Raw genomic sequence first — 72,089 nt, forward strand, 5'->3', positions numbered from 1 at the left:
GTGAGGATTGGTGGAGACTGCTCAGTCTTTTTTCTATAAAATCCATCTTTTCAAGCCTATCAATGGAGGCCATCCCGGTTCCTCGGTCACATCCTTGACCACCCTCATGGACCTTTCCGTTGCAGTTGATTCGGGCACAGTACATACAAACCATCATTCTTTGTGCTCTTCTTTGCTTCGCATATACACTTCTTCCTCTGAAATGCCTAGGCTTGAGCTTATGCAACTCTTGGGCTCTTGGTTCTTGTAGGAGGAGCGAATGTAGCTTTTCAAATCAATGGGAAGTTGTAAACTCTAAGTGAGCCTTATCTTCTTTTCCCATTCTCTTTTTAGGAGGACGCGAGGACTTGGTGCCTCTTTTGATTGGATCAATGTTGTAAGGTTACTAGAGGAAGACCCATTCTCAATCAGTGCAATTTCTGCTATTCTGGTGATGCAATTGTCTTGATCACTTTCTTTGACTAGCATTTGCTATTGTGCTACCTTATGAGTTATCTAGTTGAACTCATCTTGAAAGAATACTTCAAATCTTGGTTGCATCTTTGCTGCAGTTTCATCAAACCACGGTTTAACATTTCTGCAAAAAGGAAAAGGTTCTCCTTCCCTTACAAAGTATCCATTGAGAGTGGGGTAGTAAGAGGCAAATATTTTCCTAGTCATCCTTAGTACCTTCTGCCCTTTGTTGCCATTCTTGCTCCTTGGTCCGGGGGGTTGAGGAATGTATCCAAGACCACTCCTTCCTTTGCTAACCACCAGAGTAGGTAATTTTGAAACACCCTGATGATACTTTCCTAATCCCATCCCTGAAAAGTATTACATGTTCCTCATCATCTGATTCACCAAAGGCCTCCATATAGCTTCATAGTTAGCCAGAATATTTTCATCTGGAAATTCCTTGGCGAGTGTTTCACAAGTTTTCTCTATTTCAAAACCACTAAGTTGAACTTCCTAGTCTTGTTCTTCTCCATTTTCAATATTGGCTAAGGTGTTCACCACATTGGGATCCTCGGCTACTATAATCACCTTCCCATCATGAATGAATTTCATTTTCCAATGGAGACTAGAGGATACTACCTTCGTCTGATGTAACCAAGGCCTTCCCAAGAGCATGTTGAAAGATGTTGGTGTATTAATGATCTGGAAATCAATATCAAACTTCACTAGGCCAATCAATACTGCGATGGTGAGGATGCCAAGGATTTTCCTCTTGGTGTTGTCATATGCCTATATGGTTTGGTTTGACAACCTCATCTCTTCCAATTTGATGCAAATACTCTTTTCCAATCTCAAGGGTAGAACATTTAAAGTAGACCCATTGTCAATGAGAATCTTGGGAACCACCATGTCAAGAGTCCGAGAACATCAATAACTCTACCGTATAAGTTGCCCCTACTATGTGTGAGAGATGCACCGGATCTATCCCGAATGGCACTTGCACATTGGTGAGAGACTTCAAGACTGCTACACGGTGTGTGGGGGAGGCCATCAACAATCCCCAAATCAAGATATTAGCTTGGGACTTCTTAAGCTGAGCCAAGACTAGATTCTCCGGTTCTTTCATCAAGCTACTGGTTCCTGCTTCATTAGTCCTTGACTGTTCTACGGCTAGGGCATTGCCCTTGTAGTCTCTTCCACTTCAAGTTTCCATCACATTGGAAGGTTTCTTCATGATGATCTCTGTAGGATTACACTCTTCATCATCACTATTTGTTTTGGTAATGATTCCTACTATAGGATCATCCTCTTCCTTTGATTCTTCTTCCTTACTTGGGGTGGGAAGTGAAGGTCCTCCACAAATGTCAAGGGCCCTGGCTCACACCTTCTTGACTGCATTGGAAAGCCGTGCAACTGCTATATCCACCATTTCTACAAGTGTGGCATGTCCCCCTATTTTTTCAAGGATTCTCAACTGCTCGATATAGCATTGTTCACTGATGGCTACTTCACCTAACATTTGTTCAAACTCATCAACCTTGAGTTTGATGTCAATCAAATGATTATAGACATAAGCCATGTGTTCTGCTATAGGAATTCCTTTAACTTCAAAAGTGATCTTATTTCCTTCACTATCTTCTGAATCTGAAGTTGGATCTTCCCCTTCCATGTGAATTGTGAATGCTGACTGAATAACATCTGTGGGATCAACCATCGGGTCATCCTCACCAATTGCATATACTGAATATCCTCCCAGATCTCTCGGTGAATAGTACCCTGATTCATCATCTTTATTATTATTATCCCAAGGCCCCTAGTAGTCATCCCAGTTCAGGTACTCATCATCACCTTGAGACTCAGAGTCATCTCTGTCATTCTCATCTTCGCTCTCATCCTTGTCATTATCCTCTGTGTCACTCCCTATATGGATTAGGGAGATGTGCTGTTTAATTCGTTCTCCCAGTGCCAATGCCATTACTACTCTGAGGAGATCATCAGTGACTTCTTCAATTGTCTTTGGATTATCTTTCTAAGGCACAGTGGGCTGAATCATAGAAGTAGGATCATTATCTTGGTCTTCCCCTAAGACATTCACTGAACCCGTTGACGAAGTCATCTTTGGTGAATCCGGTAAGTTGAGCATATCTTTCCAACTGTATCAACCAATCCATCCTTCCTTTGGATTATCCATCGATCCTTGGGAATGTGTCTGATATGAAGGTGATGAGGGATACAAAGAGGGATGGTATTATGTGAGAGGTAGAACATGAAGATTGGGGGTGATAAGATGAGCAAATTCCTTCTCCTTGATAATATGGTGAAGGTCGATGATATGGTGGAGGATGATAATGTGGTGGAGATTGGTAATATGGTGGAGGTTGGTAATATGGTGAAGGTTGGAGGTATGGTACGGTGGATCCCCTTGTTGATGATGAAGGAGGGATAGCGGATACCTGATCTTCTGGCTTCTCCTCCAAGGATTCTTCTCTTTTGGGAGTTTTTATAGCCTTAACCCTTCGACTTATAGCTCTCCTATAAGTGCAGACATTCATGTGATTCTTCCGAGCTCTAGGTGTGATCAACTGAGTGGGATCACTCTTTATTATCTCTTTGTCTAGGTTGTTCACATGATCATAGAACAGGAGCTGACAAAATTTCTTATCCAACTGATACATATGAATAGCCCTTCGGAAGGAGTTGCACTCCTTTTGACAAGCATCCTTAATGAGAACATTGACGTGCCCTACCGATTTCGGAGGAAGAGACAATTTCTGCACAAGAAAGAACATGTTTCTCCACTCAACACACCTCTCCTCTTGATATTTCTTGGCATCCTTAATAAAATGGGTTGGATCATAGAACCGAGGGTCCCAATTTTTCCAGTCACTTATTGTTGCCAAAAGATTGATGGTTCCATGGTCTAGGAGTGGGTTGGTATTGGCATTAGAAGATTGCTTGACCTTGACTTTATTAGTCCTATTGTCTACCAAGTCCTGAATTGCATGTTGAAGACCCAAGCATCTTTCAGTGTTGTGCCCCTTCTGAGTGTGGTAAGCACAATATTCATGATCTCTATACCAAGATGGGGAGGGTTACTGATTACTCTTGGAGTCACTATCCCTAGCAATCCTTACTTCTTTAGCTTTTCATATACTACTGTCATGAGAATTCCCAAATTAGTGAACTGTGTCCTTGGGCGAGAAGCCTTCTAAGTAGGGGCATCTGCTGGTATCACGAATGGTTGTGAAGAGGTGACAGGTGAGACTGACTGTTTGACCATGCGTACCATGTTTGTTTCGAGACCCTTTCCCCATCCAACTCTGGTGTTCTTTCCTACATCTTGGGAGGATCCTTGATGCTGGGCTTCCCTTAGGATTTTGTTTTCCACAGGTGTACCGGTGGCTATCAAGGCATCAAAATTTTGTAGATGTTGATAGTAAAGGACATCATAATAAGGCTTTGACAAGTTTTCAATCAACATTTCTACTTGCTTTGCTTCTGAAGGTCGATCTGCCATCTTGGTGGCCTTGTCCCTAAACCTCATCAAGAAGGTAATGAATCCTTCTTTAGGCTATTGTCTCAACATCTCAAGCTCCTGATGCTTCACATCCACTTCATTGCTATATGAGTACTGCTTGGTGAAGGCTTTCACCACTGTTGTCCAATTCTAAGTTTGGGAAGACTCCAACTGGGTGAGCGACCTTAGGGCTGGTCCTAATAGGATTAATATGAAGGCTTGCCTCATCTAGTTGTCTGCAAGTTGTCATGACTTGGCGATGCTGAGAAAGACTTTGAGATGAGCCTTGGGGTCCCCTGACCCATCGAATCTATCAGTCTGCCATTTGAACTTCTCGGGGATCCTTGCCCCGGAAAAGAAAATCATTTCATCAAAATCCACTGTTTGGCTTTCTGAACTCTTTACTGTTCAGAGCATACTTTCCAATTTCTACAATTGCTCCCTAACTTTTCTTTCTCTCTTAGTCTCTGGACGTTCCATTCGGATGTGTGCCACAAACACTTTTTCCTAATCTTCAATCACTACCCTAGGAGAAGGGACCCTGGAATAGGTCCCCCATTGAACATTTGGATGGGTAGGTGAAACTCCTCTCTAACCAAATTGTAATACCCTAGTTCTAAAACCCGGTCTGATTACACGGTTGACCCAGTTTAACCATGCAGGACCCAAACCGGAGAGAGTTAAGGCGGGTTCCTTATGGACTATGATGGCAAGGGTGACCTTGAACACCGGCTGGTTAGACAAGTCCAAGTCAGTGCCAGAGGAGACGGGGGTACCCAAGCCGTGTACATACACATATCATAAGGCCATATACGGATAAAGCAGGTATGTAATCGTATTCTAAAGCGCATACGTATAATATACTTTATGCCAAGAGGGTGATTCGTGCCGAGAGTCGAATCCCATTAAAATCCCACTTGTTGGCCAATTTTCGGCTCTCAGGTGGGCGGTCACAGGTGGGCGCATCCGCCCACCTGAGTGACCCACCCATTTGGTTACTTAGTTATTTTAGAAAGTATAAATAGCATTTATGGGTTTTCCATTTTCTCATTTATGACACTCGGACGTTTGGTGAGAAGAGTAAAGAGGAGAGAGAAAAGAAGGGAAAGAAGAGGAAAAGAGAAGGAAGAGGAAGAAGGGATGTATTTCAGCAGTGTCGAGGTTTGATCTTCCCATTCCGACGCCGGAAGAGTGATCTCCAATACGAGATCTACGCTTAGAGGTGAGCAAAGGCTAGGTTTCTTAAACTTTCACCATACCCAAGTAAAACCCTTGATCTGGGTAGAGTTTCTTGAGGTCTTGTAAATCCCCCTTGAGATGATGAATCTAAGGTCTAATAGATGATCTATGTGTTGATTTTGAAGGATTTGAAGAAGTGCTTACAAGGTTGGCAAAAGCATTGGTGATTTGAAGTGATTTTGGGGTTTGAAGGAGTTCTTGAGCAAAGAAGGTAAGATGGATTTCCATCCCTTAAATCTAACCTAGATCTAGGTTAGAACCATCTTGTGAGACCTTGAATGTGTGGAGAATGGGTTGGGAAGAGCCCCATTTGATTCACCAAAGGTTGGGGAAGGTTTCAGGCTAAAACGGCATTTTCCAGCCAAGACCGGTGGGCCAAGACCGGTGGGCCAAATGGCCCGCCTGAGGGCACCGGCCTGAGAGGGCAAACCCTCAGGGCCAACCGGTAGGCCCAATCGGTGGGCCAACCGGTGGACCGACCTACCCGTCTATCACGACCGGTGGGTCTGACTGGTGGGTCATGACAGGTGGGCTGTTCGACCCACCCGAGAGGCTCCCAACGTGATTTTTACGTCCGAACGGACCCAAAATGGACGTGCGACTTTATTTTAGGATTATAAATATGATTTTGTCATTGGATCGTGTTAATTTTGATCCTAAGGTGGTGAAATACTAACCCCGGTCACTTATGATAGGTTCATCAAATCTTACGTTTCTCGCACCGGATCTCACTCGTACTAAGCGTGAGTCCTTGTACACTACAGGTAAGTGGGGAGAGGACGTTTCGCCTTATTTTAAGGCTTTTTGTGCATCATTCCATTGTATCTAGATTAGCCATGTCATCATAAAAATTCTATGTAGCTTAGCCATCCTCACATTATCTTATTCCATGTGTGTTGTGATTATTTTCTCAATGTTAAATGATGATGTGCTTATGAGATGAATGTTGACATCATTATGCAAAATGCATTAATAGACTAGATGCCATAGTCGGCTTGGAAACGAGTGCATTGGTGGCTCGTGGAATGGGACGCAGAGGCACTATGCAATCGTACTATGTCATATAGGAGCATGCGGTGTAGGATTATCACCTTCCGGTGCTACGACCCTTCCCAAAGGGGTTGAGGTGTTGGGTTACCATTTAGGGGGAAGCAGTGGTCGAGGTTGTCAGGTCACTGTGGCGGTTAGACATACGCCCGGTTGGTCATTAGGACAGTCGGCAACCCCGGTGGTATATTCAAGAGGGCCAATCGTACTGCTTTTAAATTGCTGGAGTCAGCACCTTTATTTCTGTCATTTACTTTATGTTGAGAGCCAGTGGTCAGCATGTTTTACTTTTTCGACTACTCACGGTGGGCCTTCTCCGACAGCCCTATGGGCGTATCGCGGGATGGAGTTCGTGGCTCGTACCCGGAGTATACGCGCACTGTGGTTGTAGTAGCACTAAACCAAAGACTTAGTAATGTTGTTTAGGTGGATATGATTAAAAATGAATTGCATAGCATATAGTGCATATGGTTGTGATTTGTTGTATAGACTGTTGTGTGGTCTTTCTTTTCACTTACTGAGCTAGTGAGCTCATCCCACGTGTGCACCTCTTTTAGATGATTTTGTAGGTCATCAACCTGAAGAGTATGGGTCGGGCCCCATAACTGAATTCCCTGAAGAGGATTGGTGGGTCCCCGAGGAATTAGAGCATGACACGGATTGCTCGTGCGAGGGCTATGCTACAGGACTGCAGCTCTGATGCCGAGCTGAGCCTAACTGTTGATATCGAGCTGAGCTCTTCTTCTGATACTGAGCTGAGCTCTACCTTTTGATACCGAGCTGGGCTTTACCTTTGATGCCGAGCTGAGCTCTACTTTTGATACCGAGATGAGCTGTACCCTTTGTGTTTTCGATGATCCCTTTTTTGTACTTGATATGTAAATTGTATTCTTTTGTGTAAATATCATGCCTGCAGGCCCACATGTTCTTAACTATGTATTATAATTTGGGTATCAAGTATAATGGGAATATTTACAGGTAAATTTAAGCCTTCTGCTGAACTGATGAACACTTTCTTAGTTGTGTATGATGTGGTTGGATACTGTATCAGATGGTCCTGGTAGGGTTGGGTTAACCGTTGTTAACCTGGTCACCGGTCCGGTTCTATGTGAACGGGGTGTGACAACGGTGGTATCAGAGCGTGATGCTCTATTCCACTCACAGCATACCATTAGACCCCATAGAGTCTATAATAGGAAATGGGATTGGGTTAATGTAAAAACTTTAAAGAGTTAAAATCCAAAGAAAGAAAGTAATAAAAATGGTTGCATTCAGATATTGCATTCATGGCATGCGTGAGAGAAAATGAAAGGTTAATTAATTGATGTCATAACCCATCGAGTATGAGTTTAACGAAATTTCGACAGCATAACGGCGCAAAACGAGATTTCCAAAAATTTTTCACACAAACACCTGATAAACAACTGATATATATACATCAATAATTATAATTAACAAAAGACACCACAACTAAACTACACAAGTATTCAAATATATAAATTCACCACAAACCACCATCAAAACACATCACCCCACAAATAAGTCCAGTTACAAAGAAAGTACAAAGAATGAGAAAAGAAAGAAAAAAATACAATAAGATCAATAAAATGAAACAGGTGAGAAGCTGGTGTGGACGAGCTAAGTCATCACTGATCATCATCATCGTCATCGTCCAATACTACTACTCCGTTCACCTAAGGTCTAGAGTTAACGTTGAGTTGATGGTCGTAGTAGTCAAACCTTGAGTTCACCAGTTGTACATCCCTCCGAAGTCGGCCAAAATCTGTTGAAATGGCATTGGCCGTTGTATCCAAGTCCTGGCCCAGTGTGAGAAAGGAATTCTCCAAAGTAGCCTGCCTCTCCAGGATGCGTTCCTCCCTAGAAGCACTCTCCTCCAGTCTTCTTAACATCTGATCTTGCCCGTCCTTCAAAGCCCTCATAGTAGACATCATGCCCTCAAAATCATATGCACCACTCCCATGTGGTGGGGCTCTCTGCTGTGGGCCTGCAGCTCTAGTGAAGCCAGGATCAGCACCTCTCGACTCCTGAGGTATCTCCTAAACGATGTCCTCGTCCACAAAATCCTCCTCCCCACCCTGAGGAACATAGTCCTCATCCTCCTCACTAGACTCCTCCTCCATGGGAACATCCTCCCTAGGGGCAGCCCTCCTGTCCCTACCTCTCTGAGCTCCTGCTCTCTGAGGTACATCCATAAGAGTGTGGAGACCCATCCTCAATAGATTTCCCCTGTCGAACTTGTCCACTGGAGTCTTCCCCTCCTCACCACTCAGGTCCACTCCGAAGAACTCAAAGATCCTAGTGAGGATCCTGCCATATGGAAACCCTCCATCCTCGGGTGAGAAGTATGGTGCTCCATGGTCTTGAGGATGACGTAAGGCAAGCACAAGTGCTCATCACCCCCCTCTAAAGCCTTATACATGTAGAAGGCTAAGAAGGCTGCCATGAAGCCCACCTGGTTCCGGTGACCTCCTCTGGGGAGCAAGTTGAACTGGACCAAACGGGCAAACACACGAGCCTCTGGGTAAAATGATGTCTCGGAATCCAGACGCTCACTGCTGCCACAGATGGTCTCATAGATGTGGTACGGCGTCTCCAAACTCATGAACGGGCCCATGGGCTTACTCTTGGAAGGACTGTAGAAACGGTGCCCAGCTGAAGAGATACCTAAAATACTAGCCAGGGTGTCCACGGTCAGCTGAATGTCCACCCCCTTCACCATACTAATTATCGCGTACTCTCCGTACTGGTAGGAAACCTCCAGGTTGTAGTAGAACCTACGAACCAACTGCTCGTAGCACGGACGGTCTATGTGGAGGATAGATTGCCAGCCCAGTGCTGTGAACCTCTCCTGAAGCTGAATCTTATGGAAGTCGTCAACTACCACAGTCTTTTCCATCATTACAGACCTCTTCAGGAAGGCCTACCAGTTGGTTGCTGCCTCTGAACAGCGAAAGAGTTCCTCATCGTAGTCGGAAGGATCCAAATGGGCAGGTCCGGGTCGCCTTGTGTGAGGGGCTGGAGAACTAGTCCCCGTACTCTTCCATTTAGAAGCGGTGGTCTTACGCCGAGTGCCAGAGGATGCGGGCTCTTTGCCTTTGCGAGAAGACATCCTAGCAAGAAAAGAGGAAAAAAGGGTGAGTAAGGGAAAAAGGAGTAACAAAGGGAATAAATAGATGGGTGAGCAAAAAGAGGGAGCCCCAAAACCCAATTCTCGCAAAATAGAAAATGTGACAAGTGAAGAATGATAAGAGTCTATGGATGAAATGCATGGTAAGTGACAAGACAGAAGTTATGGCAAAATAGAAAAGTGACAAGAGGCATATAAAGCATGACAATTAAGGAATGGAAAAAAAAAACCCAATTCTCAAGGTGCAAGTCCAATCTAAGAAAAAGTTTAAAAGACTCACAATAGAGGAAAGCTTGAAGCTACAGGTCTAAGATTGAAATGCCATCGTAGTGCAATCAAGAATATGCAAAAACATATACTAATATGCTATTGAGGTCCACAAATACGAAAGGATGTAAAGAGAATCAATGAAACCCAACACAAAAAGATGGATTTTCATGGGAAGAAATGGGATTTCAAACATAAGGGACTTTCTATGATCTCTACAGCATGTTAAGTACAAATCAAACATAAGGCATTGCATTTAAGTTATTAATTGGGAAGAAAATAGCAGAAATTGAAGAAATCCCCAAATTTGAGAAAACTAGGGCACGGTTGGGGTTTTCTCTCAAAAAGTGGGAAGTAAATCCTAAAACTAGAAACAAATCATAGAGAGAACATCACATTCACATGAAATCACTGTTCTATGGAAAGAAACACAAAAAGGAATTGAGATTGAAGACTACTCATGAGTTCTACCCCCAAAATGCAAGTTCTGAGAAGAAAATGAGGAAGGAACTTACTTGTAAGTAGAGGGGTTGAATCGTCCCAAAACCGACGGATCGTTGAGTGAGATCACGAGTGGAAGCGTCAAGAAGCTCTCCAAAATTGCCTGAGAGAGAGAGAGTGAGAGAGAGAGAAAGATGGGAGAAACAAGAGGAATAGGGGCTTAAAAGCCCTATTCGTTTTTCCCGCTCGGGTAGGACCGGCTAGCCAACCAGCCCACCGATGTCAGCCCGTCAGTTAAAGATTTGGACTGGTGGGCCGACCGACGGCCCAACCAACCCGCCGATGGCAGCCCGCCGGTTGAGAGAAAACTTGAAAAAAAGGATTATTATTATTATTATTATTAATATAATAATAATAATTATTATTATTAATATATTAATAATAATAATTATTATTATTATTATTAATATAATAATAATAATAATAATAATAATTATTATTATTAATATAATAATAATAATTATTATTATTATAATAATATGTTATAGTCAAGTGGGACCATTGTCATACTTGCTAAAGCACTAGCCCTGTATTTTTGGAATTAAGTTGCGGTTAGTTGCAAACTATCATACACTATATACCCTGCATGTTGGCCTATAATTATGTGTCGATATCAATTCTATGGTGTTTAACCAATGTGGTGTATGATATGTTCCAGGTACAGGGATACGATGGTACGTACTAGATCCGGTAGCAATGCACGAGGTACCTCGCGAGGTCCTTGTCCGGTCGGTCGACCATCGAATCCCAGAAGGTCCCGCTCTATGGGGCAAACCTCACTTCCACAACCTCCAGAGACCTTTGGTCAGGGTGGGGCACAAGAGGACCCACCTATGACTACACTTCCGAACCCTCCACCGGTTATTACTCCGGGGGATGTTGCTACCATAATTCAACGATCACAATAGGCTTTGTAGCAATAAATGCTTCAGCAACAGCAAGCATTTATGACTGCTATTCAACAACAATTGGACCTTTCTCAAACAGGTCAACCTCCCCGGATACTTACTCCATAGGACCCGCCTATAGGGTCTGGTACGGGGCCACAAGTGGGAGGTACACCTCCAATTCCGCCATTCAGTATTCCCCCATATATGGTGCACCCTCCATACCCTTACTATCCAGCTTATGCTCCTAATTACTAGCCGACGAATAATACGTCAAAGGTAATGGAGTCATTCAAGAGGAACTTACCACCTGTATTCTCTAAGGTGGGGAGTGATCCTCTGGAACCGGACCAGTGGATCCAAGAGCTGGAGAAAATATTTGAGGTGATTGAGTGCACTGATGAACATAAACTCATTTGTGTGGGGTTGCAACTCAAGAAGGAGGCCAACTCTTGGTGGCAAGCCTCTAAGCCCATATTGTTGGCCGCCCATCTGGAACCCACCTAGGAACAGTTCAAGGAGTTGTTCTTGGATAATCATTACCCGCGTAGCTTCAGAGACCGCAAGGAGATGGAATTTATGGCCTTAACTCAAGGAGGTAAGACTATCCTTGAGTACCAATAGCAGTTTGAGAGTTTGTTCCATTTTGCCCCTAGGCATATGAGGACAACTGAAGAGAAGGCTGCAAGATTTCTGAAGGGCCTAAAGGCATCCATTGGGTCTGTACTTGAGGTCTTAGATTTGACCGACTATGGCCTGATTGTGCAGAAGGCTAAGACCATGGAGGATAAGCAGAAGGGAGAACAGTCCCTCACACCTGGACTGTGGAAGAGAACAAATCTATTTCTGGATATGGGCAACTCCTCCAAGACATACCGTGGGTCGTACAGTTCTGGGCCTACATATAGGTAGCCTTATAGGCCATCTGGCTATCCTCCTTGACCGGCTGGTGGTTTGGGCTCTACATCCTTCCGCCCAAACACTAGTGCAGTACCTACAGTTCCAACGCCGCCCTGACCTCCATCTTCAAGGGGTCAAGTGCAGAGGGGCCCCGCCCCAGTTTCGGGGTCTCAGATCCGTTGCTTTAACTGCCATTCCTATGGGCACTATGCAAAAGACTGTCGGGTCAGACCAGCTTTGCCCTCCAGTCAGCCCTCTGCGTACTGACCTCCCTTAACTCGGGGGAATCAACCGCAGGGAAAGATGTATGCCCTATCTGCTGAGGAAGCTGAGGCCAACGCAGAAGTGGTAGCAGGTACATTTTAAATTTAAGAATTTCCTTATGTTAAATATTGATGACCTGCTGAAATTATATGCATTGTTACACTAGGTGTCCTATCTATATCGGGCATACCAGCCTATGTTTTGTTCGATTCAAGAGCTACACATTCATTCGTATCTAAGAGATTTGCTGAGAAACTTGGCATGCCACCCAAGACCCTAGATCATGGGATGATTGTTAGTATGCCTACTGGTAAAGTTACACAGTTGAAGGAGGTGTATGGGCCGTGCCCAGTGGAGATCAGTGGGAAGAAATTGGAGGCACAACTCATTAAGTTCAATATGCAGAATTTCGATGTTATACTGGGCATGGATTGGTTGTCGGCTCATCGAGCTAATGTGATGTGTGCTGAAAAGCTGATTAGGATGACAGATGATGAAGGAAGAGAATTAGTATACCGAGCAGATAAAATGAAACGGGTGAGAAAGGTCCTCATCTCCGCCCTTCAAGCGGTAAAATTGTTGGAAAGTGGATGTCAAGGCTACTTAGCATCGGTACTTGATGTTGATGCAAGGATTACACCTCTAGAAGAGGTAAAGGTGGTTAAAGAGTTTCCCAATGTCTTTCCAGATGATCTGATGCATTTACCGCCTGATAGAGAGTTGGAGTTTGCTATAGACTTGGTTCCTGGAGCAGCTCCAGTGTCTAAAGCCCCATACTGGATGGCACCAGCCAAACTGAAGGAGTTGCAGATGCAGTTGTAGGAATTATTGGAAAAGGGGTTTATTCGCCCCAGTGTTTCACCTTGGGGTGCCCCAGTATTGTTTGTCAAGAAGAAGGATGGCAGCTTGCATATGTGCATCGATTACCGGGAATTAAATAAGCTAATCATTAAGAACTGGTATCCATTGCCACGCATTGATGATTTATTTGACCAACTGCAGGGTGCCAAGGTATTTTCAAAAATAGACCTTAGATCAAGCTATCATCAGCTCATGATAAAGAGCAGCGACATACCCAAGACAACATTCAGGACCCGGTATGGTCACTATGAGTTCCTAGTGTTATCTTTTGGGTTAACCAATGCACCGGCAGCATTCATGGATTTAATGAATCGAGTATTTCACGATGTCCTCGATAAATGGGTAATTATTTTTATTGATGACATCTTGATCTACTCCAAGACAGAAGAGGAGCACACTCAACATTTGAGAATGGTGTTACAGAGGTTTAGAGAACAACGATTGTTTGCCAAATACAGCAAATGTGAATTTTGGCTTAAGCAAGTTGGATTCCTGGGGCACGTAGTGTCTAAGGCCGAAATCGAGGTGGATCCTGATAAGGTGAAAGCAGTAGTAGAGTGGGAAAGCCCTAAAAATGTCACTGAAATTAGAAACTTCTTGGGTTTGGCTGGATATTACCGGCGCATCATTGAAAATTTTACCCGAATCTCAGCACCAATGACTAAATTAACCAAAAAGGGTGTGAAATTCGATTGGGTAGAGGAATGTGAGAAGAGTTTCCAGGAATTGAAGAAGAGGTTGGTGTTGGCCCCTGTGTTGACCATCCCTGAAGGCACAAGTGGAATGACAGTCTACACTGATGCTTCCAAGGTTGGGTTGGGTTGTGTTCTCATGCAACGCGGAAAGGTGATAGCGTATGCTTCCCAGAAACTAAAGGAGTATGAGAAGAACTACCCCACTCATGACTTGGAACTAGCCATAGTCATTTTTGCCCTTAAGATTTGGTGACATTACTTGTATGGGGAGAAGTGCGAGATATACAGTGATCACAAAAGCCTTAAGTACTTTTTCACCCAGAAGGATTTGAACATGTGGCAGAGGAGATGGCTTGAGCTCATGAAGGATTATGACTGCGACATTCAATATCATCCCGGCAAGGCTAATGTAGTGGCAGATGCATTGAGTCAGAAGGCATAGACTATGTCACTCTCATACTTAGCAGTCAGCCCACCACTTGTACAAGAGGCGGCGCTAATGGATGAAGCTCTCTTATATGAAGGAGCAACCTTAGAGTTTGAACGTCAACCAGAAAACCTTAAATGGTTGACTGTATCCTTGGCGGCTCTACAGGTGCATCCGACTATTAGGCAAGAGGTAATAATGAAACAACCTTTGGATCCTGAATTGCAGCGGATCAGAGTTAAGGTTCAAGATCAAACAATGAATGACCCAGATTTTGTTTTAGCCAGTGATGGAGCATTGATTTTTCAAGGCAGATTGTGTGTACCCGATGATTTGGATATACAAGACAAGATAGTGCGAGAAGCACATAGCTCCAAGTACTCACTCCACCCAGGAAGTACAAAGATGTATAAAGACCTCAAACAAAATTACTGGTGGCCAAGCATGAAAGTCACAATAGCTCTATATGTAGCGACTTGTCTTACATGCCAGAAAGTAAAAGCTGAGAGGCATCAACCTTATGGTACTCTTCAGCCACTCCCAGTACCAGACTGGAAGTGGGATAGGATTACAATGGACTTTGTCACCTGACTACCATGCACACCTAAGGGGATGGACGCGATATGGGTGATCGTTGATCGGCTTACTAAGACTGCTCATTTCATTCCCATCAAGACCAAGTTCTCTATGGCCAAATTAGCACAACTTTATATGGATAACATAGTGCGCTTGCATGGAGTGCCAGTGAGCATTGTGTCAGATAGGGACCCAAGATTCACTTCTAGATTTTGGAAAAGCTTCCAGCATGCCTTAGAATCACAGTTGAATTTGAGTACTGCTTTTCACCCACAGACTGATGGTCAGTCGGAGCGAACCATACAGATATTAGAAGACATGCTCAGGGCATGTACAATGGAAATGTGTGGTAGTTGGGAAGAATATATACCCCTTATGGAGTTTGCCTATAACAACAGTTACCAAGCTACAATTGGGATGGATCCGCATGAGGCATTATATGGCAGGAAGTGCAGAACTCCTCTGTATTAAGATGAGGTAGGTGAACGTCGAATGTTAGGACCTGAAATGATACAGATGACTTGTGACAAGGTCAATGTTATTCAAGAACGGATTAAAGCAGCTCAGTCTCGTCAAAAGAGCTATGCAGAAAACCGCAGGAAAGACATTGAATTTCAGCTAGGAGAAAAGGTAATTTTCAAGATCTCTCCTACTAAAGGGTTGCAAAGGTTTCATAGAATGGGGAAGTTGAGCCCAAGATACATTGGACCATTTGAGATCTTAGCCCGGGTTGGCTCAGTAGCCTACATGCTTGCTCTGCAACCTTCACTCGGCGATGTTCATAACGTATTTCATGTATCCATGTTGAAGCGATACGTTAATGATCCATCTCATGTATTACCCGTGGAACCAGAATATCTAGAAGCTGATATGACCTATACAGAGCAGCCAGCTGAAATTTTGGACCGAAAGGTGAAAACCCTTCGCAACCGCTCCATTTCCTACGTAAAGGTGCGATGGGCTAATCATTCACTTGAAGAAGCATCTTGGGAGAAGGAGGATGAAATCCAAGCCAAGTACCTTCATCTTTTTGAACAACCAGGTACGCCAATTTTGAGGACGAAATTTTCAGAAAGGGGGGGTAAATGTAATACCCTACTTCTTAAACCCGGTCTGATTACACAGTTGACCCGATTTAACAATACAGGACCCGAATCGGAGAGAGTTAAGGCGGGTTCCTTATGGATCATGATGGCAAGGGTGACCTTGAACACCGGCTGGCCAGACAAGTCTGAGTCAGTGCTAGAGGAGACGGGTGTACCCAAGCCATGTACATGCACATATCATAAGGCCATGCACGGATAAAGCAGGTATTTAGCCATATTCTAAAGCGCATACGTACAATATACCTTATGCCGAGAGGGTGATTCGTGCCGAGAGTCGAATCCAATCAAAATCCCACTTGTTGGCCAATTTTCGGCTCTCAGGTGGGCGGTCACAGGTGGGCGCATCCGCCCACCCGAGTGACCCACCCATGTGGTTACTTAGTTATTTTAGAAAGTATAAATAGCATTTATGGGTTTTCCATTTTCTCATTTATGACACTCGGACGTTTGGTGAGAAGAGTAAAGAGGAGAGAGAAAAGAAGGAAAAGAAGAGGAAAAGAGAAGGAAGAGGAAGAAGAGATGGATTTCAGCAGCACCGAGGTTTGATCTTTCCATTCGGACGTCGGAAGAGTGATCTCCAATACGAGATCTACGTTTAGAGGTGAGCAAAGGCTAGGTTCGTTAAACTTTCACCATACCCAAGTAAAACCCTTGATTTGGGTAGAGTTTCTTGAGGTCTTGTAAATCCCCCTTGAGATGATGAATCTAAGGTTTAATAGATGATCTATGTATTGATTTTGAAGGATTTGAAGAAGTGTTTACAAGGTTGGAAAAAGTATTGGTGATTTGAAGTGATTTTGGGGTTTAAAAGAGTTCTTGAGCAAAGAAGGTAAGATGGCTTTCCATCCCTTAAATCTAACCTAGATCTAGGTTAGAACCATCTTATGAGACCTTGAATGTGTGGAGAATGGGTTGGAAAGAGCCCCATTTGATTCCCCAAAGGTTGGGGAAGGTTTTAGGCAAAAATGGTATTTTCCTGCCAAGATTGGTGGGCCAAATGGCCCGCCTAAGGGCACCCGCCTGAGAGGGCAGACCCTCGGGGCCAACCGGTGGGCCAACCGGTGGGCCGACCTACCCACCGGTCGTGACCGGTGGGTCTGACTGGTGTGTCATGACAGGTGGGCTGTCCGACCCACCCGAGAGGCTCCCAAAGTGATTTTTACGTCCGAACGGACCCAAAACGGACGTGCGACTTTCTTTTAGGATTCTAAACATGATTTTGTCATTGGATCATGTTAATTTTGATCCCAAGGTGGTGAAATACTAACCCCGATCACTTATGATAGGCTCACCAAATCTTACGTTTCTCGCACCGGATCTCACCCGTACCAAGCGTGAGTCCTTGTACACTACAGGTAAGTGGGGAGAGGACGTTTGGCATTATTTTAAGGCTTGTTGTGCATCATTCCATTGTATCTAGATTAGCCATGTCATCATGCAAATTATATGTAGCTTAGCCATCCTCACATTATCTTATGCCATGTGTGTTGTGATTATTTTCTCAATGTTAAATGATGATGTGCTTATGAGATGAATGTTGACATCATTGTGCATAATGCATTAATCGACTAGATGCCATAGTTGGCTTGGAAACGAGTGCATTGGTGGCCCGTGGAATGGGACGCGGAGGCACTATGCAATCATACTATGTCATATAGGAGCATACGGTGTAGGATTATCACCTTCCCGTGCTACGACCCTTTCCAACAGGGGTTGAGGTGTTGGGTTATCATTCAGGGGGAAGCAGTGGTCACGGTTGTCGGGTCACTGTGGCAGTTAGACATACGCCCGATTGGTCATTAGGACAGTCGGCAACCCCAGTGGTATATTCAAGAGGGCCAATCGTACTGCTTTTAAATTGTTGGAGTCAGCACCTTTATTTCTATCATTTACTTTATGTTAAGAGCCGGTGGTCGGCATATTTTACTTTTCTGAGTACTCACAGTGGGCCTTCTCTGACAGCCCTATGGGCGTATCGTGGGATGGAGTTCGAGGCTCATACTCGGAGTATACGTGCACTGTGGTTGTAGTAGCACTAAACCAAAGACTTAGTAATGTTGTTCAGGTGGATATGATTAAAAATGAATTGCATAGCATATAGTGCATATGGTTGTGATTTGTTGTGTGGACTGCTGTGTGGTCTTTCTTTTCACTTATTGAGCTAGTGAGCTCATCCCATGTGTGCACCTCTTTTAGATGATTTTACAGGTCATCAACCTGAAGAGCATAGGTCGAGCCCCACAGTTGAATTCCCTGTAAAGATTGGTGGGTCCCTGAGGAATTAGAGCATGGCACAGATTGCTCGTGTGAGGGCTGTGCTGTAGGATCGCAGCTCTGATGCCGAGCTGAGCCTAATTTTTGATATCGAGCTGAGCTCTTCTTCTGATACCGAGCTGAGCTCTACCTTTTGATATCGAGCTGGGCTTTACCTTTGATACCGAGCTGAGCTCTACTTTTGATACCGAGCTGAGCTATACCCTTTGTGTTTTCGATGATCCCTTTTGTGTACTTGATATGTAAATTATATTCTTTTGTGTAAATATCATGCCTGCGGGCCCACATGTACTTAACTATGTATTATAATTTGTGTATCAAGTATAATGGGAATATTTACAGGTAAATTTAAGCCTTCCGCTGAACTGATGAACACTTTCTTAGTTGTGTGTATGTTGTGGTTGGATACTATATCAGATGATCCTGGTAGGGTTGGGTTAACCGGTGTTAACCCAATCACCGGTCCGGTTCTGTGTGAACGGGGTGTGACACAAATGGCCTGACTTGCTCCGATTCTCCTGAGTCAACTCGGGAAGAATTCCCACAATGACCTGTAGGTCCATTTTTGGAGTGCAGGCCTTATCTGAGCTATTCCTCTCTTGACCTCGGCCATCTCTATCTACAATGTCTCTATGGGGTGGACCCATGCTTACTTCGGTGATTCAAGGTCGTGTGGATCCATGCGAACTGGGTCATAATCACTTGGCGGTAGACAATCTCGAAGGGATGATGGAGGTGACACTGGACTTAATCGAGTCAACTGGTTACCCTGACGTGTCCAAATGGACCGCAGAGAATACTTGAGGTGTGGAATTGTGCCTGAACCAAAATTGGCCTTTTTCAGGATTCTTGTATTCCCAACCCCTTATTCACTCATTCACTACATTAACAACCAATGATCCATCCAAAGTTGGTCTGCTTGATGATAGGGAGTGGGTATGGGTTGATGCCCCTAGTTCACTCAATGTCATAAGCAGGAATTTCATACAAATGGCTTGACCAGAATATTCCTATTAATACATTCTTTGCCAATAAAGTCATGCTTTCCTTAATCTTACCCCACTAGGTGACCTTCCTCCTAGTTTCCTCGGGTCTTTTAGATAATTCGGCATTTTGTGGGACTTTGACAGAAATCAGGTCGGATCGCGTATACCAAATCATCCACATTTCATTTCAAAGGAGGAAGGACACCTTTTATCCGAAACCCACTTAGGAGAGCATTTCTTTATGACTAGAATGTATTATAGGAAAATTCCTTTTTAAGAGCACAAACAAATTCTACAGATTAGCATGTGGCGTTCCTAGCATTCTCCATCTATTTTCTACATGATGCAAGCAGGCGGTGGATGTAATAGGTCCGACAAGAATTCCTTAACAGGATCTATATAGGCAAGGTACATGATCCTTTTGATACACCTGTGGGTACAAGATCAAGGGGGTGACTTCCTTGCCCATTACTCGTGATTACACACGAGGTTAAGTAACTGGCCATAGGGTAGTGGAACTATGAGTGATTGTGTATAAAAATGTAATGCGAGAATATAATTATTCGATCTCAGAATGTCATAAAGTGCACGGGCCTCCCCGAGGGTGCTGGCACAATTATGAACATCCTCATCGTTTAACAATACCCCACACCCTTACACAGGAAGCAGCTACCATTTTCTCTCAGAGTACTCTCCATAACATGCACTGACTTCCCCGAGGGTGCGGGCATGATAGGGAGTCCCCCGCCAAATGATTTCACTTTGAGCACGATGCATGATGCGGTTAGCGAGTACAATTACAAACATGGGGTTAGCCAAACATGTTTTTAAACAAATGTGGTGGAAAATATTCTTGCATTTAAGGGTAGCATCTAGTGTCGAAAGCTTGACATTCATCCACAGTGGAGTTGCCACTATGAGGGTAGTGGCCAAAAAATAACCTAAAAAATTGGTGTTTTGTGCATTCGTATTCCGTCCTCTCTCCTCTCTTTCTCTTTCATAAGGGAGGGGTGTGTCATGTGTGCTTACCCTACAGGGCCTGCACCACTGTATCGCCGCTTAGAGATACATGGAGGCCTATTTCACAGGAGTGTAAAGTTCATCATTTAAGACAGGGATTTGATGATGGTCCAATAGGAGGATCAGGATCATGCAAAAGGTTTGGAGTCACCACCTAGGGTTATGGGCCTAGGACCTAGAGGTGGGTCCGATTCCTGAGAAAAGGGCCCGAAAGTTGGTCTCGTCTAGAGATTTAGGCTAAGTATCAGGTTGTAGAATTGGGAAGGTGTTAGACACCCAATCTACTTAGTTCAATCGGTCTTCCTACTAGATGCTTAAGAATGAACATTTTCCACAATTATTTCTATTCTGCATGCATGGCTAAGTCATCACACATATATACATTGACTGAATTTAAATAACTATGTACACTAAAACAAGGCCAATATAAAGTCTACAATGTGCTAATTCTATTAAGAAATTATACCTGAGCTTGACCCCTATTACGGGTCAAGAGGGGTGGATCACTTGGTTGATGTTGATACGAACTTTCTTGTGGATTCTCCTGGCTCAGAGGAAGATGGTCTTAACCGCCAACTTTCTTTCTTTAGAGCTACTGATTGTGATAATATTTGGACCGGGTTCCAACTAGGAACGGTTACTTTTGAATTTGAATTCTAACTGAGCTTCGGCTAAAGAAGGCTACTTTCAGGCTTAGGCTGAGGTGGTAATTTGGTAGAGCTTTCGCTAGGGATGGACTATTTTTGGATTTTGATTGAGATAGCACTCTGGTAGAGCTTCCACTGGGGATGGGAGCACTAGGCTGAGGTGGCACTCCGATAGAGCTTCCACTAGAGATAGGCTATGGAAGGGCTAGGTTGAGGTGGCACTCCGACAGAGCTTCTGCTGGGGATAGGCTATGGGTGGGCTAAGCTGAGGTGACACTCAAGCAGAGCTTCCATTGAAGAACTTCAAAGGCCCAAAGAACAATTCGAAGATTCAAAGGAATCTTACAAAAATCTCTCTGAAGACTTGATGAACCTCAAAGGGGGGTGGGACACTAAGGGGAAACTTTTCCTATACAAAAATCTCACTCAAAGAAGATAAAGGATTAAAGAGTTTCAAAGGCCCGAAGAACACTTCGGATCTTATGAAGATCTCTTCGAAGACTTGAAAAACCTCAAGGGGGGAAAGGGGAGGAGAGAGGGTAGAGCTTCACTGCTATGGGATGCTCACTAGGAGACTTGTTGTGGGGTTGTGTTGGTGTCAAACCAAATGGATGGGGTATTTATAGAATTTTTGGACCAATAGGGAGGAGAGAGAAAATTCCTTAACCAATGGTGGTAAAAAGTAATTTCTCTATACCAATGGGGTGAAAGTAGAAAATTTTAGACCAATGGGGTGGAGGGTGATTTTCTTTGGCCAATGGGGGAAAAAGTAATTTTTTTAGACTAATAAGTGTAGACACCCAATTTTGTCACTCTCTCCTGGCTATGATGAAATATGGATCTTGAACGCGACTTTTGGCTTCCGACCAACAGAGATGTTGATGGAAACACTCTCAGGCCTGAAACCCTAGAAACCCTCACGCGGGAGGGAAGGGGGGCCAATTTTAGCCTTTTATATATGAAGGAACATACAGATGGATAGTGCTAAGAAATACGATTTCGATGATATATGGTATGCCAAAATCAGATCACCGGATTGCCCATAATCTTCCTTAAAAAATCACATTTTTTTCATGAGCATGTCGTGCACACCAACCAGCCTAGCCTGGCCTGCATGCCCCTGTCGTATGTTGTGCGCCCCCATAGCATGATGTGCCCCCTGCCACACAGCATGCATGCCCTTACCGCACGATGCACACCTCTGCCGCATGGCATGAGCGCCATGTGTGCCCCTGCCGCACGATGCGTACCCCCACTGCATAGCATGCTCGCCCCCCATTGCACAGCATACGCACCCCCGTCGCACAGCAGGCGTGCCCTTGTTGCATGGCCTGTCACACCTTGCTTGCACCATGTGCATGTTGCTCGCACACCCATGCATGCACTTGCCAGCTACCCATGCCCGCACCACCTCAGTCATTACCCATGTATCATCCATCACGCACCCGTGACATCACCCACATTACCTGTCTAAACTTTCTCTCTCCTCCTGCTTTTTCAAAAACTACATTTTTTTGCTAAACTTTCTCTCTCCTCTCGTTTTTCTGAAAATTGCCTTTTTCTGCTAAACTTTCTCACTCCTCTCGCTTTTCTGAAAACCACCTTTTTGGCTAAACTTTATCTCTCCTCCTGATTTTCAAAAATTTCCTTTTTTGGCTAAACTTTTTCTCTCCTCCCACTTTTCGAAAAACTACCTCTTTTGGCAAAATTTTCTCTCCTCCCATTTTTTCAAAAATCCCCTTTTAGCCACTGGACAAAAGTCCTCCCCACCCATTTTTGCCTTTAACTCCCCCTTTTACCCACTGAACAAAAGGCTTCCCTACCCATTTTTGCCTTCTACTCCCCCCTTTACCCATTGGACAAAAATCCTATCCCCTCAATTTAGGTAAGAGCACCCCTTTCATCCACTAGATAAAGGGATTCCCCCTCTCCTTTTTAGCCAAAAAAACTATAAATAGCCCCCCTCCCTTAAAAAATATAGACCAAGGGACCAGAATCCCCTTTCCCTCTTTCATAGTGAATTTTCCTCCCCTCCCCCTCTTGATTTTCTTCTAATCTTTGGAGCGATCTTTGTCAAGATCCAAAAACTCATTCGGATCTTCGAAGTGTTCTTCGGGATCTTGAAGATCTTCAATCCAAATTCTTAGCTAGATCCAATTTTTAGTCAAAAACAGTATATTCTTGAGCCACCTCGCTTGAGTGTTGTTGAGTATTGTTGAGTGTTCTTGAGCGTTCTTAAGATAGAAATCCCCCCTTTTTAGGTTCTTCATGTCTACGAAGAGATCTTTATTAAGATCTGAAACTCTGTTCAGATCTTTAAAGTGTTCTTTAGGACTTTGGAGCTATTCAATCCATTTTAAGGTTAGCCCTTTTTTTTTTTAGAAATAGTCGTTCCTAGCCAAACCCCTGTCTAAGTGTCCCTGGAATCTTTCCAGAAATAACCATGCCCAGCAGAAGCTCTGTCGAAGTGCACCTCAACCTAGCCCTCACTTAGCCTATCCCCAGTGGTAGCTCTGCCAGAGTGCCACCTCATCCCAAATCCGATAATAGCCTTACCTAGCTGAAGCTCTGTTGGAGTGCCACCTCATCCCAAGCCTAAAAATAGCCTTCCCTAGCCAAAGTTCTGTCTGAATCCAAATCCGAAATCGACCATTCCTAGCTGGAACTTTTTCTGAATACCCTCACAATCAGCATCTCTTAAGAAAGGAAGTTGGAGGTCAAGACCATCTTCCCCTGAGCTAGGAGAACATGAAAGACAGTCTGAATCGGTACTAGTCAGGAGCCCACCCCTATTGACCCGAAACAGGGGTTAAGTTCAGGTATAATTTCTCAACCACATCGTTATAATGTAAACTTTATACATGCTTTATTCTAGTGTATATAGTAGTTTGAATTCAATTTAATGTATATATGTGTGATAACTTAGCCATAAATGTGGAATAGTAATAATTGTGGAAAATGTTTGCTCTGAAGCATCTAGCAAGAAGACCGGTTGAACAGGGCAAATTGGGTGCTTAACACCTTCCCAACTTTATAACCTGACACTTACCCTAAATCTCTGGACCAGACCAAATTTTGGGCCCTTTTCTCAGGAATCGGGTCCACCCCCCGGTCCTAGGCCCATAACCCTAGGTGGCGACTCCAAACTCCATTTGTATGATCCCGATCCCCGAATGGAACCATCATCAAATCCCCATCTCAAATGATGAATTTTACACTCTTACAAAATTGGCCTCCACGTATCACCAAGCGATGATACGACGGTGCATGGCCCGTAAGCAAAGCACACCACAACAAGAATCCCATTCCCCTCACCAGAAAGTGAAGAAAGAGAGAGGAGGGAGGATGGGGGGAGATGCACAGTCCATTTCTCTGGCCACGACCCTCACAGTGGCAACTCCACTGGGGATAAATTTCAAGCTTTCCATACTAGATGTTACCTTTAAACACAAGAACATTGTCCACCACATTTGTTTGAAAACATGCTTGGCTAACCCTATGTTTGTAATTGTATTCACTAACTACATCATGTATTATGCTCGAAGTGAAATCATTTGGCGAAGGACTCCCTATCATGCTCGGACCCTCTGGGAGGTCAGTGCATGTCATGGAGAGTACTCTGAGAGCAAATGATACATCCTTCCTGTACAAGAATGAAAGGTATTACCAAATGGTGAGGATGTTGTATTAGTGCCAGCACCCTCAGGGAGGTCTGTACACTTTATAACATTCTGAGATCGAATGCATCATCAAACGATGAAGATGTTCATATTTGTGCCAGCACCCTTGGGGAGGTTTGAGCACTTTATAGCATTTTGAGATCGAATGATGGTTACCCTACATTACACTTTTGCACATAATCACTCACAGTTCCACCACCCTGTGGCCAATTACTTAACCTCGTGTGTAGTCATGAGTAATGGGCAAGGAAGTTACCCCTTGATCTCGTACCTACGGGTATATCAAAAATATCACGTACCTTGTGTATATAGATCCTATTAAGGAAGCCTTGTTGGTCCTATTGCATCCACCGTATGCTCGCATTATATAGAAAATAGATGAAGAAGCTAGGAGTGCCACAAGCTATTTGTAGAACTTGTTTGTGGACTTGAAAAGAAATGTTCCTACACTATATTCCCGTCATAAAGAATTGCTTTCTTAAAATGGGTTTTGGATATAATGTCTCCCTCCTCCTTAAGGAAAAAGTCTAGATAGGTGATTCAGGGGCAATCCCATCAGAGTCACATCAAATCCTGAGAAGTCCCGAGAAAAATTAGGAGGAAGGACACCTAGTGGGACAAAAGCAAGGAAAGCATGACTTTATTATATGGAATGTCGTATGGGAATATTCTCAACAAGCCATTTGTATGAACTTCCCACTTATGACATTGGGTGGACCAAGGGCATCAAACCCTATCCACCACTACCATTTAGCGGACTGACCTTGGATGAATTAATATTTGTTAATTTAGTGAATGTCTGAACAAGGGGTTGGGAATTCAAGAATCCTAAAATAAACCACTTTTGGTTCAGGGACAATTCCACACCTTAAGTATTCTCCATGGTCTATTTGGACGTGTCAGGGTAATCGATTGACTCGCCTAAGTCCAGAATCACCTTTGTCACCTCTTTGAGATTGTCTACTACTAGGTGATTATAGCCCCGTAAGCATGGATTCACCCAACATGGAAATACCCGAACAGGCCTGGGTCTATCCCATGGAGACCTTGTAGACAGAAATGGCTAAAGTCAAGAGAGGGATAGCTCAGATATTGCATACACTTCAGAACCCTCCTAGAGTTGATCCCAGGAATGAGTCGGCACCGGCTACGGGAGATGTGGAATAGAATGGGGCTACAGGTCATCATGGGAATTCTTCTCGAGTTGACTCAGGAGAACCAGAGCATGTCTAACCAATTGGTCAGTGAGGATCTGCACCTACCCATCTGAATGGTCAATGAGGGTCCTATTCTAGGGTCCCTCCTCCTAGGGTAGTGATTGAAGATGAAGAAGAGGAATTTGCAGCATACGTCCACTTTGAGCCTCCAGAGATGGAGAAAGAAAGGAAACTTAAAGAGCAGTTAGAGAAGTTGGAGAACATGATTCAAGCAAAAAAAGGCTTAGAAGGCCAAACAGTGGATTCTGAGGAAATGAGTTTCTTCTCTGGGGCAAGAATTCTAGAAAAATTCAAGTGGCAAACTGATAGGTTTGATGGGTCAAGAGACCCCAAGGCTCATCTCAAAGTCTTCCTTAGCATTGCCAAGTCATGGTAACTTGCAGATAACCAGATGGGGCATGACTTCATGTTAACCCTATTAGGACCAGCATTGAGGTGGCTCACACAGTTGGAGTCATCACAAACTAAAAACTTGGCAATGGTAGTGACAGCCTTCACTAAGTAGTACTCCTACAATACTAAGGTGGATGTGAAATGTCAGGAGCTTGAGGCATTGAGGCAGTAGCCTAAAAAATGATTTGCCTCCTTCTTGATGAGATTCAGAGACAAGGTTGCCAAGATGGCAGATAGGCCTTCAAAAGCAGAGCAGGTAGAGATGTTGATAGAAAACTGTCAAAACCCTAGTATGATGTTCTTTACTATCAGCATTTGCAAAACTTTTGATGCTTTAATAGCCACCAGAATGCATGTGGAGAAAATAATTTTGAGAAAGGCCCAGTATCAAGGATCCTCCCAAGATGCAAGCAAGAACACCCAAGTAAGACGGGGAAAGGATCCAGAAACTAATGTGGTGAGTGTGGTTCAGCAGTCAGTCTCACCAGCCACTTCTTCATTGCCCTTCATAATACAAGTAGATGCACCCGCCCAGAGGGCCCCTCGCCCAAGAAGGTAGTTTTTTGATTTGGGAATGCCCATAACGACCACATATGAGAAGTTAAAGAAGCAAGGATTGCTAAGGACAGTGGCTGCAAGAGTGATCAGCAACCCTCCTCCAGCTTGGTATAGGGATCATGAGTATTGTGCCTACCACACTTAGAAGGGGGCCCACTACTAAAAGATGTTTGGATTTACAACATGTAATTCAGGACTTGGTAGACAATGGAACTATTGACGTCAAGGTTAAATAGCCTCCCAATGTCAATACCAATCTAATCCCTGATCACGTGAACAATCTGGATGAAAAAAACTACAGAGAGTGACCCCACTCAACTTATTGTACCTAGAGCTTAGAAGAATCATATGAATGCCTATGCTTATAGAAGAGTCATGAGTCAAAGGACTGGAGTCATAAGGACCCTCAGAAGAAGAATTAGAAGATCATACACCTGCCATTCATCCTTCCTCATCCATAGAAGGGTCCACCGCATCACATTACCAACCCCCACCATATTTTCCACCCCCACCATATTATCAACCTTCACCATATTATCAGCCTCCACTATATCATCAACCTTTCCCCCACCATCAAAGTGGAGGAACCTCTTCATTCTATCACCCCTAATCTTCATATCCTACCTCTCACGTTACATCATCTTCATCTTCATCACCCTTATATCAATCCCATTTTCAGGGTTCGGTGTATAACCCAATAGAAGGATGGACAGACGAGTATGATTGGAAGGATTGCACTACCAGATCCCCCAAAGATGACTTCATCAACAAGGTCAGTAAATGCATTTGGGGAAGACTAGAAGAGTGATCCCACTTCTCTAATTCAGCCTTCTGTAGCTTCAGAAGGCAATCCAGAAGTAATTGAAGAGATTACAGCTGATTTTCTTAGAGTAGTAACCACATTGGCCATAGGGGAGCAGATCAAGGAATACACTTCCTTAATCCATATAGGAAGTGACACAGAGGATGATGATGTTGACGATGAAGATGAAAATGAAGATAGAGATGACTCTGCTTCCTGAGAGGATGATGGGTATCCAGACTGGGATGACTACCAAGAACCTTGGTACAATGATTATAATGATGAGTCAGAATATTACTCACCAGAACATCCGATATGTTTCTCAGTCTATGCTATTGGTGGTGATGATCTGATAGCAGATCCAAAAGGTGGCGTTTACCCTTCCCTCTGCATGGGAGGAGATGACTCTACGTCAGATTCAAAAAGTGATGAAGGTCCTATTTGGATGGACTAGATTCTCTAGTTGAGTTGGAACAAAAGCTATGTGAAGTATACTCCACTGCCTTAGAGATGCAGGAAAGGATAGAAGAAATTGACAAAATACTTGGTCATCAATGATTTTTACTACCAGGACCAATTGGATGATCTGGAGCAAATATGACCAGATGACACAATCACAAAGGTGGCAGACGCTGCATTCTAATAGCTTTCCAATGTAGTCAAGAAGCTACGAGCCAAGGCTATGGATATTTGTGGAGGTCCTCGACTTCCCACCCCAAGCAGGAAAGGAGAATCATAAGAAGAAAATGATTCTATGGTGGGGATAATCACCCTAACCAACAGTGATGATGAAGATAGTTATCCCATGGAGATTATTGTGAAAAAATCAATCAATATGATGGAATTTAAAAGTGGGAAAGACTACAAGGGCAAAGCTCTAGTAGTAGAATAGCTGAGGGTTGATGAGGCCAGAACTAGCAGCATGAAGAAAGAGCCAGAGAACCTAGTCTTGTCTCAACTCAAGAAGTCCTAGGCAAATATCTCCATTTGGGGATTGTTGATGGTGTCCCCTTCGCACCGTGAAGTAGTCTTGAAGTCTCTCACTAATGTGTAAGTTTCGATCGAGACAAATCTGACGACATATTTAGTGCAGTCTCTGATGGTCTCAGATTCTAAGCCTCCTAAGGAAACCGAACACAATCAGACTCTCCACATTATAGTTGAATGCCTTGAAAAAGTGGTTCCCAAGTTATTGTTGACAATGGGTCTTCTTTGAATGTGCTACCATGGAGATCAGCAAAGAGTATCAGCATCAACTTGGAAGAAATGAGGCCAACCACTCAAACCATAAGGGCATACGATAATACTATGAGGAAGATCCTTGGCAATATTACCCTTGCTGTAAAGATTGGCCCGGTGAGGTTTGATATTGATTTCCAAGTCATTGATATATTGGCAATTTTAACATGCTCTTGGGGAGGCCTTGGTTGCATCCTAGGAAGGCGGTGTCCTAGTCTCTATAAAAAAATGAAGTTCATTCAAGAGGGAAAGGTGGTCTTAGTGGCCGGAGATCTTAAAGTGGTTAACACTTTAGCCAACATTGAAAATGGGGAAGAACATGACCAGGAGGTGCAACTGAGTGGTTTTGAATTAGACACCACTTGCGCAGCCATATTCAAAGAAGCTCTAAAGGAGAAAATCCCAGCAAACTATGAAGCCATCTGGAGTCTGCCAATGATTCAGATAATGAAAAATATACAGTACTTTCCTGGCATGGGGCTAGGGAAATATCATCAAGGAGTTCCAAAGTAGCCTAGTTTGGCAGTAAACAAAGGGAACAATGGTCTCGGGTAAACTCCCCCAATTGTCAAAGGGCAGAAAGCACTGAGGATGACTAGGAAGATATCTGTTACTTACTATCCTACTCTTAATGGGTACTTCATGAAAGAAGGAGAGGACTTCCCTTTTTACGGAAATATGGAGCCGTGGTTTGATGAAGTCACCACCAAGATGCAACCAGGACTTAAACTATTTTCCAAGATGAATTCAATTGGGTGACTCATGAAGTGGAACAACAAAAAATGCTGGTTAAGGAAAGTCATCAAGACAGCTGCATTACTAGGATAGCAAAAGTTGTAATGATTGAAGATGGGTTCACCTCCGGTAACCCCACAACACTAATCCAATCTAAAGAATTGCCAAGTCCTCAAGTCCTCATGAAAAGGGAGTGGGAAAAGAAGATAAGACTCACCTAGATTCTACCACTTTTCCTTGATGTGAAAGGCTTCATTTGCTCCATCCTATAAGAGCCAAAGGCCCAAGAGTTGCATGAGCTCAAACCCCATCGTTTTGGAGGAAGAAGCACATAAGCAAAACAAAGGAGAGCACAGAGGATGATGGTTTATATTACTGTGCCTGAACCAACTGCAATGGGAAGGCTTGTGAAGGTGGTCAAAGATGTGACCATGACAATGGGATGGTATCCCTCAGTAGGCTCAAAAAGATGGACTTCATAAAAAAGTGATTGAGCAGTCTCCACCGATCTTCACCCCTCAGAAAGTTTGGCTTCCGAGAGCACGAGATTGATCAGCTAGTATTCATGAAGAAGCAGGCACCTGTCTAGAGGAACCATTGCGCCCCTGAAGAAATAGCAACAACTTTATCAGAAAAATAAGAAGGTCCTTTGCCACATCTCCTCATCCATCAGGCCACTAAACCACTTCTGAATTGGACAAGCATTGGAGAAAACTTCAAGTTTGCTCATGCTATTGAGTCAACCAGCCTGATTACCCCTGGTGAAAGCATCAAGCCACTTATCGAGTCTGTAGTCGAGTATGTTGTTTATGATTCTGTGTTAACCTCCTCTCTTGAGAAGAGTCCAGAGTCCTTGTATGTCAAGTCTGTTACTCCTTCTTTCATGAATGAAATTTTTGATTTCGAGTATGACTTGCCTCCTTTTTCCGATAATGATCTTAATAAATAACAAGAATTAATAAAGCAATGCAAATCTAAGAAAGCCCAACCCATCCGTGAGGATACTTGGGTTATTAATTTAGGAACCGACCAATACCTTCGAGAGGTAAAAATTAGCACTACCCTTAATGACAAAGACGCAGAGCAGATGATTAATCTTCTGAAGGAATTTGCTTGGTCTTACAAGGATATGCTTGTTATCGACCCCAACATCGTGCAACATCGATTGCTGACTTACCCTAGGGCAAAGCCAGTAAAATAAAAGCTCTGAAGAATGCATCCAGAATGGGGTGAAAAGATCAAAGAATAAGTTGTGAAGTAACGGAATGCAGGATTCCTAGAGGTGGTGAGGTACCCCCCCATTGGTTTGCCAATATTGTGCCAATACCAAGGAAAGATGGGAAGGTACGGATGCGCATGGACTTTCAAGATCTTAACAAAGTGAGCCCTAAAGATGATTTCCCATTACCTCACATTGATATATTAGTGGATAATACGGCAGGGCATGCTTTGTTATCATTCATGGATGGATTCTCAGGATACAACCAAATAAGCATGCACCTAGAGGATCGTGAGAAAATAGCCGTCACCACTCTGTGGGGAACCTATTGTTACAAGGTGATGCCTTTTGGGCTGAAGAATGCTAGGGAAACTTATCAAAGAGTAGCCAAAAGATAGACAGGGGCATATTCCCACACTAAGGCAATTCTTCGAAAGAATTAATAAGTATCAACTGAAGTTGAATCCTCGGAAGTGTGTGTTCAAGGCAACGTTAGGAAAGTTGTTAGGCTTCTTGGTGAGTGAAAAAGGCATTGAAGTTGACCCTATCAAAATCAAGGCAATTCAGGAAATGCCCACAACTCAGACTTGAAGCAAATACGAGGATTTCTAGGCCACGTCTAATATATTAGCAGATTCATAGCTCAATTGACTACAATCTGTGAACCAATTTTCAAGCTGCTGAAAAAGGATCAGCCCACAAAATGGAATGACCAATGCCAACAAGCCTTTGACAAGATCAAGGAGTACCTTATGAACCCACCAGTATTGACACTTCAAGTGGAAGGAGAACCACATCTGTTGTATCTATCTGAAGGAGAATATTCCATGTGCTCTTTGCTAGCATAGAAGGAAATAGAAAAGGGGGCAGAGCTTGCCATATATTACCTTAGCAAGAAATTTTTGGAATATGAGACCTGGTACACATCTTTGGAAAAGACTTGTGCTATGTTGATTTGGGAAACTAAAAGGTTGCAACACTATATGGTTTCTTATCCGGTGCATTTGATCTCAAAGATGGATCCCATCAAATATCTCTTCGAGAAACCGGCCTTAACAGGAAGGATGGCCCATTGGTTTCTTTTTCTATCAGAGTTTTACATCACCTATGTTACTCAGAAATCGATCAAGGGCTAGGCCATAGCTAATCATTTGGCTGCTCACCCCACAGAAGATGGAAGATCCTTGGATGATGCCTTTCCCGATGAAGGAATTGCAATGGCAGAGGAAGAAGATATAGTTAATGAATGGAATTTATTCTTTAATGGAGCAGCCAATCAGAAGGGATGTGGCTCGGGAATATTTCTAGTCACTCCTGACGGCGTTTATTTGCCTTCATCATTTTGCCTTGACATCCCTTGTATCAACAATATTGTCAAATATGGAGCCTATGCTTTAGGGCTCGAAACTAATTTAACCATTGGGGTGAAAAGGATCAAGGTTTATGGGGATTCATCCATTATCATTTGTCAGACGCAAAGAAAGTGAAAAACTAGAGATGAAAAGTTGGAGCCATATCAAGAACATCTGGAGAAGGTGATTGAACACTTTAAGAAGATCTCGTTCGAATACTTCCAGAGGGATAACAATAGGTTTGATGCCCTTGCAACCTTGGCCTCTACGGTAGAGTGCAACCCTATGGCTAGAGTCCGACCATTTTTGGTAGAACAAAGAAGTAGGCCCATTTATCAGAATTTCGTAAACTCTCTCACTGTGGATGGTCGATCTTGGTTCGCTCACATAGTGGATTTCATCAGGGAAAGGAAGTACCCAATTGAAACAACTGACAGAGAGAAGAATTTTCTGAGGAGATATGTCACCCAGTTTATTCTCCAAGATGGTTTGTTATACAAGAGATCCTATAACGGAATATAGTTGTTGTGTGTAGATGAGGAACAAGCTACAACTATCATGGAAGAAATTCATCAAGGTCTTGGTGGACCCCACATGAATGCCAAAATGTTATCTAAGAAGATCCTTAGGCTGGAATGTTACTGGAACACAATGGAAGCAGATTGCGTGGGATTTGTTAGAAAATACCACAAGTGTCAGATATTTGCTAACATCATACATATCCTGCCAACCGAGCTGCATTCGCTCAGTTCACCTTGACCATTCTCTACTTGGGGTATTGATATCATTGGAAAAGTCAACCCTAAAGCATCCAATGGTCATGAGTTCATCCTGGTAGCCATTGATTATTTCACCAAGTGGGTAGAAGCTCAGTCCTATACAGTCCTCACATCTGCTAAGGTGGCCAAATTCATTACAAGAAAATATCATTGTGCAATATAGAGTATCTCGAGAACTAATATCAGATCAGGGATCCCATGTCTAGGGTAAGACAGACAAAATCTGCATAAAGTTCAATATCAGAAGGCATCAATCTACCACTTATAGGCCACAGACAAATGGGTAGTAGAGGCAGCTAACAAGAACATCAAAGTCATCCTGTAGAAAATGGTGGAAACACATAAGGATTAGATTGATAAGTTACCCCTTGCCTTATGGGCATACCGGACTACTGTACGATCCTCGACTGGGGCAAACCCTTTCTTTTTGGTATATGGGGTTGAGGCAGTTCTACCCATGGAAATCCTGGTACCATCCCTAAGAGTACTCCTTGATAGTCAGCTACCTGAAGGAGAATGGGTGAATTCCAAACATGATGAGCTCAACTTTCTCGACGAAATGAGTATGAAAGTTATGGATAATCTGAAAAAATATCAACTGAGAATGGCCCGGGCCTTCAACAAGAATGTGAAGCCATGTCATATAAAGGTGGGTGAACTTGTTCTTCGGGAACAAAGAGCCCCCAATTCATGACCCAAGAGGAAAATTCAGGCCCAACTGGAGCAGCCCATTCACTGTCAATGAAATTCTACCAGGCAAGGCTGTGAAGCTCATAGACACAACGGCGAAGAAATACCCAGACTAGTCAACATGGATCAACTTAAGAAATATTATGTCTGAAAGGGTGAATAGCCTAAAATACATCAGACCTGATTCCTTTTGAGGGATACATATGCAACTTGACATGTGCAAGTACGGTCTCAACCATCTCAAGGCAATAAATTGATTCCTAAATTAATAATCAAGGTATCTTGAAAGATCATCATAGTTTATGTCCCCCAAGAATCGTCATTTGGTATGAAAGGCCATTAGGTATCTGTCATCCACCCATTGGTCTGTCACTTCTTATCCAGGATTCTATCCCCCAAGAATTGACATTTGAAATGTAAGGCCATTAGGTATCTATCATTCACCTATGGTCTGTCCATTATTATCCAGGATTCTATCCCCTAAAAGAAAATCGCCACCCTGCACCAGTTTATCAAGACCAGTTTATTCTCCACCCTTGATCAGTCAAAGTGAAAAGAAAAAAAGAAGAGCTTGATGCAATAGCGGTAAAGGCTTGTTTGAATCATTAGCTAATAAGTAATGCTTTGATAAATCATTATATCTTGTTGTTTGTATTGGTTTCAGGAAAATTCATAGGCTCGTTGGATAAGACGTTGAGGAAATGGACCTTAGACATAAATATGAGGGCATCAGGATTACTAGAATCAATGAATGTGTCATTTCTTGGCCAAGTTGGATGTGTGAAGCTACATCACCAATTACTCCAACAAGTGCCTCAACACTAGGATGCCGACCTGCATGTATTTCGGTTTGGATTAGCAAAGATTTTTCCAAGTCCTGAAGAATTTTGGGTTTGTATGCTATCTCCACCCAAAGGTAGTTTGTTCCAACCGTCTTTGAAGAAAGATTGCTTAGAGGAAATTTAGGGTTTCTTCGGATGGAAAGAAGAAGAAGTAAAGCAGTTTTTCAGGTATGGGAAGATCGACATTCTGAAGGTGGCTCAGATCTTCATCCAATATCTACCAATGGGAGGAATCCATCAGCAGCGATCCCTAGATGCTTATTTACTTTGCATGATAGCTCGTTATGTTCTCTACCCTCCCGGGAATGGTGCACATTTTGTTCTAATTGAGGTAGTAAAACAGTAGAAGAAGGGAGGTGACATCATCCCTGTAGTTCTGCAGAAACGTTCAAGGGATTTGATGACATGAGCTATGGCCATAGATTCGGACTAGATCATTATTAGGGAAGTCCTACTATTTTTCAGATTTGGCTCCTTGAGAAATTGAAGCTCACTACACCATTAAGGGGAAGCCTAGTCAGAGTTTTTGTTACTGGGGATAAGAGAGAAGTTCCGGAATTCAACCTTATCACCGATTAGGAAAAATACCTACAAGAAAGGACTGTGTAGGATATCGCATGGAGGTGCCCAGGGAAGCCACAAGAAAATTTTCTAATGAAGACCCCTAGCCACAACTATGTCAAATTGATGGGATTGACTCACTTGTCCTTTTATTATCCGATGTACATCAGTCGACAATACAGGCTTGAGGAGACGGACCTAGAAGAGTTAGTGAACTTTCACCCACCTCAAGAATTGTCTCCCCACCTTGTTATTCACCTATCCCATCTGTGGTAGGAAAGTGGTCCCCCTTTCATGTAATTCACTTGGTAATGGAATAAGGAAGTATTTGGATTTTCGTGTTATCCTGATTATTCTAATTGTAACTTGAGTTATGGAATTGATTGTGCCTAAGCATTGCAAGCAAACAAAAAACAAAAAAAAAAAGAGTAGAAAGATTTTCTTTGTGCCAAAAGTAAGTTTTCATAGAGATGATGAAATAAAATAATGAACAAACAAGGGGAGGGAAAAAGAAAAAAGAAAGAAAGATCCATGTGTTTGTGTTTGTAGAAAATATAGGAACAAATCCCTATGGGTCAGAAGCCATCATCTGAACCGTACTCTAAACCATCCTTATGAAGCACCAGGGAGTCCACAGATGGTACTCAAACCTGCTCCAGCCTCTGGGTCAGGTCCTCAATCAGTGCACGCTGTTGGGCAATCTCTCGATCCTTGGTAACTATCATGTTGCCCAGGCCATAGTACATCCTTCTAATCTCAGCATAGACCTCTGGGGACACCTAAAAAAGAGTATATCAGCCAAATGAAGCCAAAAGTTAATTGGAAAATGATCAAATACTCATATAATCATAAGGAATAGGTAGCCCAAAGGAAGCATCTACATCTGTGTTCGGATCCAGAAGATGAGGGTGACTGGGGTTGGTCGCGTTGGGATAGGTCTAGGAAGGGAAGCCATGAAAGGGGACATTAGCAACTCTGAGAGACCAGCCGTCACTGGTAGAGGACCCTATTTGTGAAGGATCGGTAGCACTGGAATGCGACTGAATAGTAGAAGGATCTACACGTAACTCTCCCCTGAAAGAACATCAGTCAAGACTAAAACAAGGAAGAATCTACGGGAAATACTCAAGAAAGGACAACATACCACTAGACCATTGGGACCAAGAGGGGTGCACATAGTCTCCTCCTCCAGGAAGGCTCCGTAGTCCCTATCCGGATAAAGAATGGAGTCCTCCCATACTCTGTTAGCCAAGTACTTCATCTCGTCTGTAGGGACAATCTTTGGACAATGCATAATGGGTGGAGGAAGACTGGGAGAAGGGCGTGGATCGATGTTTGACCACTGGGGTACTACTCTCTCTCCTAAGTACCAGGCAAGGCATGTGGACTCAATTCTCAGACAATTGATGAACCAAGGTGACTTTCTCGGAATCCAGAAACACAAGGTCATGGAATGGTCTCCAAGTAACTTGCACAACCAAGGAAGGATAAGAACAACATCAGGCAAATAGAATTTCAGCACCAAACATGGCATACCTCAGTGAGATCATTCAAAAGAGAACGAGTAGTGGTCCTCGAAGGGTGGCATCGGGCCTGGACCACCTAGCTATCTCCCCACTTTGTGGCCAGGGGAAAGAAGAATCTCTCAGGATCCCTCAATTTAAGGGCTATGGTTCCCAGGTGCTCAAAACACTAGGGTTGTTTCAAGAAATCAAAGTAAGAAAGTGCAGACCAAATGACTGAAAGAAACAGATATGAGAAGGAAAGTTACTTGGATAATGTAGCCTGCCCCCTTGAGGACCCTATCTCCATAGGACAGCAGGTCTAGGGACCGCAGGAGATATGCATAGGTGGCCCCACCCCAGTCCCAAGAATCTACTGTGCGAAGATCTTTGAGGAAGTACACCAAGAGGATATCTACTCCCCATCGGAGGTCACTGAAGAGGCACTGACCCACAACAAACAGCAGAAAGGAACGTGCTATCTGAGACATGTTGCCTGGGTTCTCCCCCAAGCTGACTTTCCACCATCCGTCACTAATCTCCTCTAGGCGGATGCATGTCTGGCTAGGTTTAATGGTGATACTAGTCAAATCTACAAACTCCTTGGCAGTCAAAAATCCTATGGGTAGGGTCATGGATCTACCCCCAAATGGAATGCCTATCAAGGCATAGAAGCAAATAGGCATAATGGTGATCTCACCAACAGGAAGGTGCAAAGTGTGAATACTCGGCCACCACCGCTCCATCTGGGCCCCCACCAATGCCGGATTAAACTTCCAGGTCTCTACAAGGGCCAACTGGCACAGATAGGTATCTCAACCATCTCCTTCACCCTGCGAGGGAGCTTCCTATGCCAAGACTGAACCATATTTTGATGGCCATAGGAGGCCAAGGTAGGTGGTTCCTTCCCCTCATGCTAATAAAAATAAAAAATAATAATAATAAATAAATAAATAGCAAAAAGCAAAAGTAACACAATAAAAAAAAAAGAGAGAACAACAAAACAAGAATAAAAGATGATCGAAATAATGAATAAAATGTAAAGAATTACCTAGGAACCCCATATGGAGTTGCAGATGTGATTCCGGTAGTTGTGAAGAGTCTGCCCGGAATACCAGTTGGCTAGGCCGTCATCCCTGTGAGAAGGACTGCTATAACTCTCGAGCTGGACCTCTCCCAGAATCTTCCTTTTCCTCCTTTCAACCATATTTTTAGAAATTACAAGAAACCCCATAAAGTTTTCTAATTTGCACAAAAGCTCACAAGAATATTAAATTCTCCAAATAACTCCTCCTTCAAGAACAAGATGAAGATCTTCAAGAACTTCAAGAACAAGGTGAAAAACTCCAAAAATAGGAAGGAAAATTCCAAGAAAAACCAGAGAGTTCCAGGAACTCACTTCACTCAGAAAAGCTAAAATGAAGAATGAACAGGGGAGGGTGCCTATTTTATAAATAAATAAAAAACAAAAATATTGATTTGGGATTCCAATTCAGAAGTCCAAATTCAATTTAAGGAAGAACCAAAGAATTAAAAGATTCCAAATCAAGCATCAAAATTTAAACCAAATCAATGAGCAAAATTCCAAATTAAAAGCAAGAATTAAAAGATTCCAAATCAAGTATCAAAATTCAAAATTCAAATAAAAAATCCAAATCAATTGTTATTGTCTTTTACAGGGTGGAAAGAGCCGTGAGTTTCTTTCATGTAATTAAAAAAACCAGATAGCCCAGCCCAGTTCAAAAAAACCCACCTGGAAGACCATATGATCCAAATTGTTTTGAAAGAACTGGCCTAGAGACCAAAATTCCTTGAACTGGCAGATGTGAAGCCCAACTAAGGAAAATCAAAGAATCAAGTGTTTTACCTGTTGCAGGATTAGAAAAAGCAGTGAATTCCTCTCTTATAACCTTCGGTCCTAGATAGTCCAGATTAGGTCAAAGGACCCAGGTTGGAGACCGAAATTCCCTGAACTGGCACATGTGAAGCCCAGCTAAGGAAAATCAAAGATCAAAGTACTAACATTTTTTTTCAAGATTGGAAGAGCAGTGAATTCCTTTCCACAATTGGCACCCCCAGGTAAGTCCTCAACTTCAAAGTAGTTAGGAGATATTATCTGTTGCATTTTTCAACTCCGTCATAACTAAGCAAGATGACGGAAGTACATACTCCGGGTGACAAAATGTGGTCGTTCTTTTCTTTGCCCTTCAGCCGTTGGCATAGGCCTCGGCCAAAGAGGGGCATTCTGTAGACAACCAATTTTGTCACCCTCCCCTAGCTATGATGAAATATGGATCTTGGATGCGACTTTAGGCTTTCGACCAACAGAGATGCTGATGGAAACACTCTCGACTCTAAAACCCTAGAAACCCTCGAGTGGGAGGGAAGGGGCTCCAATTTTGGCTTTTTATATATAAAGGAATCTAGTCAAGATGACCGTACAGATGGATAGTGCTCAGAAATATGATTTCGATGATATATGGTATGCCAAAATCAGACCATCGGATTTTCCGTAATCTTCCTTGGAATATCACTTTTTTCCCCACGTATGTCGCGCACCGCGACCATTAGCCAGCCAACTTGGCCCGCATGCCCCTACCACATGTTGTGCGCCCCCATCACATAATATACGTGCCCTTGTTGCAAGGCCATGCACACCCTGCCTGCACTGTGCACATGTTGCCCGCATACCCATGCCAGCCTGACTTGCATGTTGTGCACATTGCCCACAAACCCATGCTAGCACGCGCCCATTGCCTATGCTCGCACCACCTTGGCCATTAACCGTGCGTCATCCATCGTGCACCTGTGACATCACCCATACTACCTGACTAAACTTTCTCTCTCTTCTCGCTTTTCTGAAAACTACCTTTTTTGGCTAAATTTTCTCTCTCCTCCCGCTTTTCTAAAAACTACCTTTTTCGGCTAAATTTTCTCTCTCCTCCCATATTTTTGAAAACCCCCTTTTACCCACTGGACAAAAGTCCTCCCCACCCATTATTGCCTTGAACTCCCCCCTTTACCCATTGGACAAAAATTCTATCCCCTCAATTTAGGTAAGAACTCCCCTTTCATCCACTAGATAAAGGAATTCCCCTCTCCTTTTTGGCCAGAAAAAATTATAAATACCAACCCTCTCTTAGAAAAAATAGACCAAGGGACCAAAATCCCCTTTCACTCTTTCATAGTGAAATTTTCCTCCCCTCCCCCTCTTGATTTTCTTCTAATCTTCAGAGCGATCTTCGCCAAGAACCAAAAACTCATTCGAATCTTCAAAGTGTTTTTGGGATCTTGAAGATCTTCAATCCAAATTCCGAGTTAGATCCAATTTTTAGTCAAAAACAATATGTTCTTGAGCCACTTGCCTTGAGTGTTCTTGAGTTTTTTTTAGTGTTCTTGAGTGTTCTTGAGCATTCTTGAGATAGAAACCCCCCCTTCTGAGGTTCTTCAGGTCTATGAAGAGATCTTTGTTAAGATCTGAAACTCTGTTTGGATCTTCAAAATGTTCTTTTAGACTTTGGAGCGCTTCAATCCATTTTTAGGTCAGCCCTTTTTTTTGTAGAAATAGTCATTCCTAGCCAAACCCCTATCTGAGTGTCCCTGGAATCTTTTCAGAAATAGCCATGCCCAGCAGACGCGCTACCAAAGTGCCACCTCAGCCTAGCCCTCCCTTAGCCTATCCCCAGTGGAAGCTCTGCTGGAGTGCCACCTCATCCCAAGCTTGAAAATAGCTTTCCCTAGCCGAAGCTCTGTCCAATCCAAATCTGAAAGCGACCGTTCCTATCTAAAACTTTGTCTGAATACCATCACAATTAGCATCTCTCAAGAAAGGAAGTTAGAGGTCAAGACCATCTTCCCTTGAGCTAGAAGAATACAAGAGGCAGTCTGAACCGGTACTAGTCAGGGGCCCACCCTTATTGACCCGAAACAGGGGTTAAGTTCAGGTATAATTTCTCAGCCACCTCATTATAATGTGGACTTTATACATGCCTTGTTCTAGTGTATATAGTAGTTTGAATTCAATTAATGTATATATGTGTGTTAGCTTAGCCATACATGTGGAATAGTAATAATTGTGGAAAATGTTTGCGCTCAAGCATCTAGCAAGAAAACCGATTGAACTGTGCAAATTGAGTGCTTAACATCTTCCCAACTCTGTAATCTGACACTTACCCTAAATCTCTGGACCAGACCAAATTTTGTGCCCTTTTCTCAGGAATCGGGCCCACCCCCGAGTCCTAGGCCCATAACCCTAGGTGGCCACTCCAAACCCCATTTGTATGATCCCGATCCCCGAATTGGACCATCATCAAATCCCTGTCTCAAATGATAAATTTTACACTCTTGCAAATATAGGCCTCCACATATCACCAAGCAGTAATACGGTGGTGTGGGGCCCAAAGGCAAAGCACACCACAACATGAATCCCATTCCCCTCACCAGAAAATGAAGAAAGAGAGAGGAAGGAGGACGGGGGGAGATGCATAGCCCATTTCTCTGATCGTGACCCTCACAATAAGGTAAAAAGATTCCTTTTTGGATCAATGGGAAGTCATGGTGTAGGGTACGCTAGAGGGGCAGTGTAGGGTACATAGGTGGGTGAAGAGGGAATTCCTTCTCCAAATCAGTTGCTAGAAGGTGGATTTCGATCATCGGCTGGGGTTTGGGCACTCAAGGCAAGGCGTGGGTGCTCGTATAGGTAGGGTTTGGGTGTTTATGGAGTAACTTCTGGGAATGATTGAGGGAGATCCGATGGTCCGGTTTTGACATACCATATATCATTGTAATCATGATTCTAAGTACGATGCATCTATACGGTCACCTAGGACTGAATTCCTTCATATATAAAATGTCATAATTGGACCCTTCTTTTCTCTCACATGGGATTTCTAGGAATTTTAGGTAAGTTTGGAATGCTTCTAGGAATAGAAACCTTAATCAGTTGTCAACTCTATAGATCGAAAGCTATAGATCGCGTCTAAGATCCGTAAGTCATTATAGCCGAAGGAGGGTGACAAAATTGGGCGTCTACAGAAATCTAACCCTAGAACTCCAAACCCTAATATGTAAACTAACCTAAAGTGGTTAAACTATGAAACATATGTAGGATCATCACCACAAATGGAATTAGGGACATACACAGTCACTCAAAAGGACCTACCTAACCTAAGGAGAAAATCTAGGCAGAGAAACCCAAGTTATTACTCCATCGGTCGATGGTCACCGGTGGTGGACACCAGCCAATGAGCATCCACTATGGACCTCCAATATTTTTTGACATGCCCCCTCCAATCCATTTGCTGGTGCACTCACTAGTGGGTCACCACCAGCTAGTGAGCATCCACCAATGAACTATCTGAAACCTTGTTCTGGCCTTCTTTTTGAGTGGTTAGTTGACCCATAGGAAGACCTTCTCTATGCTTGATCATTGAAGTAAAAACCCTATTTTTCCAATGGATAGTGTTGTCAAGTGGCTATATAGCATGGAGCCATCGATTGTACACAAGTAGTATGGACAAAAGGTGAGTGGGTGTTGTGATTTATATTGTGGAGTGGTTAGATTTTTTTAATTTTTGGGTATGATCATGTGACTGTGCATTATAAAAATTGTTACTATTTGAGAATTGGAATTTGCATATTGGTGTGTGATATGGATAGTTGGTGTTGGTGAATTGTGGATAGTGTGTGTTTTGATGAATTAAGAGAGGTCGTGGTTGTTTTTGTTGTTAGGTGGGATGCAATATGGCCAAGGTAGTTTCTGATGCTACATGCCCACAAAGTAAAAGAGAGGGTGGTTATAGTTGTGTGGGTGCAGTGTGGCTGAGGTAGTCTCTGGTACTGCATTCCCAATCATGACTACCTTATTATTGTGATTTGATATGTTGCACATTAGATTGCATTCAGATAGGAACATAGATCCTAGTTCTACAACCCCTTGCCAATAGGGAAGGTATTGGTTAATCCCACCAATCTGACATAGCCGAGGTTTTTTTCGATGTCGTGACAAACCCTTCATGGCCGAGATAGTATTCAGTGTTATGATTTATTTGGGATTATTAATAGGGGCTTACAGGGTACCAAAGTACACATGTAGGGACCGGTATGCTCCTGACTCACAACTAGCTTGTATTGCTAGGTGACTGATAGTGAATACCGGGACCAGGGATACCACCTATGTTGCAATAGCATTAAGACCCCATCTAAACTTAGATCTGTTGACTATGCTTGTCAGATAATAATCCGATTCGCATCATTGCTTACATTTAATCTTATTGATATTTGTTGTTGCATTCATTCTTGTCGTACCTGCTTGCATGACCATCCCTCATTAGGCTTCATGGAAGCTCACCCCATTTGTTGTATACTTTTTAGATGGTGACCCAGGTAATCCCTTAGAGGCTATTATGGAGATTCTAGCTCTTTATAGAGTGGAGTTATGGGTTGAGGAGTTGGTCGAGCATGAACAGAGATGTGATTTTTAGGACTATGCTTACTAGGCACCTTAAAGATGATGTTATCATTTTCTACTTTTGATTTTGTTTAGTATATAATGGTTGTAACCCTGATGGGAATTACTTGTAATTAAGATTAGGTAGGTTTGAAGATTTTTTCTTTAAATATGTTAAGTATCAGTAGAAGTTCACTAGTGGTATTATCTTATTGTTTATTAAATACTTGTATATTTTAGTTCATTTCATAAATTTGTGGTCTTAAAGTACTTTATCGAAAATCATGGTTGGATTGTTGGATATGAGATCGTGTCCAAGTCACCAGCCTTCAGGTAAGTGAAGGTGGGGTGTGACAGGTGTGGTATATTAGTGCGATGCTCTGCTTTAAGTGACAAAACTTTTGACATTTTAGGAAAGCTGCTGATTAGGGTAAATAAGAATTTAAAGATAATATCATTATTCATAGCACACGCATAGGAGACTAGTCAGGTGTTAAAGTCAAGTAGAGACATAAGAAAAATAATAGAAACCTAGGAAATCTACTCTTGAGGAGGAGGTAGTGGTGTAAAAGTAGCCATAATGCTCTCACCAAGCCCAAAGTAAACATTCTCATTTTGGACCCATCTCTCATTGTTGGTGACTCTCCCATCCAAGTTGTCTAAACATCTATTTAAAACTTAGAAGCCTGCTCTATGACTTCCATCACCCGACTTCATGTAGCTTCATCACTAGGTCCTATAGAAGTAGAAGCCCCACCACCATAATGAGATGAAGTGTAAGGAGGTGGAGGAATGGTCTCCCTGTGACCCTGCCTCAAAGAGGTCTCTTCTTCTTCAGAGTCTTCTCCATCTTCTTGAATTTCCTCATCTTCTTCATCTTCCTCATCATCATTATCCCCACCACCTGCAACCTCCATAGGTGTATCCTGGGGAACGTCCTCGATGTCACTACTGGGTTCATCTTCATTTTCACAAGAGTATGCTGACCAAATGGATACTTCTTATGTCCATATGTAGGTTCCCTAACATAATGGACACCAAAGTGGATGAAATTACTAGTGAGGGTTCAGCCATAGAAGAGATTTCCTCCTTTGGGTAGTTGGCTCGGTACATCATATGCCTCATCATCAGATATGGGAGGTTGAACTACACCCCAATTTATACACATAAAATGACATAGGCCTACAATTGAGATACCCCATTGTAGTGCCCACCATCTGACACTACATTAAACTAGATAATTTTACACAACAACTTAAGTGCAGTCCTAAGGTTCTTGAACTTGGTCCATCCCACACTGCTTCAGTCAAGGTAAGGCTCATCTACTCCAAGTCCTTTTCAATCATAAATGCTCACGGTTTGGTCTTAGGAGCACAATACACACTTTCACTTGCATTGGAGATGCCGGTGATTGCTCTAAATTCAGCAGTAGCGAAGGAAATGTCTATTCCCATCATCCTAGTCATGAAACGGTAGTCATCCTCATCAATATGCTCACCTCTGAGGTTACAGTAGAAGTTTCAGACTAACCTCGGATAGCACTTACTTCTTAGGTCAAACAACTCTCCCCAAAACAAGGCCAAGAACCTCCTCTCAATCTCAAATGAGGGCAAATGAAAGCGAAGAATGGGATTTCCAGGCTCCACTAACTTGTTTCTAAATAGCTCCCAATTCCTGGCATTAATTGCTGAGCTAAACCAATATCTGTAAAAGTTGAGCTCTAGAGGTTCTTGATTTTTTCTGATGGTAGTTTGGCTATATGTGCTTCTCCTAGAACCCATACATGCATAATATATGTAAACTAAGTAAATGCATCCAATGAAAATGGAAGATTTCAAAGAAAATCTCAAATTGGACATGTAGTTCCTATTTAGGGTTTTATAGAGAAGAAATTTGGGGGAAAGTAAGAAACCACCCAAAAGTTGTTAATATACAGGAAACTACCCACCAGCCAACCGGTCGATTTGTGAGCATCCATCAGGGGAGGTCTTTTTGGCCCAAAATGATTGATTTTTGATGTACGTGCAGAAGTGGCCAATTATTACCTGTGCAAGTGTAAATTTTGATTAAATGGTGCAAATTGGGATGGAATTGACTGTATCTTCTTAAAATAGAAAATTTTGAAGGCTTCAAGGAAATCTTAAGCACAAGTAAGATGGCCCAATAGGCAACGCCGTGTTACTAAATCCACTACTAACCGGTCAGGAAGCAGTGCTTGATAGTAATATGCCTGGTACTCCTCCTGCCCCAGCTATTATGACTGTCCAGGATGGGACCTCCATTATGAGCAATATGTTGTAAGGGTTACAGTAATAAAAAAAATGTTATGTTGCAAGGGTTGCGGCAGCAATAGGTGGACTTCATGACAGGGTTGAATACACAGATAAATGTTGTGATTTAGGCTCGTGAGGTTCAGACTACTCCCCCACATTTGTAGTAGGTACCTACCACTGCATAGGCAGATCCTTTCCATGTGCATCAAGTTCTTGCACTTACAATCCTCCCAATAGTGCATCCATCAACACCAAACGCACATTCATCCCCACAGCTAAATCCACCAATACTACAGGGACAATTGAGACCATAGAGCCATATCACATTGCCCCCAATGATTGATACTAGGGGTGAAGTAGGGTCGGGTTGTGTCGGGTTTTTTAAAACCCTAACCTAACCCTAGGTCCTCAAAATTCAACCCAGGCCCAACCCAACCCTAATTGACCCTGTTAAGGCCGAGTTGTGTTGGTTTGGGTTGATGCTTCTTCTGCAATAGTTAGATTAACCTTGATTGACATTTTTTGTCATTCATATCCTATAGGAGCCCTAAATTATAATATTAAAATTCAGGGTTAAATTTCAGGTCGGGTTGGGTTGGGTTGGGCCGGCCTAAGGCCTCAACCCGGGCCCAACCCAACCCTGACCCAAGGTTGGGGTTTTTCAACCCTAACCTGCCCTTAGGGTTAGAAAACTTGGCCCAAGCCCTATTCAGGTTCAGGGAGGGTTTGGATTGTCAAGGCCAAACTTTCACCCCTAATGGATACTATGAAACTGGTGGAGAATTTTCAAAAGTTTAGGCCTCCCTATTTCAATGGGATTGCAAAAGACCTCCTGGAACCTACTAAATGGGTTGAGGGAATGGAGAAGGCATTTGAGGTGGTAGCCAGCACAGATGAGTAGAAATTGATTTGTGCAAACTACCAGTTGCAGAATGAGGCAAATGCATGGTGGAAATCCACTAAGCCCATTTTGACAACATTGCAACCAAACCTTACTTGCAAACACTTCAAGGTTGCATTCTACAACAATCATTTTCCTGATAGTGTGAAGGAAAGAAAAGAGACAGAATTCATGGACATAAAGAAAGAATCAAGATTAGTGTTGTAATACCAACAAGAGTTTGAGAAGTTATTTTTCTTTACACCTGAACACCTAAGAGGCGATAGTGCTAAGGCCAAGAGATTTAAGAAAAGGTTAAGTCCAAAAAACTAGTTACATTTGCACTAAAAGTAACGAAGTTGAAGGATCAAGGGTGTGAAGCCTACTTGGCATCGTTGTGGATACAACCAAAATAAACAAGTCTTTGGAGGAAATAGAGGTAGTGAAAGATTTTTAAGACGTATTTCCCAAAGACTTGGTTGGACTACCTATGGACTGAGAAACAGAGTTCATTATTAACTTGGTCCCTGGAGCAGCACCAGAGTATAAAGCTCGATATAGGATGGCACTTTTAGAATTGAAAGAATTAAAATAATAACTACAAGATTTGTTGAAGGAACTCACCCGACCTAGTGTGTCTCAATGGGGAGGACGAGTGCTCTTTGTTAGGAAGAAAGACGGGAGCATGAGAATGTGTATAGACTACCAGGAACTCGACAAGCTGACTATTAAGAACCGGTATTTATTGCCTAGAATTGATGATCTATTTTATCAATTATAGGGTGCAACGACATTCTCCAAAATTTATCTCAGACCTCGGTGCCATCAGCTAAAGATCAGAGAGTGTCACTAATAAGATAACTTTCAATTTTTGTTATGGACACTATGAATTTATATTTATACCATTTGGGTTGACAAATGCACCTACATTTTTCATGGAGCTAATGAACAGAGTGTTCCATGACATATTGGACAACTTCGTCATCATATTTATAGATAACGTTTTGATTTAATAATCCAAGAGCAGGGAAGAAAATGCTATCCATTTAAGGTTAGCACTGCAACGACTATGAGAGAAATAAATTATATTCAAAATTTAGAAAATGTGAATTTTTTCTCTCTCAAGTACACATTGTAGGGAATGTTGTCTCAGAGAAAGGCATTGAAGTTGATACTGAAAAGGTGAAAGTTGTTTTGGATTGGGAAGCACCTAAGAATGTGGGCGAGATCAGTAGTTTCTTGGGTTTAGCAGGATACTACAGAAGATTTACAGAAAATTTCTCAGGTATTTCCACTCGTATGACCCAAATGACATGTAAGGAAGTGAAATTTGAATAGTCTAAGGAATGTGAGAAGAGCTTTCAAGAATTGAAATGGAGACTAGTATCAGCACCAATACTTACTATTCCCGATGGCAACTTCAGAATGGTAGTATATAGTGATGCATCTAAGTTGGGTTTAGGCTGTCTGTTGATAAAAAATTGGCAAGCTTGTGGCCTAGGCACTTGTTTAGGATAGCTAAAAGACTATTAAAAGAACTATCCCACACATGATCTGAAATTGGCAGCTGTAATTTTTGCATTAAAGATTTGGCATCACTATTTGTATGGTTTTAAGAGTGATATCTATTGTGATCACAAGAGTTTAAAATACTTTTTCACCCAGAAGGAGCTGAACATGAGGCAGAGAAGATGATTGGAGTTGATGAAGGACTTTGACTACACCATGTTTTATCACCCTGGGAAGGCCAATATGGTGGCTAATGCCTTGAGTAGAAAATCCCATACCTTGTCACTCGCAACATTGACAGTGAATGAGCAGTTGATTAAAGAAGCTAAAAGAATGGACTTAAAATTATTATGAATGAGTGAATGTAACTTTAACTGCACTAGTGATACAACCTTCTTTAAGAGAAAATTCAAACTGCTCATCTATCAGATAAAAATCTATAGAAGTTAGCAAATAATATAGAAGATGAAAAATAGAAGGATTTGGACTTCAAATTGACTAAGAATGGAGTCCTCAAGTTCAAAGACAGGCTTTATACCAAAGGATGAAGATTTGACGGGAATGATACTAAAGAAAGCTAACTCACCCTATTCAGTTCATCCAAGTAGTACGAAGATGTATAAGGATTTGAAGAGATCCTATCGATGGATGGTATGAAAGCTGATGTAGCCACTCACGTAGCCATGTGTCTGAACTACTAGCAAATCAAGTCTTAGAGACAAAGATCACATGGTTTATTACAACCTTTACTAGTACTAGAATGAAAATAAAAACGCATCACCATGGATTTTGTCACAAGTCTACCTCGTACTCAAAAGGGAATTGATACAATTTGGGTAGTCGTGGATCGGCTGACCAAAGTAGCCCACTTCATTCTTATGAAGATTACCTATTCCATGGATAAATTGGCTCAATTATGTGGACAATATTATCAGACTACATGGTTTACCAGTCAGCATTGTCTCTGACCGTGATTCCATATTTACCTCTAAATTTTGGGAGTGTTTACACAAATTAATAGGGACATAGCTAACCTGAGGCACGACGCTTCACCCTCAAACCAGAAGGTCAATCCGTAGTAGAGGAAGACTCCGGTGCCTTAAGGGTTTCCTCTAAAAAGCATACGATGGAAAAAGCATAGAACACCCTATATTGGGATTCAAGTAATAGGAAAACCTTGGGACCAGTTGGAAAGTGATTAGTTGGTAATTTAATGGGTCAACAACCTAAGTTGGTAGATATACCCAACATACAAAGTTGGTAATTGGGACATGTTATCTAAGTTGGGGACATTACATGATGTCTTCCCCATATCCAAACTGAAGATGTACGATCTCTAGAGGTATGTGGGTCTATACCGAGCACCACATATCTTTGAACTGACATTCTACGAGAATGTGTGAGTACCCCGGTTACATTCTTGATCACGTAATAACAGTTCAATTTCAAGGACAAAATTCTTGTAAGGATAGGGATGTTATACCCATACACAAAACCCCAGGCTAAATTCAACTTTTGGAACAGTTGATGCACCCAAGGTGATAACCACTGGTGGATCACTCGGCTCACTACCTAGAAGGAATGGATTATCCTACATGTCATTATGGATCAAGTCAAGATGTTGAAAAAGATTTAAACCCTTGAAGCCTTAGTGCTTAGTGTTATTAACTTCATGTACTTACTGTATATACATGAGCATACCATCACACACAAGCCCTTAGAACCATCAGTGCAGCTTACTTGGGAAGTCCCAATAGGAATGGGCATTTTTGGCCCTCTCTGGTTGATGCCCAGCAGTGGATCACCATCAGCCGGTGAGCATCCAATGGTGAGAATACGGTGACATCGTTATTTGTCCATGGGGCTTAGGCCCTCACACGCATGCACCTCAAACCATCTCCAATAGTTTGTAGAAGCTACCAATGATAGGATTAATGTGTTAGATCACCAAGAGATGGGCCTGCTAGTGCCGATTTGGAAATTAACCCAGTAATGGGAGAAAATGCATTCATTTCCCAAACAAGCCTTAGTTCACTTAAGTTACTATAAATAGAGTTATTAGTTCCTTCATTATACCTACCAAAATTAAGACAAGAGAAAGAGTGAACGAAATAAGGCAAGGAAGAAGAGGACGGTCAGAGCAAGGAGGGAGGAGAACATCTCCACTCACCTACACCATTAAAGGTGATTTTTATTCTCTCTCTCTCTCTCTCTCTCTCTCTACCTCTCATCTACACTTGCTCTCTCTCTCTCTCTCTTACATTAATTTTCCACCTAACTTGATTGGGCAACCCTAACCAAAATCCCCATCTCCCACCTACTTGACTTACAAATTAAAGTGGAGATTTTGTGTAGGAGAACTAAAGAAGCTGCTTTATATACTCACATCTGAGTATGGAGACTCATACAAGAAAATCCCAACTTAAATCTTCAAATTGGACAACCTAAACCCTAGATTTGGGAATTTCACCAAATCCTCAATGATCTACCACTTTAACTCAACTATAAGTTGGGGAATTGAAATAATACACCTAGAATAGGGGATTGGAGTGATCATAAGTTAAATTGGATACTAATACATGGAATCCCAATCGAAATTCCAAAAATTTGGGTAACCTAGAACTTAAATTTGGGGAAAGTGATCAAATCCCAAGAATCTATATAATCTAAACTACTAATAACAACAATCCTAAACTAAGTAATGTATGATGATGCTACATGAAATCTAAACCTATAACTCCTAACCCTATCTTGTAAAGTAACCTAAAGTGCAAAAACTATGAAGCATGAGTAGGATCATTACCATTGATTGAATTAGGGACATACACGACCAAGGAAAATCTAGCAGAGAAACCCTAGTTTTTGCACCACCGTTCGATGGTCACTGGTGGGTGGACACCAGGTGGTGAGCATCCATTGGTGGACCTCCTGTAGCTTTTTGACCACCTTTTGAACCCCTTGGATCCATCAGCAGGTGGGCTCACTGGTGGGTAGCCACCAATGATGAGGGTAGTGGCCAGAAGATGATGGACTCATGCGTCGATTCCGTCCTCTCTCCTCTCTTTCTCATTCACGTGAGGGAGGGGGAGTGTCGTGTGTGCTTACCCTACAGGCCCTACACCGCCGTACTACCGCTCAGAGATATGTGGAGGCCTATTTCGTAAGAGTGTAAAATTCATCATTTGAGATGGGGATTTGATGATTGTCCAATACGGGGATCGGGGTCATACAAATGGTTTGGAGTCACCACCTAGGGTTAGGGCCTAGGACCCTGGGGTGGGCCCTATTCTTGAGAAAAGGGCCCGATAATTGGTCTGGTCCAGAGATTTAGGGTAAGTGTCAGGTTGTAGAATTTGGAAGGTGTTAGGCACCCAATCTACCCGGTTCGACCGGTCTTCCTACTAGATGCTTAAGAACGAATATTTTTCACAATTATTACTATTTCACATGCATGGCTAAGTTATCACACATATATACAATGACTGAATTTAAACTATTATGTACATTAAAACAAGGTCTATATAAAGTCTACATGATGACAATTTGGTTGACAAAATGTACCTGAACTTAACCCCTGTTTCGTGTCAAGAGGGGTGGGACCTTGATTAGTATCGGCTTGGACTATTTTTTTGATTCTCCTGGCTTAGGGGAAGATGGTCTTGACCTCCAACTTCCTTTCTTAAGAGATGGTAACTGTGATCATATTCAGATAGAATTCTGGCTAGGAACGATTACTTTCGGATTTGGATTCGGATAGAGCTTTGGCTTGGGAAGGCTGTTTCTAGATTTGGACTCGAACAGAGCTTAGACTAGGGAAGGATATTTCTAAGCTTAGGATGAGATGGCACTCTAGCAGAGCTTCCGCTAGGGATAGGCTACGGGAGGGCTAGGCTGAGGTGGCACTCCGACAGAGCTTCCATTGGGAATGGCTATTTCTGGAAAAATTCTAGGGGCACTCGGACAGGGCTTCCACTGGGAATGGCTATTTTTGGAAAAAATGCATTGACATAAAAATGGATTGAAGATCACCAAAGCCCTGAAGAACACTTTGAAGATCCGAATAAAACTTAGGATCTTGACAAAGATATCTTTGTAGACCCGAGAAACCTCAAAGGGGGGGTTTTTATTTCTGGTAAGAACCAAGAACACTTAAAGGGGGAGGCTAGCAACATACTATTTTTGGAAAAAAATAGATTGGGCTAAAAGCTTGGATTGAAGATCTTCAAAGTCCTGAAGAACAATTCGAATATCCGAACAAGATTTTGGAACTTAATAAAGATCGCTCCAAAGACCCAAAGAAAATCAAAAAGGGGGAGGGGAGAAGGAGAGAGGGCAAGGTTTCACTACTATGGAGTGTGGTGGGGTTGTTGGGTGTGTAAAATCCAAAGGGGGGTATTTATAGGATTTCTGGGCCAATGGGGAGGAGGGAGAATTTTTAACAAATGGACTAAAGAGGGTTTTTGGACTAAAGTAGGTGAAGAGGGTTTTTATCCAATGGGTAGAAGGGGTTCTTGGACTAAAAATGGTGAAGAGGGTTTTTTAACCAATGGGCAAAAAGGGGTTTTTTGGGAGAGAGAATTCTTTTCCAAAAAGTGGGTTTTTTGTCTCAAGTGGGAAGAGAAAATCTCTTCACCCACTGGGCCAGTGGAATGGGTGTGCGGGCAGTGGCATTGGTGTGCGGCACATGACACCCAGGGCAGCATGGGTGTGCAGCACATGGTGCACGGAGCAGCATGCTTATGCAGCACATGACGCATGGGGCTGCACACACATGGGCACAAACAACAGTAGGGGCTAGGCAATAGCTATGATGGGCTGGGCAGTGGCAGGCGTAGGCTGCAGTAGGCAGGGGCACGGGTTGCAGCCAGCGTGAGTGTACACTGTGGCTAGTGGGGGTGTTGGGAGTAGCCTACAGGCGCATGGGCTACAGCCAGCAGGTGCACTAGCAGCATCGTATGGAGGCACGAGTTGGCTCATGCGGGGGCACAGGCTCGATCATGCTGGGGTGCGGGCTAGGTCATGTGGGGGCGAGTATGCAAAGCTATAAGGGTAGGGCTAGCTGGGTCCTATTAGGGCATGCATGTGAGGCTATGCAGACAGGGCTAGCTAGGCAATAGGCAAGGCTGGCTGGCCAGTAGGTAGGGGTAGGCAGTAGCCAGCGCGCAGCATGGGTGTGGACTGGCCTGCTGGCCAGCACATATTGATCATGAATTTTTTTGGCAATCACGGGAGATCCAACGGTCTGATTTCAACATGCCATATATCATCAGAATCGTATTTCTGAGCACTATCCATCTGTACAGTCATCTTGATCAGTTTTCTTAGTATATAAAAAGTTAAAATTAGACCCTCTTCTCTCCTACGTGGGGTTTCCAAGGTTTTCAGGTAGGGGATGAATTTGGGGTATTTGGGTAGGTAGAAGATTTTTCCAGGTTTCCAACAGACTTGCCAGTCTATGGGCATGGTACGAAAAAATGTAGATTTTTGGGGACGATTGCAGGAGATTCAACAGTCCGATTATGACGTGTTATGTATCGTCTGAATTGTACTTCCGAGCACTATCCATCCGTACGATCTCTTAACTAGATTTCTTTGTATGTAGAAAGTCAAAATTAGACCTTCTTCTCTCCCACACTGGGGTTTCCAGGTTTTCCTAATCCATCGTCATCTCTATTGATTAGAAGTCATAAGTCACGTCCAAGATCCACATTTCATCATAGCCAGAGGAGGGTGATAAAATTGGGTGTCTATAGAATGCCCCTCTTTGGTTTAGGCCTGTGCCAATGGCCGAAGGGCAAAGAAAAGAACAACCACATTTTGTCACCCGGAGCAAGCATTGCTATCATCTTGCTCATTTATAATGGAGTTGAAAAATGCAATAGATAATATCTCTCAACTTCTTTAAAGTTTTAGGACTTACATGGGCTTCCAATCGTAGGAAAGGAATTCGCTGCTCTTCCAATCCTATAAAAAATGTTAGTACTTTGATCTTTGATTTTTCCTTAGCTGGACTTTACATGTGCCCGTTCAGGGAATTTGCTCTCCAGGTTGGTTTTCTCGAACCAGTCTGGACTATCTGGGACCGATGGTTACAAGGGAGGAATTCAATGCTCTTCCAATCTTGTAACAGGAAAAAAGTTTGATTCTTGGATTTTCCTTAACTAGGCTTCACATGTGCTAGGTTAGGGGGTTCGGTCTATGAGATCAGGTCACTCGGAGCCGATACAATGAAATTGGCCCACCTGGGGCCGGATAAATACAATTGGGCCACTTAGGGGCCGGATGAATGAAACTGGGCCACCTGTGGCCAGGTAAATGCAATTGGGCCCCCTAGGGCCAAGTCAATGAAATTGGGCCACTTAGGGCCCGGTAAATGCAATTGGGCCACCTGGAGCCGGGTGAATGAAATTGGGCCACTTTGATTTCTTGATTTTTGGTTCTTTGATTTAGGACCTTGCTTTTATCATTGATCTTGCTTTTTTGCTTTTGACCCTTGATTTGGAATTTTGCTTTTATTATTGATCTTGCTTTTTGCTTTTGACCCTTGGTTTGAAATCTTACTTTTATCATTGATCTTGCCTTTTGCTTTTGACCTTGAATTTTGACCATGAGAAATTCTTTTACTCATTAATAAAATTTTGACCTTTCCTCTTTTTTATGTGATATAATTTCCACCTACCACATTAATTTGAATTTTACCTTCCTTTTGATTTTCATTTTCCATTTTCATGCTTACCTTCTTTTTTTATTTTTACTTTTCATTCTTATGTGAATTTGAATTTCCAACTAACACATGAATTTTTACCTTCCCTTTGAATTTTTACTTCCCATGTGACATAATTTGCAACTATCATCAAAATAATTTTGAATTTGGTATTTAGTAGTAAGAAACTTTGATTTGCACCTTGGGATAGGAATCTGAAAAAAAAAAAAATTTTAAGGGAAAACAATTTTTTTTTACCCATATATGGTCCCTCCCTGCTTTGTTTATTCCTCATTCTAACTTTTCTGAGTGGGGAACGATTTGTGAGTGAGTGAGTTTGGGTTTTTGGAATCTTCTCGAAGATCTGAACCATTTTACATTTTCTCAGGTTTCTTCGAATTTTTTCCGAAGATCTTCAAGTTTTTCTTGAAGTTCTTCATCTTGTTCTTGAGGAAGGAGCCATTTGGAGAATTTGACATTCTTGTGGGCTTTTGTGCAAATTGGGAAACTTTTCGGGCTTTTTGTGATTTTAAAAAATATGGCTTAGAAGAAGAAAGAGAAAGACTTGTGGAGAAATCCAGCTGGAGGGTTGCAGTAGTTCCTCCCAAAGGGATGAGGACCTAGCCGATTGGTACTCCGGGTAGACTCTTCACAACAGTTAGAACCACATCTGCAACTCTATATGGGGTTCTTGGGTAAGTCTTTACACTTGCTCATTTATTTTTTCTCATCTTTTATTTTTGTTTTTTTTTTTTTTTTTTTTTTTTTACTATCTTTTATTTTTATGTTGTTTTTTTTTTATATTTATTATTTATTTCCATTAACATGAGGGGAGGGAGCCACCTACCTTGGCTATGTATTGCCAGCTGAACATGGTTCGGTCATGGTATAGGGTACTTCCTCGTATAGTGAAGGAGATGGTTGATTCATCATGCCTGTGTCGGTTAGCCCTTATAGAGACCCAAAAATTCAATCCGGCACTGGTAGGGGCCTTAGTGGAGCGGTGGTGGCTAAGTACTCACTCATTTCATCTTCCTGTTGGCGAGATCACCATCATGCCTCTGTGCTTCTATGCCTTCTCGAGTGTTCCATTTGGGGGTAGACCCATGACCCTTCCCGAGACTTCGACTATCATGGAGATTGCAGACTTGACAGGCCTTACCATTGTGGTTGATCAGACACATATCCATCTTGGGGAGATTAGTGCACGATGGTGGAGAACCAACCTGTGGGTAAACCCCGGCAACATGGCATAGGTGACCTATTCTTTCTTGTTGTTTGCTGTGGGTCAGTGTCTTTTTACTTACCTCCGAGGGGGGTAGACATTTGCCTGGTGTTCTTCTTCTGGGATCTTCAAGTGGTAGACTCTTGGGACTGGGCCGGGGCTGCCTATGCATACCTCTTGTGGACCCTAGACTTGTTGTCATATGGAGACTGAGGTCTTAAGGGAGCGGGCTTCATCCTTTAGGTAATTTTCCTTCTTATACCTATTTCCTTTCATTCATTTGGATTGCACTTCCTTACTTTGATCTTTTAAAACAACCTTAGTGCTTTGAGCACCTGAAGATCACAACTCCCAAATTGAGGGATCCTTAGGCATTCTTCTTCCCCATAGCCACAAGGTGGGGAGACAATCAGCTGCTCAGGGCTCGGTGCCATCCTCCGGGGACCATTGCTTGTTCTCTTCTTAACGGTCTTACTAAGGTATGCCTTGTTTGACAGTACAATTCCTTTTATCTTGCACTGTACTTATTTTTCCTTGGATTTTCAGGTCATTTGGAGACCGTTCTTGTGATACCCTATTTTTTTAAACCGGTCTAATTACATGGTTGACCCATTTAACCATGCAGGACCCAAACCAGAGTGGGTTAAGGCGGGTTCCTTATGGACCATTATGGCAAGGGTGACTTTGAACACAGGTTGGCCAGACAAGTCCGAGTTAGTGCCAGAGGAGATGGGTGTACCCAAACCATGCACATGCACATATCATAAGGCTATGTACGGGTAATGCTGGTAGGTAGCCGTATCCTAAAGTGCATACGTAGAATATACCTTGTGCCGAGAGTAAGATACACGCCGAGAGTCGAATTCCATCAAAATCCCACTTGTTGGTAAATTTTCAGCTCTCAGGTGGGCGATCACAGGCTGGCGCATCCGCCCACCTGAGTGACCCACCCATGTGGTTATTGGTTGTTTTAAAAAGTATAAATAGCATTATTGTGTTTTTCATTTTCTCATTTATTACATTAAGGAGTTTGGTGAGAAGAGTAAAGAGGAGAGAGAAAAGAAGGGAGAAAAGAGAACGGAGAAGAAGAAAGGGGAAGGAAGAGGAGGAAGGAAATGATTTAAGCGGCGCCAAGGTTTGATCTTCCCATTTCGACGCCGGAAGAGTGATCCCCAATGCGAGAGCTACGATTGGAGGTGAGCAAAGGCTATGCTTCTTAAACTTTCACCAAACCCAAGTAAAACCCTTGATTTGGGTAGAGTTTCTTGAGATCTTGTAAATCCCACTTGGGATGATGAATCTAAGGTTTAATAGAGGGTCTATGTGTTGATTTTGAAGGATTTAAAGAAGTGTTTACCAGATTTGAGAAGCATTGGCGATTTCTTGAGTAAGGAAGTGATTTTTGGGGTTTTGATAGAGTTCTTGAGCGAAGAAGGTAAGATGGCTTCTCAATCCTTAAATCTAACTTAGATCCAGATTAGAATCATCTTATAAGACCTTGAATGTATGAAAAATGTGATTGTAAAAGCCCCATTTAATTTCCCAAAAGTTAGAAAAAGTTTCAAGGAAGAAGCCAAGTTTCCGCCCTCTCAGGTGGGCCAGGACCAGTGGGCCGAACGGCCCGCCTGAGATGACCGGTGGGCCTATCGACTAGCCGATCGATGGGCTGACCTACCCACCTGAGAGGACCGGCCCTCAGCCCCCACCGGTGGGCCGACCTGCCCAGCTGAGAAGACTGATGGGCCGTGACAGGTGGGCTGTCTGACCCACCCGAGAGGCCCCCAACGTGATTTTTGTGTCTGAATGGACCCAAAACGGAAGTGCAACCTTCTTTTATGATTCTAAACATGATTTAACCATAAAATCTTGTTAGTTTTGACCCCAAGGTGGTGAAATGCTAACCCCCTTCACTTATGCTCGGTTCACAAAAATTTACGTTTCTCACGCTGGATCTCACCTGTACCGGGCGTGAGTCTTTGTACACAACAAGTTAGTGGGGAGAGGATGTTTGACCTTATTTTAAGACTTGTTTGGCATCATTCAATTGTATCTAGACTAGCCATGTCATGCAAATTACGTGTAGCTTAGTCATCCTCATATGATTATGACATATGTGTTGTGTTTTACTTTCTCAATGCTAAATGATTGATGTGCTTATGTGATGAATGATGGGATCACTGTGCATGATGCATTATTAGACTAGATGCCATAGTCGACTTGGAAACGAGTGCATTGGTGGCCCGTGGAATGGGACACGGTGGCACTATGCAATCGTACTATGTCATATAGGAGTATGCGGTTCAGGGTTATCATCTTCCCGTGCTACGACCCTTCCCAATAGGGGTTGAGGTGTTGGGTTATCACTTGGGGGGAAGCAGTGGTCGCGGGTGTTGGGTCACTGTGGTGATTAGACATACGCCTGGCTGGTCATTAGGACAGTCGGGAACCTCAGTGGTATATTTAAGAGGGCTAATCGTACTGCTTTTAAATTGCTGGAGTCAGTACCTTTACTTTAATAACATTTACTTTTATGTTGAGAGCCGGTAGTTGGCATGCTTTACTTTTTCGAGTACTCACTGTGGGCCTTCTCTGACAGCCCTATCGGTATATCGCGGGATGGAGTTCGCGGCTCGTACCCAGAGCATACGCACACTGTGGTTGTAGTAGCACCAAACCAAAGACTTAGTAATGTTGTTTAGGTGGATGAGATTTAAAATGAATTGCATAGCATATAGTGCATATGGATGTGATTGTTGTGTGGTCCTTCTTTTCACTTACTGAGCTAGTGAGCTCATCCCACATGTGCACCTCTTTTAGATGATTTTGTAGGTCACCAGCCTGAAGATCAAGGGTCGGGCCCCACAGTTGAGTTTTCCGATGAGGATTGGTGGGTCCCCGAGGAGTATGAGCACGGTACAGATTGCACGTGCAAGGGTTATGCTGCGGGACCGCAGTATTGACGTCGTATAGGGTTTTACTTTTTAATTCTTTTGGTGACCCCTTTTTGTGTACTTGATACATGAATTGTTATTTTTTTGTGTAAATATCATGCCTGCGGGCCCACATGTTTTTATCTATATACTACAATTTGGGTATCAAGTATATTGGGGGTATTTATAGGTAAATTAAGTCTTCCGCTGAACTTTTGAATGATTATCTTAGTTGTGTGTATGCTGTGGTTGGGTACTGTATCAGATGATCCTGGCAGGTTTGGGTTAACCGGAGTTAACCCGATCATCGGTTCGGTTTTATGCGAATGGGGTGTGACAACGGTGGTATCAGAGCAAGATGCTCTATCCACTCATAGCATACCATTTAGACCCCATAGAATCTATAATAGGAAATGGTATTGGGTAAATGTAAAAAAACTTTAAAGAGTTAAAAGCCCAAAAAAAAATGGTTGCATTTAATTATTACATTTCATGTCATGTATGAGAGAAAGTTTACTTGGAATAAATAAAAGATTAGTTATTTGATTTCATAACCCATCGAGTATGAATTTAATGAAATTTCGGCAGCATAACGACACTAAAACAAGATTTCTCAAATTTTTCATACATAAGCACCTGATAGACAATATATATATGCAAATAAGCATAATCGATAAAGGCTAACTAACGTTGTTACAACTAAATTACAATAAGTCATCAAGTATACAAAGCTAACCACAAGTCACCAACAACATGATAACACCATACTAGCAAGTCCAATTACAGAGGAAAGTACAAAAAAAAATAATAACAATATAAACAACATAGAGACAAGTAAAAAGCTGATTTAGACGGGCGAGCTAAGTCCTTAGAGACCCTCGTCATCGTCTAACTCTACTACTCCATCCCTCCTAGGCCTCGATCTAACATTGAGCCAATGGTCATAGTAATCAAACCTTGAGTTCACTAGTTGTACATCTCTCCGGAGTCAGGAAAAATCCGCTGAAATAGCGTTGGCCATTGTGTCCAAATCCTCACCCAATCTTAGGAAGGAACTCTCTAATATAGCCTGCCTTTCTAATATATTTTCCTCTCTAGTAGCACTCTCATCTAGTCTTCTCAGAAGCTGATCTTACCCATCTTTCAAGGCCCTCATAGTAGTCATCATACTCTCAAAGTCGAATGCACTACTCTCAGGTGGCGGGGCTCTATACTGTGGGCCTATAGCCCTCACAAAGTCAGGATTAGCATCTCTCAAATCAAGAGGCTCCTCCTCGAATTGAGGAACATAATCCTCATCCTCCTCACTAATTTCCTCCTCCTCCATGTGGACATCCTCCCTGTGGGCATTCCCCCTGTCCCTGCCTCTTTGAGCTCCTTCTCTCTGAGGTACATCCATAAGAGCTTGGAGACCCATCCTTTCTAGGTTTCCCCTGTCAAATTTGTCCGCTGGAGTCTTTCCCTCCTCACCACTCAAATCCACCCCAAAGAACTCAAAGATCCTGGTGAGGGTCCTACCATATGGGAAACCTCCGTCCTCAGGGTGTGTGGTATGATGCTCCATTGTCTTAAGTATAACGTAGGGCAAACATAAGTGCTCGACACCTCCCTCCAAGGCCTTATAGATGTAGAAGGCTATGTAGGCCGCCATGAAGCCTACTTGGTTGCGGTGACCTCCTCTAGGGAGTAAATTAAACTGAACCAAGCGAGAAAATACACGAGCCTCCAGGTAAAATGTCATCTCAGAATCCGAACATACCTTGCTGCCACAAATGGTCTCGTAAATGTAGTCCTGCGTCTCCGAACTTAAGGATGGGCCCACTGGCTTACTCCTTGGGGGACTGTAGAATTAATGCCCAATTGATGAAATATCTAAAATACTAGCAAGGGTGTCCATAGTCAAGTGAATGTTCACCGCCTTCACCATGCTGGTGATTGAGTACTCCCCATACTGGTAAGAGACCTCTAAATTACAGTAGAATCTTCGAACCAATTGTTCATAGCATGGACGATCGATGTTAAGGATGGACTGCCAACCCAGTGCAGTAAATCTCTCTTGAAGTTGAATCTTGTTGAAATCACTAATTACCATGGTCTTCTCCATCATCACAGACCTCTTTAGAAAGGTTTGCCAATTAGTTTCCACCCTCAAACTCTGGAAGAGTCCCTCATCATAGTCTAAAGGATCGATGGGGGCATGTCCTAGTTGCCTTATGCGAAGGGCTGGGGAATTAGTCCTTACACTTTTCCGTTTAGAAGTAGTGGCCCTACGTCGATTGGAAGAGGATGCGGGTTCCTTGCCCTTTCGAGAAGACATCCTAGCAAGAAAAGAGAACGAATGATGATAAGTAAGGATGTTGCATAACAAAGGAAGCAAATAGGTGGGTGAACAAGCATATGTAAATGCACCTAAATACATAATGTGGATTATTATAGAAAGAGAAGTGGATAAACCATGGAGAAATGAAGAAGGGGAAACCCCCAAAACCTGACATCCACTAGCATGTTGCAAAATAGAAATGTAACAAAGGCGTATAAAGCATGGCAAGTGAGAAGTGATGGAAAGCCTCATGAGAATTTTCTCAAGTGGGGTAATTGGTGTCAAATGATGGAAAACCCCAAATCTTAATGTGCAAGTTCAATCTAAGAAAATGAAAAGTCCCATAATAGTGTAAAGCTTGAAGCTTACATGTCAATGAATGAAATGCCTATCATTATACAATCAAGAATATGCAAGGAAATTTTTATTATGACATTGAGGTGCAATTAATGATAAGTGATTCAAGGTTGTTCACAAGCATGGAATGATGTGAAGAGAATCATAGAAACCCAGAAATTTTTTCCCAAGGAACCCAACACAAAAGAGATGGATTTTCATGGAGAAGAGATGGATTTTCATGGGAAAGAGATGGGATTGCAAGCATATACAAGTTTCCATGATCTCTCCAACTTTGCGAGTGCAAATCAAGGATAAGAAATCTCATTGCATTGTTAGTTGGGGAGAAAAGGGTAGAGATAGAAGAAAACCCCAAATTGGAAAAATTAGGGCATGGTTTGGGATTTTCTCTAATAGATTGGGTAGTAAAGCCCAAAACTATGAATGAATCACAAAGAAAGTATCATATTCTCATGGAATGATTGTTCTATGGAAGGAAACATGAAAAAGATCAAGTTTTGGGAGTATAAATGGATTCAATCTCCAAAATACATGTTCTAAGAAGGGGCATGGAGAAGGGACTTACTTGAGAGTGAGAGGAGCTTGGATCTTCCAAAATCCTCGAAATCGTTGAGTGAAAACGCGAGTGGACGCGCCAAGAACCCTCCAAAAATCACCCTGAGTGAGTAAAGGGGAAGAAATGGGAGAAAGAGGAGAAAAATAGGGGCTTAAAAAGCCCCTGTGCGTATTCTCCTCAGGTTGGACCGATGGGCCCGACCCGAGCTGCCCGCCGGTTGGGAGAAAAACACCAAGAAAAAGGGAGGTATTATATATGTATAGGATATTGATTAAAAAAAAAAAAGAGTCGAGTGGGACCATCGTCCTACTTGTCGAAGCACTAGCACCATATTTTCGGGATTTAGCTGTGGCTAGTTGCAAGACATCATACACTATAATACCCCATGTGTTGGCATATGATTTATGTGTTGATGTAAACTCTAAGGTACTTAACCAATGTTTGTGTATGGTATGCTCTAGGTGCAAGGACACGATGGTACGTACTAGATCCGGTAACAATGCACGAAGTACCTCACGTGGTCCTTGTCCGGTCGGTCGACCACCAAATCCTAGAAGGTCCCACTCGGTGGGGCAAACCCCACTCCCACAACCTCAAGAAACCTTTGATCAGGGTGTGGCACAAAGGGACCCACCTGTGACTACACTTCCGGATCCTCCACCGGTCATCACTCTGGGTGATGTTGCAATCATAATCCAATAGTCACAACAAGCCTTCCAGCAATAAATGCTCCAATAGCAGTAGGCATTTATGGCTGCTATACAGCAACACTTAGACCTTCCTCAACCCAGTCAACATCCCCGGATAATTACACCACAAGACCCACCTGTAGGATCTGATATGGGGCCACAAGCTAGAGGTACACCTCCAATTCCGCCACTCAGCATTCCTCTGTATATGGTGCCCCCTCCATACCCTTACTATACGGTATATGCACCCAATTACCCACTGAAGAATAATACATCAAGGGTAGTGGAATCTTGCAAGATGAATTTTCCACTTGTGTTCTCTAAGGTGGGAAGTGATCCTCTAGAGCCGGACCTGTGGATCCAAGAGTTGGAAAATATATTTGAGGTAATTGAGTGCACTGAGGCATAGAAGCTTATTTGTGCGGGGTTGTAACTCAAGAATGAAGCCAACTCTTGGTGGCAAGCCTCTAAGCCTATATTGTTGGCCGCACATCCGGAACCCACATGGGAGCAGTTCAAGGAGTTGTTTTTGGCCAACCATTACCCTCGTAGCTTCAGAGACCGTAAAGAGACGGAATTCATGGCCTTAACTCAAGGGAATAAGACTATCCTCGAGTATCACCAGCAGTTTGAAAGCTTGTTCCATTTTGCCCCTAGGCATATGAGGTCAACTGAAGAAAAGGCTACAAGATTTCTGAAGGGATTAAAGGCATCTATTGGGTCAGTGCTCGAGGTCTTAGATTGACAGATTATGGCCAGATTGTGCAAAAGGCTAAAACCATGGAAGATAAGCAGAAGGGAGAACAGTCCCTCACAGCTGGATTATGGAAGAGGACTAATACATTTCCGAACATGGGTAACTCATCCAAGGTATACCGTGGGTCGTATAGTTCTGGGCCTACATACAGACAGCCGTATAGGCCATCTGGCTACCTTCCTTGACTAGCTGGTGGTTTGGGCTCTACATCTTTTCGCCCAAACACTAGTACGGTGCCTATAGTTATAAGGCCACCTCGTCCCCCGTCTACGTCAGGTCAGGTACAAGGGGAGGGGGCCCTGCCCCAGTCTCGGCATCACAGATCCGTTGCTTTAATTGCCACTCCTATGGGCATTATGCTAAAGACTATCGGGTCAGACCAACCTTACCATCTAGTCAGCCCTCAGTATACAGACCTCCCTTAACTCGGGGGAATCAACCGCAAGGAAGAATTTATACCTTATCAGCTAAGGAAGCTGAGGCTAGCACGAAAGTGGTAGCAGGTACATTTTAATTTAAGATTTTCCTTATGTTAAATATCGATGACCTGCTATACTTATATGCATTGTTGCACTAGGTGTTCTACCTATATCAGGTATACCAACTTATGTCTTGTTTGATTCAGGAGCTACACACTCATTCATATCTAAGAGATTTTTTGAGAAACTTGGTATGTCACCCAGGACATTAGATCATGGGATGATTGTTAGTATGCCTACCAGTGAAGTTACACAGTTGAAAGAGGTGTATGGGCCATGCCCAGTGGAAATCAGTGGGAAGAAATTGGATGCACAACTCATTAAATTCAACATGTAAAATTTTGACGTTATACTGGGCATGGATTGGTTATCGGCCCATCGAGCTAATGTGGTGTGTGCCAAAAAATTAATTAGGGTGACAGATGATGAAGGAAAAGAATTGGTATACCAAGTAGATAAAATGAAACGGGCTAGAAGGGTCCTCATCTCCACTCTTCAAGAGGTAAAGTTGTTGGAAAGTGGATGTCAAGGTTACTTAGCATCAGTACTTGATGTTGATGCAAAGGTTACACCTCTAGAAGAGGTAAAGGTGGTTAAAGAATTTCCGACGTCTTTCCAGATGATCTGATGCATCTACCGCCTGATAGGGAGTTAGAATTTGCCATAGACTTGATTCCTGGAGCAACTCCAGTGTCTAAAGCTCCATACAGGATGGCACCAGCCGAGTTGAAGGAGTTACAGATGCAGTTGCAAGAATTATTAGAGAAGGGGTTTACTCGCCCAAGTGTTTCACCTTGGGGTGCCCCAGTATTGTTTGTTAAAAAGAAGGATGGCAACTTGTGTATGTGCATCGATTACCGAGAATTGAATAAGCTAACCATTAAGAACCGGTATCCATTGCCACGCATCGATGATTTGTTTGACCAACTACATGGTGCAAAGGTATTTTCAAAGATAGACCTTAGATCAGGCTATTATCCGCTCAAGATAAAGAGCGACGACATACCCAAGACAGCGTTCAGGACTCGGTATGGTCACTATGAGTTCCTAGTGTTATCTTTTGGGTTAACCAATGCACCGGCATCATTCATGGATCTAATGAATCGAGTATTCCACGATGTCCTTGATAAATAGGTAATTATTTTTATTGATGACATCTTGATCTACTCAAAGACAGAAGAGGAGCACACTCAACACCTGAGGATGGTGTTACAGAGGCTGAGAGAACAACATTTGTTTGCCAAATACAGTAAATGTGAATTTTGGCTTGAGCAAGTTGGATTCCTGGGACACATAGTGTCTGAGGTCGAAATTGAGGTGGATCCTGATAAGGTGAAAGCAGAAGTAGAGTGGGAAAGCCCTAAGAACGTTACTGAAGTTAGAAGTTTCTTGGGTTTGGCTGGATACTACTGGCGCTTCATTGAGAATTTTGCTCGGATCTCAGCACCAATGACTAAGTTAACCAAAAAGGGTGTGAAATTTGAATGGGTAGAGGAATGTGAGAAGAGTTTTCAAGAATTGAAGAAGAGGTTGGTGTCAGCCCCTGTGTTGACCATCCCTGAAGGCACAGGTGGAATGACAGTCTTCATTGACGCTTCCAAGGTTGGGTTGGGTTGTGTTCTCATGCAACGCAGTAAGGTGATAGCGTATGCATCCCGACAACTAAAGGAATATGAGAAGAACTACCCCACTCATGACTTGAAACTAGCCGTAGTCATTTTTGCCCTAAAGATTTGGTGACATTATTTGTATGGGGAGAAGTGCGAGATATACAGTGATCACAAAAGCCTTAAGTACTTTTTCACCCAAAAAGATTTGAACATGAGGCAGAGGAGATGGCTTGATCTCATGAAGGATTATGACTGTGACATTCAGTATCATCCCGGCAAGGCTAATGTAGTGGCAGATGCTTTGAGTCGGAAGGCACAGACTGTGTCACTCTCATACTTAGCAGTCAACCCACCACTCGTACAAGAGGCGATGCTAATGGATGAAACCCTCTTATATGAAGGAGCAACCTTAGAGCTTGAACATCAACCAGAAAACCTTGAATGGTTGACTGTATCCTTGGCAGCCCTACAGGTGCATCCGTCTATTTGGCAAGAGGTGATAATGGAACAACCTTTGGACCCTGAGTTGTAACGGATCAGAGTTAAGATTCAAAATCAAATGATGAACGACCCTGATTTCGTTTTAGCCAGTGACGGGGCATTATTGTTTCGAGGTAGGTTGTGTGTGCCCGATGATTTAGAGATACAAGACAAGATAGTGCGGGAAGCACATAGCTCCAAGTACTAACTCCACCCAGGAAGTACAAAGATGTATAAGGACCTTAAACAAAATTACTGGTGGTCAAACATGAGAATCACAATAGACCTATATGTGGCGACTTGTCTTACATGCCAAAAAGTAAAAGCTGAGAGGCATCGACCTTATGGTACTCTTCAGCCACTCCCAGTACCAGATTGGAAGTGGGATAGGATTACAATGGACTTTGTCACCGAACTACCATGCACACCTAAGGGGATGGATGCGATATGGGTGATAGTTGATCGGCTTACTAAGACTACTCATCTCATTCCCATCAAGACCAAGTTCTCTATGGCCAAGTTAGCACAACTTTATATGGATAACATAGTGTGCTTGCATGGAGTGCTAGTGAGCATTGTGTCAGATAGGGACCCAAGGTTCACTTCCAAAAGCTTCCAGCATGCTTTGGGATTACAATTGAATTTGAGTACTGCTTTCCACCCGCAGACTGATGGTCAGTCGGAGCGAACCATACAGATATTAGAGGACATGCTTAGGGCATGTGCAATGGAAATGTGTGGTAGTTGGGAAGAATATATACCCCTTATGGAGTTTGCCTATAACAACAGTTACCAAGCTACAATTGGGATGGCTCCATATGAGTCATTATATGGTAGGAAGTGTATAACTCCTCTGTATTGGAATGAGGTAGATGAATGCCGAATGTTAGGACCTAAAATGATATAGATGACTTGTGACAAGGTCAATGTTATTCGAGAAGTCACGTCAAAAGAGCTATGCAGACAACCGCAGGAAAGACATTGAGTTTCAAGTAGGAGAAAAGGCGTTTCTCAAGATTTCTCCTACTAAAGGGTTACAAAGATTCCATAGAAAGGGTAAGTTGAGCCCGAGATACATTGGCCCATTTGAGATTTTAACCCGGGTTGGCTCGGTAGCCTACATGCTTGCTCTGCCACCTTCACTCAGGAATGTTCATAATGTATTCCATGTATCCATGCTGAAGCGATACGTTCATGATCCATCGCATGTATTATTCGTAGAACCAGAATATCTAGAAGCTAATATGACCTATACAGAGCAGCCAGCTGAAATCTTGGACCGAAAAGTTAAATCATTTGCAACCGCTCCATTTCCTTCGTGAAGGTACGATGGGAAAATCATTCACTTGAAGAAGCATCTTGGGAGAAAGAGGATGAAATCCAAGCCAAGTATCCTCATCTGTTCGAACAACTAGGTACACCAATTTCGAGGATGAAATTTCAAAAAGGGGGGGTAAATGTGATACCCTACTTTTTAAAACCGGTCTAATTACCCGAACCAGAGTGGGTTAAGGCGGGTTCCTTATGGACTATGATGGCAAGGGTGACTTTGAACATAGGTTGGCCAGACAAGTCCGGGTCAGTGCCAGAGGAGACAGGTATACCCAAGCCGTGCACATGTACGTATCATAAGGCCATGTACAGGTAATCCTGGTAGGTAGCCGTATCCTAAAGTGCATATGTAGAATATACCTTGTGCTGAGAGTGAGATACACGCCGAGAGTCGAATTCCATCAAAATCCTACTTGTTGGCAAATTTTTGGCTCTCAGGTGGGCGATCACAGGCGGGCGCATCCACCCACCTGAGTGACCCACCCATGTGGTTACTAGTTATTTTAAAAAGTATAAATAGAATTATTGTGTTTTTCATTTTCTCATTTATTACATTAAGGAGTTTGGTGAGAAGAGTAAAGAGGAGAGAGAAAAGAAGGGAGAAAAGATAACGGAGAAGAAGAAAGGGGAAGGAAGAGGAGGAAGGAAAGGATTTCAGCGATGTCAAGGTTTGATCTTCCCATTTCGACGCCGAAAGAGTGATCCCCAATGCGAGAGCTACGATTGGAGGTGAGCAAAGGCTATGCTTCTTAAACTTTCACCAAACCCAAGTAAAACCCTTGATTTGGGTAGAGTTTCTTGAGATCTTGTAAATCCCACTTGGGATGATGAATCTAAGGTTTAATAGAGGGTCTATGTGTTGATTTTGAATGATTTGAAGAAGTTTTTACCAGATTTGAGAAGCATTGGCGATTTCTTGAGCAAGGAAGTGATTTTTGGGGTTTTGATAGAGTTCTTGAGCGAAGAAGGTAAGATGGCTTCTCAATCCTTAAATCTAACTTAGATCTAGGTTAGAATCATCTTATAAGATCTTGAATGTATGAAAAATGTGATTGGAAAAGCCCCATTTAATTTCCCAAAAGTTAGAAAAAGTTTCAAGGAAGAAGCCAAGTTTTTGCCCTCTCAGGTGGGCCAGGACCAGTGGGCCGAACGGCCCGCATGAGATGACCGGTGGGCCTATCGACTAGCCGATCGATGGGAAAAGCCCCATTTAATTTTCCAAAAGTTGGAAAAGTTTTAAGGAAGAAGGCAAGTTTCTGTCCTCTCAAGTGGGCCAGGACCGGTGGGCCGAACGGCCCACATGAGATGACCGATGAGCCGATCGGAGGGCCGATCTGCCTGCCTGAGAGGACCGGCCCTTGGTCCACACTGGTGGACTGGGACCGACGGGCTGACCCACCCACCTGAGAAGACCGGTGGGCCGTGACAGGTGGGCTGTCTGACCCACCCGAGAGGCCCCCAACGTGATTTTTGTGTCCGAATGGTCCCAAAACGGACGTGTAACCTTATTTTATGATTCTAAACATGATTTAACCATCAAATATTGTTAGTTTTGACCCCAAGGTGGTGAAATGCTAACCCCCTTCACTTATGATAGGTTCACAAAAATTTACGTTTCTCACGCCGGATCTCACCCGTGCCGAGCGTGAGTCTTTGTACACAACAAGTAAGTGGGGAGAGGATGTTTGACCTTATTTTAAGGCTTTTTTGGCATCATTCAATTGTATCTAGACTATCCATGTCATCATGCAAATTATGTGTAGCTTATTCATCCTCATATGATTATGACATGTGTGTTGTGTTTTACTTTCTCAATGCTAAATGATTGATGTGCTTATATGATGAATGATGGGATCACTATGCATGATGCATTATTAGACTAGATGCCGTAGTTGGCTTGAAAATGTGTGCATTGGTGGCCCGTGGAATGGGACACAATGGCACTACGCAATCGTACTATGTCATATAGGAGCATGCAGTTTAGGGTTATCATCTTCCCCTGCTACGACCCTTCCCAACAGGGGTTGAGGTGTTGGGTTATCACTTGGGGGGAAGCAGTGGTCGTGGGTGTCGCGTCACTGTGGCGGTTAGACATACGCCCGGCTGATCATTAGGACAGTCGGCAACCTCAGTGGTATATTCAAGAGGGCCAATCGTACTGCTTTTAAATTGCTGGAGTCAGCACCTTTACTTTCTGTCATTTACTTTTCTGTTGAGAGTCGGTAGTCGGCATGCTTTACTTTTCCGAGTACTCACGGTGGGCCTTCTCCGACAGCCCTATGGGCGTGTCGTGGGATGGAGTTTCACGGCTCGTACCCGGAGCATACGCGCACTATGGTTGTAGTAGCACCAAACCAAAGACATAGTAATGTTGTTTAGGTGGATGAGATTTAAAATGAATTGCATAGCATATAGTGCATATGGATGTGATTGTTGTGTGGTCCTTCTTTTCACTTACTGAGCTAGTGAGCTCATCCCACGTGCGCATCTCTTTTAGATGATTTTACAGGTCACCAGCCTGAAGATCAAGGGTCGGGCCCCACATTTGAGTTTCCCGATGAGGATTGGTGGGTCCCCGAGAAGTATGAGCACGGTACGGATTGCACGTGCGAGGGCTATGCTGCGGGACCATAGTATTGACGCCATACAGGTTTTACTTTTTGATTCTTTTGGTGACCCCTTTTTGTGTACTTGATACGTGAATTGTTATTCTTTTTGTGTAAATATCATACCTGTGGGCCCACATGTATTTATCTATATACTACAATTTGGGTATCAAGTATATTGGGGGTATTTATAGGTAAATTAAGTCTTCCGCTGAACTTTTGAACGATTATCTTAGTTGTGTGTATACTGTGGTTGGGTACTATATCAAATGATCCTAGCAGGTTTAGGTTAACCGGAGTTAACCCGGTCACCGATCCGGTTCTATGCGAACCGGGTGTGACAGTTCTAGGCTCTCATATTCCCAAGCTCTGATGAAGTTGTCTTGGTCCATACTTATCTAAGAATTGGGTCCTGTTTCGAGGCATATGGGGTCATGTCTGGTACCTGGGAGAGAGTCGTACCCTAGTGGTTTGATATCGAGTCACTCCTCTCTCCCTGTCTTCCTCCACCTACCATGCATTGTTCGGATATCATCCCTGTGGACAAGATGGAGAATTTGGCTGATGGGGTATGGGATGACTCATTTCTTGACTGGGATAGGGACTATAGAGCCTTTCTGGAGGAGGAGATAGTATTTCCTTCATGCTTCAACTTCTTTTTGTTTTGGTCTTGACTAATGTTCTTTCAGGGGAAAGCACGATGTGTAGCCCCTTCTAGTGTTCAGTCGCACGTCAGTGCTGTTGATCCTTCACAAGCAGGACCCTCTACTAATGCGGGTGGGTCTCTCAAAGTAGCCAACATCCCCTTCCATGGCTTCCCCGCTTGGTGCTATCCCAACGCAATCAACCCCAGTCTCCCTCATCTTCTGGAGTGGAACACAGATGCAGATGCTTCCCTTGGGCTTCCCATTCCTTATGACTATGTGAGTATCTGATCATTCTTTAATTAACTCTTGACTTCCTTTGGCTAATATGCTCTTTCCCAGGTGTCTCCAGGGGTTTATTCAAAGATCAGGAGGATGCATTATGGCCTGTGTGAAACAATCGTTGCCAAGGTATTTCCTACTTTCCTCTGTTTTCCTCTTGGCCTTCTTCTTTCATTATTCTTCTTCTTGATACTTTTATGTGTTCCTTAGGATGGAAGGATTGTCGCCTTGGAGAGCCAAGTCAGCTCTCATTAGGAGGAGATTACCCAGCAGGATGCATTGATTCAGGATATGACACAGAGGCTGGAACAGGCTGGACTAGCATCCGTGAGTTCCCCGGTACTCCATGGGGGTGACTCAGAGTATGGCTCAGATGACTACTCCTTAGGGACCTGTTCCTATAGTTCTTGTAAGTGTAAACACATGTATATATTTTTTTTCTTTTCTCCCTCCCCTTTGTTTGTTAATTTTAGCATCTTATGAATGAAAACTTATCTTTGGCACATAGAAAATCTTCTTTTTTGTTTTTTTTATGGTTTGAGATGTTTAGGCATAATCAATTCCACAACTCAAGTCACAATTAGAATAATCGGGATAACACAAGAATCCAAATATTTCCTCATTCTATTACCAAGTGAATTACATGGAAAGGTGAACAATTTTCCTACCATAGACAGGATAGGTAAGTAACAAGGTGGGGAGTCAACTCTTGAGGTGGGTGAAAGTTCACTAACTCCTTTGGGTCCATCATCTCAAGCCCATATTGTTGGCCGATGTCATAGGCAAATAAAAGGATGTGTGAGTCCACCCCATCAACCTAACCTAATTGTAGCCAGGGGTCTTCATCAGAAAGTCTTCTTGTGGCCTTTCTGGGCATCTCTATGCTATATCTCATACAGTCCTTTCCTACAGGTACTTCTCCTAGTCAGTGATAAGGTTGAATTTCGAAACTTCCCTCTTATCCCCGTAGCAGAGAGCTTTAAGCGAGCCTCCTTTTGATGGCTTGGTTAACTTTAGCTTCTCGAAGAGCCAATTTTGAAAAGTAGCAGGACTCCCTCAATAATGATCTAGTCCAAAACTACGGCCATGGCTTATGTCATCGAATCCCTTGAATGTTTCTGCAAGAACCATAGGGATGATGTCACCTCCTTTCTTCAACTGTATTACCACCTCAATCAGGACGGGCGGTGCACCACATCTAGGAGTTCAGAGAATGTAGAGGGCAATCATGCAAAGTAAATAAGCATCCTATGATCTCTGTTGATGGATTCCTCCCATTGGTAGATATTGGATAAAGATCTGGGCCACTTTCAGAATGTCAATCTTCTCGTACCTGATGAATTGCTTCACTTCCTCTTCTTTCCATCCGAAGAAGTCCTGAATTTCCTCTGAATAATCTTTCTTTAAAGATGGTTGGAATAACCTACCTTTGGGTGGAGATAACATACAAACTCGAAATTCTTCGAGAGTTGGGCAGATCTCTACTAATCCAAATCGAAATACATGCAAGTTGGCATCCCAGTGTTGAGGCACCTACCGAAGTAATTGGTGATGTAATTTCACACACCTTATCCAATCGAGAAATGACTCATTCATGGATTCCAGCAATCCTAGCACCCTCATGTTTATGTCCAAGGTCCATT

This window comes from Macadamia integrifolia, unplaced genomic scaffold (genome assembly GCF_013358625.1).
Source record: "Macadamia integrifolia cultivar HAES 741 unplaced genomic scaffold, SCU_Mint_v3 scaffold1416, whole genome shotgun sequence".
NCBI lineage: Eukaryota > Viridiplantae > Streptophyta > Magnoliopsida > Proteales > Proteaceae > Macadamia > Macadamia integrifolia.